This window comes from Dreissena polymorpha, chromosome 2, assembly GCF_020536995.1.
Source record: "Dreissena polymorpha isolate Duluth1 chromosome 2, UMN_Dpol_1.0, whole genome shotgun sequence".
In the NCBI taxonomy this organism is placed as follows: Eukaryota; Metazoa; Mollusca; class Bivalvia; order Myida; family Dreissenidae; genus Dreissena; species Dreissena polymorpha.
This window is the reverse complement of record NC_068356.1, coordinates 122,163,402-122,235,490: the sequence shown is the minus strand read 5'-3', so window position 1 is coordinate 122,235,490 and position 72,089 is coordinate 122,163,402. Positions and strand designations below refer to the sequence as shown.

Below are 72,089 nucleotides of genomic sequence, written 5' to 3'. Positions count from 1 at the left end.
AATGTCTGCAATGGACCAATCCTATCCGTTGCAGGAACATATTTTTGGAGAAGTCTTGCAATGCAATTATTTTCAACATTGTTTAAGTAATGGAACAAACAATAAAAAGAACATATGTGTTCAGTTTCAGTGCACATTTAGAACAGAAGTGCGCGTAGTATTGTTACCCTGTTCGATTCATACAAAGACTTGCACAACCGTAAATAGTTCCAATTGTTCCGCGGTGTTTTCGTTATGATTATCTGTCAAATCTGTTTTGTCAATGCGATCTAGTGCAAATCTATTAGCCCAAGCGTTCACTGACACTGTTTGAACGCTTTTGTTGGAGTTATCGGTATTTCTTAAAGTAATTCATAGAATTTCGCTGATTTACAATCTAAAGTTCAAAAGCGCAACAAGTTTTTGAGTGACACAAGAGAAGTGATATGTTGAGTTTACATTATCATTGGAACATTTTGTAACGGACGTCAGGTTTATCGGTTGACCTACGGTCTTGTGCAAATTGTCGAAAGACACTCTTTACACCTAGAGGACCATTGAATCGGTTGTGACCATCAAAATATGGATAATATTTGTATGTTATCTTGTATTCATAACTGACAGTCGTGTTATGTAAGGAACAAATACGACGTGATTGATAATATCTTCTGTATTTCTATGCAGCAATTTAAAAACGAATTTGTTGCCGTTTACAATTGCAGAAAAATATATTTTATAAAACGATGTGTGTGGCGCGTTTGGTCGTTAATGTGCAGTTAAACGGAAGAGTACAGGTGGACCTTTTCATCATATTTCTCCCACATGTTATGGTTATCTAATTCTTCACACTTCCCAGCCTCATTTTTCAAAAGCGTGTGCTTTTCAAACCGATTGATTATTTAATAATTTTTGTTTGTTTTGTACATTTTATACACATGATGAGGATTTGAAATTATATTCAAAAATCAATTTGAATGAATATCCATACCTCGATATTGATTATATTGTTTAATTTTATGAATGATAATGATGATGGCCATGCTGATTATATCAATAATAACGATAGTGATGATAAAGACGACGATATTGATTTTGATGATGATTTTAAATTTGTCCATTCCTATTTTTCAGACCGTTAAATGTGACAAATGGGATTATATTTCCATGTGAATGAGTGTAACTATACGAAATGAGAAAAAAGTATTCATGGCAAATACCTCCGTAGGTAAATCTAAAATAAATAAGACAATGTGAGATGAGTGAATAATTCTGACATCCTTAGTATTATCTGCAAATTACGTTAATTATTTGTTTTAGTAGAAATGTAAGGAAATAATGCATACAGTAAACTGTGACATCAGAATCGTTTTCACAATGATTTTATGTCAAGGCGGAATTTATACTAAAACTATCTAACTAGATATAATTATATATAATAAATAAATAAAACGACGAACATAATTTCTATGTATGCACGTTTTTTTAATAAGTCGTTGTTGTAAAGCTATTGTTTGCATATTGTTAGTACTGTAAGTTATACTATCCAGGGGCCCGTTTCATCAAAGATCGTATGGCAATCTTAATTTACGACTAAAACTCAAAATATTAAAGCTGTTCATCGATATACACTTACAATATCAATAATGGTTGAAAAAACAATAAAATGTATTAAAATACCGGACAATGATGTTGTTATTATGTCGTATTTTATAAAATTCTGTCTTTGAAGTTCGTATCGTATTCTAAATTTGTCGTACGATGATTGATGAAAGGCCCCCCCCCCCCAGGCGTTTGACGCCGCATGGAGTGTCGCCTTATTTACGCGACGGGATTCACCCAACGGTGATTGTCAACAGAGAGTCATGACACCTTCGCTACGGTTAAAATGCACATTTGTGCTGAATGGCCCGTCTGCTTTTATGTCTTTAGAAGAATTATTATTTTCTTACAACATATTGCCTAGAAAAAAGTCATATAAGCAATCGTGTGTTTTAGCTGATTGTATATGCTTCAGAAACAACAGGCTATATGATAAAAAATGTAAAATGAGTTTCATTTCAGGAAAACACATGTTTTTACGATTCATAATTTACAAACTGCAGTTTCCGCGTAAACTAAAGCATAAACACGATCTCGTTTTTCTTTTGGATCAGGTTGCAAATGAAGTTTAAACAGTCATTTTTAATATGTCATACCATTTACTTTCAGATAACCCAATATAACACATGACCTCGATTTCATAAAGCCATTTTATTTGTTGACGAAATTCTTCTAGAACTTGACCGTGAAAATTTGGTTTATATTCTACCTAAGTTTCGTCACAATCTTAGCAAAGACATTGTCTCTTAGTCTTTACATTGTTTTATTTTGTTTTATCATCAAGTTAAAACTATGAAGTGACGTTAAGAAGACACACGTTTTTACCACGATATATAATATCTATCAAGATCCGGAAAAAGTGTTTCCTCGATATTGTTACATCGTTTGACCTGGCAATGTTTACCTCGGTTTATAATAATTAAAAATTGAACAAGATCTCATATTAAAAAGGCGAATTTCCGGACCAAGTTTCGTCAATATTCGATAAAATGCTGACATATATTGTTGACGAATTTCCATCATATTTATCTCGTTTATCATGTTGGCCCACTTAATTAGGTTTGGGACAAAAAGTTAACAAGAATTACAATGAAAATTCATTAAAGTCGTATAAAAAACACGGACATGGTGATAACAATGCCTGTATATGTTTTTAAATGTCTGCATTATGCGAAATGACCCCATGGAAACCATTTTTAAACTGACGGGAATTTGATTGTGACAAGCCTTCTGCAAATGTTCTATTTTAAATTAGGAATGCTGCCTCTTAATAACGTAAGCAAGGTTTGTTTTTAGACTAATGCTTATCAAAATTTAACTTTGACTTTAACAATGAAGAGACGCATATGGTGACATATTCTAATGAATAATATTCATCATCATCATACTTATCATAATCGTGAGCATTATTGCAGTAACTGTATTGTCCGTTAACATATAAACTTGAAGCAAGACCAGTGTACGAAAAAGCAACTTCGCGCCGCTGCTTAAACAAAACCGCTCTATCAACGCATCTTAACGAAACATGGCCCATCTATGCGACAACACGACGATGCGGCGTTCAAACAAGAGTATGGATTCGACTGGCTAGTACACAGGTTTCGACAATCTCCTCGAAGAGTTGTCGTTCCTCGCTCTCACATACAATCTCTGCCATCACAAGAAAATCCTACCTGATTTGGTAGGATTCTATTTTTGTTGTATAAATATTATATTATGAAAAGTAATATCATTTTCTGTTATATTTTTAAGTAGTGTATACGTTTAGATTCATAATAAAAAATAAATTACCTCAATTATAAAAAAGTAAATAACAGCGGTAAAACTATTCTATCACGTGGATAGGTTATCATCACGTGGTTAGTTATGACGGCAGGGATTTAATCCAGCTATGCTAGTTCCAGTCAAATTTCTGCGCGGAGGTTGAGGTTTGGACCCCAAACACTTATAATGGACAGTTTCAGTGTCGTGTGTTGCACTTGTATTCATATTTAACCCATTAATGTCCTAGTGGACTCTCCCATCTTTCTAAATTGGATCAATTTATTTCCAAAATTAGGGATGTCTAGTATAATTTTTTCTATATTAGAAATATTTCTTACAGAAATTCCTTTAAGCAAACAGCGCAGACCCAGATGAGACGCCGCATCATGCGGCGTCTCATCTGGATCTACGCTGTTTGCCAAGGCCTGTTTTCTAGACGCTAGGCATAAATGGGCTAATGTAGTGTTTCTGTCGTATATATTTATTTGTGTTACTTTGCGCTTTGGTATTTTCACGAACTCGTAGCACGACCGTGTGTTTCTAGGTGTTCTCTCCCCTATTACAGCAGCATACTTATGCTGTTTAATGTTATATGTGTATATGCTCGCAAACAAGCGTCATACATGGAAGGGGTGACGTTTTCGCTCGTTTGTTTGTTTTTCCATAGCATTGCGTCAAGGTTGCATAATTGACATCATTGGGATGAGTTCAATTGCCAGTGGCTTTGGTAGCATTCCAAAATATGCATGAATGAACGCGTATGGCATTAATGTCTGTGAATTTCGTTAATCCACTGGCAAGGCTGCGATGAGGTTTATCATGTCAAATACATGGTAATTTTTTTGACAGTAAACTGCTCGCACAAGGACATTGTTCTTCATGTTTCTCATCATGCTTTTGCTCCACTATGCATGCAAAGCGGTAAGAATACCGATACCTATTGACAATTATTCCTGGTATTTTAGGAATTAAATAAAAAAAAGAGACTTTTGTAGGTTGTATTATTACCGGGTCGATCCTCTATCCATTCGTTATATGTGGAAGTAAGTTGTTACATATTCGCTATTGTTCCAATTAAAATATATCTTCAACATTCGATTTGGTGGAAATAAGTCCCACGTGTTTCTGTTTGTCAATTTGTCGAAGTTGTGTTCATTATAATGGTCATGTTCAGTTGTTTTATTTACAGTTTTATTTTTTAAAGGTTGCAATACTATGTAGTCTATGTGTGTATGCATTTTCCCCGATATTTTAGCATGCCAAATCTTCAAGTCATATGATTCCGCGATAATTTAAACTATTAGAATTTTTTTTGTCCATTTCAATTTACTTATTGTCTAAGCATATGTAAACTATTACAATATAAATTAGCAATGCAAATTGCATGATCTCTCCGACAGCACCAAACGATTTGAAGAGCATGTGAATCAATTCCATAAATGCACAAGATTTTATAAAATTGATGTTATGTTGGATGCATGCATTTATTATAATTGACATTGTACATTGTATGTTTCATGGTTGCATGTTGCATTATTTAAGTTCATTTCAAAGTTATACACTGAAGATTCTTCTTTTTTACACGTACTAGTCTGATCATGTGTTTGCGTCAAGTAAGGGGCACTATAATGTGAGTTTATAAGTATTATTATATTCAATGTTTTATGAATAATGCATCCTTTATTGTGTCTAGTATTTATTATGTTTATGCCATTATATAGTTAACTGCATACTCGAAAGTCTCAGATTCCATAAATGCCAATATAATCGTGAATCGAGACGCATTTATATATACTGAATAATTTGTTTTATTTACTTGACAATACATTTTAGACAAAAACACAGTGTGCATAGCTGCTATGCATATAAGACAAAGCTTGGACACTACAAACTTCATAAAACGCTAGCTTCATTAATAATCACAAGATTACAAATGGAAGTTACATGTTTTCAATAACATTAACCAAGGTTCGCTTAATCCAAAAATTAGTTCAAGCAAAGAAAACATATGCATCAGATAATTATTATGTATTTGTAAGTTTGTGTTTAATTTAGCATCGTGCTCATCGATGTTGATAACAGAAAGCATCATAAAACATCACTTGTCGCCGGATCCTTTACTGTGAAATAATGTTGGATTCGCGTGCAGAATGCAGTAAGTCATAATTAACTTAATGAAGACAAGATATATTCCAACTTTGGCACTAAATTCTTTCCGGAGCAATGTTAGAGACACGATCTCTGCACATATAATGTTTGGAAGATAGGAAGCCATAACATGGGTGCATGTGTTACTGAACATTACCGTTAGCTATGACCATCCATGGGCCTTCATTAGAAGATGGGGTTTTCGCGCATACATTAATGTTCTGTGTTACGGAAATCTTATAGAGGAATCAAAGAAAGGTTTCATGAATATATTATGATATATGTAATGTTACCTAACATCCAGATCCTCTTTATTAGGCGTGCCATGGGAAAACGGGGACTAATTGATGTGCGAACTGTGTCACCGTAGATTAGCCTGTGCGGAATGTACAGGCACATCTTGGACGACACTTTATGAACATTCATTATTACGCGTTTCCAAAATATCGACGATCATGTCTTTCTGCTCCAAAACTATCATTGAAATACGCACATGAATCAATATTCAATTACTGTGAATCCCTAATAATAGCGCGAATATTTAAAACATTGAAATTAACCACCACATACTATTGCAAATAGGATTAAATCATGGCTTCGGAAGAAGACCTTCAGATGGCTGTCAAGAACAAGCGGATGTAGCCTTATTGTTTTCTTGAGAACGCCTCCAGAGTATGGTTCAATACTAGCACCTATCTACTACAAGAAGAACTAGAAACAACAAGTACAACATTCAATCAGTCGCTTTTTGAACGCATACATATTTCTTTTTTTTGCCTTTTGATGGTGTCCATTGAAATTGATTCTATAAAGTATTGTTTAGAATGTATACAAGAAGGTATGTAATAATTATTAATGTGAGCTATCTTCAATTAATATTTCAAACGTAAAATTTCCACAATTTCCACGAATAGGGTGGCAACTCATATATGTCTGCATATTGGCGTTAATTGGAAGAAACTAATGTACATTCAGATGACTTGATTTGCTTGGGGTCGTTATTTTTCTACGGAAAGCATGAAGTAAATAATTAACTCATTCTAAAGATAACGTATTGAATCGAGGCCACCTGTTGATTAAGTCAATCAATCAAATAAAAAAGCATTGAAATATAATATATATGCCTTTAAAGACACGTCCATTTCAGTTAAATAAATTTCGTTTGCTTGTTATTAGTGTTTGAATCCATGATAGATTGGCATAATCAAAGGACCGCAATGCATAATAAGGTTCCTCTCCTAATGTTGCAGCTGTGTATATTTCATAGTTTATTGACATGACAGCTGAAGATTCACTTTACGTATATATGAAAAATAGTGTTTTGTTACATAAATGATAGCATCTATTATTTAAAATTTGGAACAAAACACAAAATTAAAAAAACAATCAAAAATAAAAAAGCAACCTTTCAAACGTCTGTGTTCAACACTTTATCGGAACGTTTAATTAGCTTCCTTCGTCCGTTCCCAGTCTCTATGACATTGCTCATTACTTCTAATTGTATTACATGTTGTTTTTTTATATTAAAACTGTTTTCCTTCTATATTGCAAATTAACTTCTTTTGTTTAAAATGCCGTATTGTGTGTTCACTCAAAAATGACTACCACTAATTGAATTGTTAAGTTACAATTCTGCAAAACCTATGTACGAAGAAGAACCATCCAAGACTTCGTATTTCGTTCTTTTCCATTTTCGGAACATGAAAATCAGTTGTAACTATGTATGCCTACTCTGTATGTATTTTTTTCTTCAAATAAAATATGTTAAAACTAAAAAACTCCCGCTTAACGTTCAGATGTTTTAAAAAAAAAGCATGATTAATCGGGATATTAAGTGATTTGATGTTGAAATATCCATTTGCTGATACCTTTAAGTGTTAACTTTTCTGTTTAATTAACAGTAAATGCAAAAGGTATACATTCAATAATCATTTGTTCCTATTTTAAAATATATAGATGCTAAAATTTCCAATATTTATGGTATATCATATATTTGCAAGATGGCTAGACAAAGACATGTGATCATGTTCACTATTTTATTTGAATAATAACAAAAATAAACCACTATCAATCCTTACAGATCTGGATGGTATTTGGTTGTGACAGAAAATTTTGCCGTTAAACAATAGGGGAGGTAACCACTGTTACGACTTATAGCTCTGGAAGGATTAACTTGTGACAAAAATGCATGTCTTTTATTTAATATAGATCTAAGCTGAAACATTCAGTTATTTGCAATAACGGAAAATTTACTATACTTAAGAAATTGCGTTTATATAACATACACGTATTGCTGGAAAAATCCTTTAACCACCTGTTTCATGTACATTATACCTTGCACGATATGGAAAATACCGTTTTACATTCATACAAGACCCTATATTATTCCAGTACGACCAATTGTCCTGCAAATCGCCATATAAAAACGCACACAACAAACACACAAGTAAAACACGAAAAAAAACTAGGGTCACCGTGTTTGTGAAATAAAATAGGATTCTTACTATTGGCATGTATTATCACTATTATCGTCATCTTCTCTGACGATGTCCGACTGTAAACGTTGGCAAACCTTCTTTACTGAAGCGAGCCAAGAGATACGTCAACAGAATCGAGGATCGACTCTTCTACAAAGAAATTTAGTTGACGTATACACCAAATGAAAATAAAACATTAATCGCAAAATTGATTGTTACATGAATAAAGTTTATATAACTCAATCATAGTTAAATGTCCAATGTCCTAAATGACGATATTGTATAAAATAACAGGTTAAGTGCTTTATTCATCACTTAATTCATTTCAACTGAAAAAATATCCAGATAAAACCAAAGCATGCACAAAGTCAATAAGAATGTACATTAAGGTTGTCCACCATTAAATTGCTCTGTTATATGTAATCCTATTTTTTCGATTGCAAATTTATCTGGCGTTTTTGTACGAATTCCCAGACTTGTTCAATATGATTAATTTAGTAAAAGAATCGTTTTGTATTTAATCAATGTATATTTATAAACAATAAGGCCATATTTACTATCAGCATCAAAGTGTTTTAACAATTAATGGTCGATATTTTATTTGTATTGTCATGTCTTAGCTGAACAATACAAGTGGCATTGACCCTGATGAAAATGTATTATTATAGCCATTATTTCGCACTACTTTCCCAAAACCATTTTCAACGTCATGTGTACATAATCTAGCCGTCAAGTTCCCATAGCTGAGATTTGATTGTTGAATACAGATATTTAAACAAAACACTTTGCTCCCTAATTAGAAACAGTCAACTGCCATTTTAAAGACAAAACAGTTTGCCAAGTGACATTGGCAAACTGCGGAGAGAAAGCAGTAGGCAAAACGCTAAGTGAACCTTTACCTTAAAATGAATATTTGACACGACATTTTGACATATATTAAACAAATATGATTTGGTTCACATAGTCTGTCTGTCCATTTAGCTGGGATATTAAATCACGTTACTCGAGTAATAATGAAGTACCACTTAGTAATACAGTCCTCTGTCAAAATCTGGCAGACGGGTGCGTAAACATTGCAACAAATGATGACATAAACCAGTGTGGTAGGAATATATGACATAATGTGGTACTAACTCAAGGTTTGAAATTAAACAGGATACATGTTTTTGACACTTCGATATTCGAGATTAATCTTTAAACGAATATGTTGTGTAATGATATCTTGGAATGCTACCGGGGCTGCTTGTTTAATGCGTAATGACAGAGGGGCGATAAGATAACAGATAACTGAACGGCACTGTTTTGGGGGGCTGCAGGGTTCAACGGTGCATGGTATGAGAACGTTCAATTGTGATTTTAAAGAGTAACTGAAGCAAGCTTGCAACCTAATTTTAATTTATTAAGAAAAGACACTGACATAATCACCATTGGTTCCATGCGAAATTAGTCGATTGCTTATTCGACTCGCAAATAGCATCACATTTGATAACAAAAAACGCAAATACGTATGATATTTCTAATATTAAGATGCAAACATTATCAAATAACATACTTTGTGTTAAAAACGCTTTGCATAAAAATGTATTTTTGTTAACAGCATAGCAGTTACAAGAACGTAGTATATGTTAAATTTCTAAACGCCGCCATTCTTAAAATTTATATGGAGTATTAAGTAATTCTCCACAGAATGAAAATGGTATTAATAAATCGACACTATTTGTTAATCTCATATCCTATATCTCCTTTTACTAAAAACATAAAATGTACGTCACACCACTCGTTCATTTCTACAAATTGTATTTGATTCGTAGCATCGTTAGAAATACGAAAACAGAAAGAAAAAGTCCTTTTGTCGCAACACATGATGCCAAGTTTTTACAACACTTTATTGCCTTCGTACTGTAGAACCAATTAAATAAATCCGATATAAACCAACTGTCATAAAACTACAGCGGTACTCATTAACAAATATCACTTGTATCTTCCTCTTCGTTGCCTAGATAATTGCTTTCTTTTTCTAATTAATGGAGTTCTCATCACTCTATAAATCTAGCGTCCTTCGATTGAAGCAGGTCGGCTTTATTCTCGAATCACCGGCTTTAATAAGCTTCTATATAGCAATAAAACCAATAAATCTAGCACTCATAACAACATTGTCTTTCAACAGGGTTTGCACATGTTCCTCCGCGTATGTGGCTACCTCATTAACATCGTCCGGAGATCATCGCAGCTTTATGATAAAACTCAACACCAATAATATTCGGCGTTTGATCTGCCGGCGCTATGTGCGACTTTTGAAATTCATCGTTCATACATGTCCAGCACAGGTACGATAACATCGACCCTCGTGCTTTATGGCCGTTAAATGATTTGCAGGGCTGCGGGTCGTGCTGTGTATAGCGGTTACATTTATGGCTCAGAAGTCTGGGGTTTGTTGAAATTGTTGCACTATCTTTCCAAATTAAACGGCTTGTTTGGCATTCTCTGCAGGGAAGGTGTTAACCTTTTAACTCTTTGCGATCAGGTGGACGTGCATGTATGATTAGCTAGAAGGAATCTAACGGTCAGTCTGACCTACCAGTTATTTACCGTTCGTTACAATTTGTGATACATTCAAAATGCATACATGGCCAAATCCTTTGTAACGTGCTTCTATAGAAGAAACATCACAACGGAATATAAAACAGTATTGTTATTCAAACTATTGTTAATTGCATTTTTGACTTTTTAACGCTAATTTTGTGCGAGAGTGTCAACTGCAACTTATATCTCGAGAGAGTCAGTTGTACCGAAATAAATGCACCAACTGGATGAATACGTTCACAAATGCTTCGGTGGCGGTTTGCCTTACCTAACCAAAGCGTATCAGTAACATTGCAAGTATGTGATAACAACAATATATTTCCTGCATAAAGGGCAAACAATACCTATGCGAAAATGCATATGATTATTTTTTATTATGACCTGCATTTGTATCCACAGTTAATAAGGTGGTGCAATTTTACTACTTGATAAAACACATTCCTCAAAGGTGCACCTATAAAATGTACCCAGTGGCTTCCTTTATTTATAATGAAAATCAATGTACCTATTTGTGTGGTCAGAATTGGTGTTATAGGGAAGGATAGAATACAGCTGTCAATAAATCATACATGTATATTAAACTTCAAAACGATAAAAAAAACTGTCTTTACAATATAAAACTATTTGGCAATCTACACATATCAAATGGAGATTATTTTGGACTACATGTATATATGAACACAGAACATATGAATGTATTATAATTTAAGAATTTCGAAAATTTGGAATGCTAATTTGGAAGAAATCTTCCTTTAATTTAATATACATAAAGTTTATTTATTTGTTGGAATTTAAACCAAATCGTTTATAAAATATAAAAAATATTTGCATACAAAAGTGTGTTTTTTAATGATTGTTTCGCTATTCATCTTTTGATAATATATAGTTTTTATATTGTAAAAAGATGTAAAAAATAACAACTCCATAGGAAGCCTCTCAATGGTACATTTGTCAGATACAATCTTGTTTTTAAATATAGATCCGGTGGATGTAAGCGTAATCGGACATGAAAAGGAACAGATATCAACGATTAAAAACATAAATATATAGGCTATGGCATATTTGTAATGCCAAAGCTTTATTACTTCCGATTGCGGCGAGGGAAACCATCGCTCGAAATGGTCTTCAACAATAAAATGTGTCTTTTTGACTGTTAATATATTTAAAGACCAGCACACAACAGTATATAAACATCGTACCCCCGGATTCAACTAAGCATTTGCCTCGTAACGTCAGTGCATGCGTTAAAATATCACTGTATATTGTAGTTGTCATTATTATGTTTGTACAAGTAATACGATAATTTACACACGCAGTAAATGCAAGATAGGTTGGTTTTAAAACCCAAAACTGATTGCGATTGACAACAATATATTAAAGTATTGCTTAGCTAGAAGAAAATCCACCATACACAGTGTCATGCCTTCAAGTATTATATTATATTTTCATTACGTTAATATATTGTTACTTTTAGCAAACGTTCTGATATTTTATTTTCCTTACTGCTCACCATCGGCGAACACTGAATTACAGTTTATAATCCATATATTCACCATCGTTATCTGAGTTGTGTTTACATCTGTTATCCCTTGTCTCAATAAATCTTATTTTCTTAGACTCTGTGTCTTTCTTCGATGCACAATGAGTGATGTTTTACCCGTTCTTTACGGCCCTTCTCGTGTATCTACTTCCATAATTTTGTTTACCGTCGATAAGCAGCGTATTAAGAACGTGTACGCTAAGGTGTTGCCTCTTTATTGCTTTGCATTGCCCATAAATACGTGTGAGGCGTTAAGATTAGAGGTCTTCCGACTTATCGACGGTGATAACGACGTAGATTACGAATATGATTTAAAAGCCATTGTTGCCATAACCTGTCTAAGTTTTGATTAGTTTATTTGTTTCCTATGTTTCGTCTTGTTCTCTGATTTACTGTAAATTGCTGGTTAAACCTTTGTATTAAACCATCTTAATTTTAATACATTTAAATTCACCATTATGAGTTGAGACATCTTAAAAGAATTAAATCATTGAAATTATTCAACGGATTCTACTTCAAGTTTTCATAGCAGTTTTAAAGTTATAATGGGTTAATTTACGTTTAAATGGTCCCTAGCATTGGTTAAGAAAATATTTATCAATACTGAACAACAATGTATGCATAGATGGACAATTTCGGTTTGACTTACACTTGCAGTAATCGGTCAGCAATTAAGTTACACTCGTATACAAAAGAAAAAACTCAAACGATTCAAAACGTGTTTACTATTTGTTGCAAGTCTGATAATAAGTAATGCGGCTTACGTGCGCCATTAACTTTTTCTTATTAGAATGGGCGGAGATAGCCCATAGGTGAGAATCAATAATATATTTATCTATTCGAATGCAGTTTTGTAGTATGTATTATTCATCTTTTACAATACGACACGTGATTTATGCTTACAATATTTATCAAACTGATAGCGTTGCTACAGTCCACAGGTACGCATGACCAGCAAGTAGAGTACATTATTTCCAGACGAGTGCGAACAATACATCAAGCAATGACTTTTGCTCAGATAAGATCATGTCTTTTGTCTAACAGTGCGAATGAACAGAGAATAATGACCAAGCAATGCCAATATAAATGGTATGCTGTGATTTCGTTTGTTCTTTACTTATCTTATATTTTATAGATATTAAATAAATATTACTTGCTACTTTTTCTTTACTTTTCTTTTTAAGTATCTAATGGTCGTAAGAGTTCGGATAATAAATTGCATCAGATGGCACTGATGCTTATTTGCATTAATTATCATAATATATGTATCAAATTAAAGTTATGGTTCTGCATACAATTTCTTGAGTTTAATCTTGTAAAATGCTTTTGAGTATATATAGTTTATTAACAAAGTCATTATAGAGGTGAATATTGCAACGTCGGAAAACATGCTTAAGAACTAACCATAGCTTTGTCACAATACATTCGCTTTGACATGCATTATGCATATCGTCTTTCCGTTGGGAGAGATCAAAGGCGTTCGGAAAGTCAATAAAAGGTTCCTACACCTGTCGGGTCGTCTTCTGGTCTACACCTTTTACATCTCCCAGCATATTTCCCTTGAAATAATATCTCCCAGTGGTTCCCATGCCTCGTTAGAGAACATGCTTTTACTCCTTAAATTGCAAACCCCACCGCGCCTTTTGAAAGTTACGGACTAACAGAAAATTCAAAGACTAACATTTTAATTGGCCAGCACCCCCGCTTTCGGGTGCTGTCCCAAACGCAATCGCGTTCGCATCATTAGTGAATTATCATTTCATTACACGGCTAGTTATATCGGGGCTTGCTTCTAAACTGTCAGAGTCTTGTGGCGCGAGACAAATTTATTTGCACGCATCGGACGGTTACATATCACCTATTCCCGTGTTTAGCTTGGTTTGTACATTGTTTAGAATTATATGATGTATAAATTAATTGTTTTAACTACTTTAGCAGAATCGTTTTCTCTTCGACGACAGCAGAGCTTTGTCAATTATTTTCCAGGCGTAGTGTATGTTAAATGTATATAAATGTATTTTTGTCAAGCTGCTATAACGACTGTTCATGTTGTTGTTCTTTTCATATTTTGTATTAAAATGTTAAAGAAACTGAGTCGACACAGTTATTAAATAGAATTGAGTGCAGTTCGATTTCTAAAATACTGGTTGTGGATAGTACCTGTTGTATATTAAAGTTTGACCTTTGAAATAAGTTTTATTGAAAAAAATAAGTTACCATCTGATAACATTTGAACGAAAACTACTGTTTATCCGAAAACATTAAAAACATACTTCATGTTTTCTGTTATTTCAAGTCAAATCCATCTAAACGCGCTGTACCATGGTATAAATCATATTTCCAATAAGTCCATTCGTCCTCAGGGGGGAATTCAAATATTTGATAATGATCACTCGCACCCCGTGGTACCTGTGTTGCAAATCAAAGGCGAAGCATGAAATTATAATGACCCTTTTGCCCCTGGACGACATGAAACGGGCGGACAAGCGGCTACTGGGTGAACAATTTCATTCGAGCGATTTATATATATGGCGAGTCGGAAATTCTGTGGTTGAGAGGCGGTATGTCGATCACTGTGGATGTGGGAGGGTCTCTGTCATTTTAGGGGCGTTGGCCAGCCGGTTTCTGTGAAAATTTATTGTATTAAGTGGCTGGACAGCAATAATATGCTTTTATTATACTCAACTTTATTTTGAACTAATTGGCTCTTACCAGCAGGTACCAAATACAAATAAAACTTAATAACAACGAATATATGTGAAAGGCGAACGTCTTCCCACAGTGAACGTACGAACTGTATGAGGCATTGTATTCAATCAGAGTGAGATATTTTTCTGTGATTTACATTTAAATGTCGTGACTTCTATCGAATTAATATTCATCTTTAAATCCAAATACGATATTTTCTCATAAGATTTTAGAATTTTAAAGCAATTTTAAGCTAATTATGGTTCAATGTTGTCTATTTTGTGTTAATTTTTTGTGTAATAAGTTAGTTAGAGAAATGCTCACCCGGATTTTTGTCCGTTAAAATCATCGATATATAACACATATTGTTTAAATGAGTGAAATGACTGACAGCAAGCAACGGAATAATCTAATATGCTATGGAATTCGAGCCTTATCTTGATTATTTGCCAAAGAAATTGCGACTTTGCCTCTCAAAATTACGACTATCGTCCCACAAATCAGCCATTGAAACAGTTAAACATAACAATATGGAAAGATCTCAGCGCTAATGCACAAAATGTCATGTTAGAGATATTGAAGACGAGTACCATTTCATTATGATATGCCAAGCCTTCAATTCACTGCGAAAAGAATGTATCAAATCATACTATTATAAAAAAGTTTGTTTAAATTTGTTGAATTAATGGGTACGTCAAGCAAAAAAACAAATGAACAACCTGAATAAGTTTATATGTAAAGCCTTAACTAATTATCCAACTGTACTCATCCTGGATATAGTTGTTCAAATATTAATTGATTTATTCCTCTTTATCTTTAAGTGTTGTTTTTTACCAACTACTCTTGTATAACGTTTTAATAACTGTATCTTGTTTATGGTTTTCATCCTCCGACATTTCTGTGAAATTAAACAATTTAATTAATTGTATTCATCGTCTGTATGTTAGTCGAGCTTGACTCTCATAGTATTGATGCATAAAAATATCACAAATGTTTTGTACTATCTAACATTTAAATTCAATGTATTCATCACGTATACTTGTTTGTCTAACAAAACGCTTTATAACTAATATCTACTCTTGTACTATGTTTATGGTTTCATCCTCCAAATTTTATGTACACTTAATTAATAACTTTTTTTTTCATTCATCATTTATTCATGAATAAATTTGTCGCGCAAAACTTTAATATTGTAGTTGCATATTATGTAATTTGTAAAGACATGCATGTCAAATAAATAAGCTATATTCAGTTTATTAACCCTCTGTAGTTGTTAGTCGAACATAACTCTTAATAACAGTTGCATATTTTGTTATTTGTGAAAATCACACAAAGTATATTATAATATATATATATATATAGCTTAGCTTAATGCAATTATGTTAATGTTAACATAAGTATATGTATATATATGTCTAACTATTTGTGAATGACAAAAAACTGTAGTTTACGTCAATAAAAAATTCTGTCTGTCGGCTACAAATTGATCAAATGTTTTGGTAAAAGCCGATTTGTGACATGATTTTTGAAAAAGGTTGTCATAAAGAGCCTATTGGTTGATTTCGGTATATGATTTTATTTCACCAGCGGAATACTGTATCTATTCAATTCAAAAAATCACGAGTGAGATAAATATCCGACAATTCATCGAAAACAATTTTTATAGGTTATTAGACGTTTCACTGTACAATACGGAGCTATATTTGGACGAGCACACAGTTTGACGTCATGTTGGACGAGCCGTTAGGCGAGTCCAATATGACTTCAAACTGTGTGCGAGTCCAAATATATCGCGTATTGTACAGTTTAAACGTCTAATAAACTTTTTATCCTATATCCCTTTCTTCAGCTCTTTGTTTCATTTTAATTTTGATTTGAAAAAATGCTTTAATTGCACCTATGCTATTTCAAGACAAGCGCCCGTGTGAGTCGATTATAGTAAATTCGGATACTTTTTCTCGGTAACGTACGGTGGCACTAAGGTGACATCACCGCTCCAAAAAAAAAAAGTCGGGAAAACACAAGTTATGTTTTCCCGTCGCCAAAAAAAAAAATTAACTCGGGGAAACGCAAAATAAGTCTGTTTTCAGGAGTTTTTTTTGGCGACGGAAAAACAAAAATTCTGTTTTCACGTCTTTTTTTTTGGAGCGGAAAAAAAACACAAGTTCTGTTTCCCCGTCTCTCTTTTTTTTGAGACTTGAAAACACAATCGCTATATTGTGCGCACAAGATAATCGGCCAATCACAGACGCGGATTATATGGAGGGAACATTTGAAAACGTCCTAAAGGCAAGTTCTGATATAACAAAACATACTACTACTACTACTACTACTACTACTACTACTACTACTACTACTACTACTACTACTACTACTACTACTACTACTACTACTACTACTACTACTACTACTACTACTACAACTACTACTACTACTACTACTACAACTACTACTACTACTACTACGACAACTACTACTACTACTACTACTACTACTACTACTACTACTACTACTACTACTACTACTACTACTACTACTACTACTACTACTACTACTACTACTACTTCTACTACTTCTACTACTACTTCTACTACTACTACTACTACTACTACTACTACTACTACTACTACTACAACTACTACTACTACTACTACGACAACTACTTCTACTACTTCTACTACTACTACTACTACTACTACTACTACTACTACTACTACTACTACTACTACTACTACGACAACTACTACTACTACTACTACTACTACTACTACTACTACTACAACAACTACTACTACTACTACTACTACTACTACTTCTACTACTACTTCTACTACTACTACTACTACTACTACTACTACTACTACTACAACTACTACTACTACTACTACGACAACTACTATTATATTTATTACAACATTTATTGCCAATAATGCAAAGTTAATTCTTTTAATTAATAGCTAAACACAGGGACTGGGCCTAATAAAAGACCACAGGGACTGGGCAAATACGCGAACCGGTGAAACTTTATATAAATAGTCAACATTTTTGTCCGGTGAAATGGCATGGAAGCCACCAATAGTCCGACAATGGAAAAGTGTCTCATTGTTTTGGGCGAGATTGGCATGTATGCACGGGTCGCGGTTCAACAAAAGAGTGGCTCTGTGGGCACACGGTGAATTCAAGCCGCTAATGTTAAAATTGGATATACAATGTTATTTCTTATTTTATAGAAAATGACATCAATATGTACTGCAATTTAGAAATTCCTAAACCAAGATCATTTGCTGTTAATATAGAAGAAATTACACATGAATGTTACATTAATAGCTGGCTTCGACGAATTAATAATGATATAGGTCCATCTGGCCGAGGACGCAATAAACTTAGACTATATAAATTGTTAAAGTATAGTTATAATGTAGAAGAATAGTGTACTCTAACTTTACCATTATCTCATCGTTCTGCATTTAGTAAATTTAGACTTGGTGTTGCACCCATTCGTATTGAAACTGGGCGTTATGAAGGACTAATAGAAGAAAATAGAACATGCCCTTTTTGTTTTAGTAAAAATGTAGATAATGAACTTCATGTTATACTTGCATGTCAAATATATAATGACTTAAGAGATAGTTTACTTTCGAAGGCAATTGTATGCAATTCGGAGTTTCCAAACTTATCAAAAATAGATCAATTTACTATACTGTTCTCAAATAAAGACTTGATTAGACAATGTGCCAAAACCTGTCATGCAATTTTAAAAAGACGACAATTTTTACTTTGTAAATAATGTCATATATGTTTTAGTGTAATCTAAAATTTAATTTTATGTAAATGTAGAAAGTCAGTGCTAACTTATGTATTCATGATCTGATCAGGAATGATATTCGTTTCTTGAAACTGTATTTTACTAGCGCGCTAGTGCTCCAATTTACAGCAATCATTGTCTTAACTTTGATTATTTTATTTTTAAAGAAGGAGTAGCACTTACTTTCTACCTCTTAGTATTGTGAATAGTGATAATAGAACGATATTTTATGTAATGATATGCAAACATGTGCGATATCTCTTATAGCTCAACATCATTAGCGGTTATATACATAATGTTTTATTGTGAGTATGTGTCACTGTTATAAATATGTAATGTGTGTATATAAATGAGAATAAAGAATGAAACTTTTTGTCCGAAACTTTCAACAGTCGCCGTGGTGTAGTGGATGAGGTGTCCGCCCTGCGATCGGGAGTTGGTGGGTAGATTCCCAGGCGGGGAGCATTTTTTATATATCATTTATTTTATTTATATATAAGATATTTTTAATATATATATATTATATATTTTTATATTATTTTAAATAGAATTTAAAATACTGCGTTTTAATGCGACCTTAATACAACGTTGCACATTTTTATTAAAATTAATGGATGCCGCGTGGTGACAACGTTAATTAAAATTTCTTACATCTCTTAAATATCTTTTATGCCACTTTAAAGGTGGGTTCCCACTGCCGATCCGATCAACTCGATCATCCCGATCACAGAAATTTCCCGACCAAACCCGACCAAGCTCGACTAAAAAGGGTATAAACGACTTCTTCTCGGCCTCTTGTCGATAACACACGACCTCCACACGACTCATTCACGACGTCCACTCAACCATCTTTCCGATTTCCGCTCGATCATCTCGACCTATACGCGAGCCCTATACAATTTCTTCTCGACCAAGTGGACCTCAGCTCGATCGCAACCAGATCTTCACACGACCAGATCGTGATGGTCGTACTACAGTCGTACAAAGCGATCTAAAATAACTCGGGTAGAGGTCGAACGGATCGGGTACAGAGCTCGTGTATGGTCGAATAGCAATCGGGAAGTGATCGTGTACGATCGAGTAGCCGTCGGGTAGCAGTCTAGTTAATCTGTACATCAAATCGAATAGAGGTCGAGTGGATCGTGTTGCGATCTAAAATAACTCGGGTAGAGGTCGAGCGAATCGGGTACAGATCGTGTAAAAGATGTCGATCCGATCGCCACACGATTGCACCACGATCTACTCGATCTTCTACTCGAATAATACACAAACACTTCCCGAGCGCTTCTCGATCCATTTCCTACTCGACCGCTACTCGATATTTGTTGACATGTCAAAAAATATCGGGTAGGAGCCCGACCAATGCCGACCTACCCGACCGCCCCCGACCACTCATGCCGACCGAACCAGACCAGTACCCGACCGCTTGGTCGGGCTTGATCGAGTTGATCGGATCGGCAGCGGGAACCCAGCTTTACAGCGAATTCGGTTGATTAATGGCCCTATTCCACTACGAAAACAAGCCCACTATTCGCTACGATTTCTCACATTTATTGAATCGGGAAGACTCGTTACAGTCTGCGATTCAGTTATACCGTGGTACGATTGAGTTACGAAGAATCGTGGGGTTCGGTTGAAGTCTTGCGAATAGGGTCGCGACTTCACTACAATGTGTAAGAATCTACTGCGACTGTACTACGAACGATGCAGATCGGTCACGACTAAGCTAGGACCTCACCGAACGCACCCATGAATTCGGCGCCAATATCTACTGATATTGATTCTAACACGAAACGCGACTTGTTTTCTATAGACAAAGAAGGAAATAAAGTATGGGTTATTCTGCAATAAATTATGGGCGGAGCTTAATGTTTCGAAAATGGCTCCGAATAAATAAAGAAAATATTGCAGTAAAATGCATGTGCTTAAATCCCGCTCATAAAGAAATGTAAAAAATGTAGCACGTATATAAATGTAATGAAACAACAAATTGTATATTTGGTGATAAATGGCATGACCACGCCTGCTAAGAATTTGTTTGTTAAGAAACGTAATTAAGAAAACATTTATAGCATGTCAGCTTTTCAGAAGAATTAACACATGTGACGTCATTTAGTTTCTATGAGTGTTGTTCTCAATGAAAGTTACGTAATTTGCAAAATATTTATGAATGAAAACGACGTCAAATGTTTGTACAATTCAATGACGTCACTAAATAGTGAACTTTGTACTAAGAAGGGCGGAGTATTGAAAAATATAGTTCACGTCCAAAAGCTTGAAGCAAATCAATCAGAATCGTGTAAGAATAGAAATAATATTTTTCTATGATGGCTTGTTGTCGAATAACCCGAAGTAAGGAGTATAGATTCGTGATATCAAAGCACTCGTGCTCCGCATTCGTGATTTAATTCCAACGCATCTATACTCCTAATTGTGGGTTATTCGACAACAAAACATGATGGAAAAATATTATTTCTTTATCATTCTTTACAAAATCGTAACTGTTTCGTAACTAAATTGCGAGAATCTTAGCGTGCTCGCAACTCAATCGGGGTGAACTCTTGAGAGTCTTGACAAAGTCGTAAATGATTCGTAGACAGATCATGTGATCACCGATTCCCCGATTGAGTCACGAATTACTTAAGATTTCATTACGACGCCCAAGAACGCACTACGACACTGTTGCGAGTCAACTGCGATTAAATTCAGTCTTGGAGGTCTTGGTCAAATTTTAAACACGTTTAAAAACTGGCCGCGATTTTTTGGGAGCTCACGACTCTCCCGCGACAAGCTACGAATTAGTTAGAACCTTCGCCGATTGAGTTACGAATGTCCCCGACCTCAAAATATTGGAAATCGGGACAAATCGTGGGGAATCGGGTCGTAGTGGAATACCCCTATAAAGCCCCGTTTATTAAATTTCATCTATAATCAACAGCACGTGCTACGTTGTTAGGCTACGTTGTAAGCAAATGTAGTTCTTTGTATATAACGACTTAATGTAAAATTGATGTTATAAAAATTTTAGATTTGCAATTCAATATGAATTAAATTGTTATTAATAACGCACGACTCTTTGTCACATAACGATATTCTGATTTAAAAAAAATGAATATTTGATCAGTGGTTATTTTTGGAACGCGGAGTAATACACTGACATTGGTAACACTACAGTCATTATCAAAGTACGACAAACACTCATGAAAACGCGAAATTACCCAGTTAAATTAATTTTGTTTAAATAAAAAGGTTTACTGAATAAAAAGTTGGATAAATAGAATTATAGGTTAGTGTTGATTATAGATCAGGTTTATCATGATCGGCACGAAAACGAAAAAGCACTCGCCAAGGCTCGTGCTTTTTGTTTTCTAAGCCTCCCATTATAAACCTGATCTATAATCAATACTAACCTGATATTCTATACATAAAAATACACGTGTTTTCATATCAACAAATAAATGCAAACAACACATCTATTTTGCATGTATTTTTGTTGTTGTTTATGGTTGTCTATCATAGGCCTTAAGTACTATCCCTACCACATGTAGAGCGCGAAGCGCGACACGTATTATTGATTGTAACAATGAGTTGTGATAAAGGAAGCAGCCGCTTATCAAGGAGGAGCAGTGTCCCAGCAACCCGTTTCCCTATAGTCAAGCACTCTCCGGAGTTTTTTTTTAAGAACCACATATAGAGCGCGAAACGCGACACGTATTACTATCCAGGTGGTATGGACCCTTTGGTATGGGACTTTTTTAGGTGACACTATCAATGCGCATTTTGTGAGATGAAGCAGATTTTTTAAAGCCCACACAGTTCTGTTCCATTAATGAAAATTGCACACGGATGCCAGTAAAAAAAGGAAACCAATGTTAATAAAATGAACTATGGAACATTTGGGGGTTACAACACATAAACGTAGATAATGGTTATTTGGGGGTTATAACACAACATCATAGATAATGGTTATTTGGGGGTTATAACACAAAATCTTAGATAATGGTTATACCAGTATCTTTTTATATGTTGTTTAAAATAAGCGGCCAATATATTAATATTTACAGTAGAAAAAAATCGTTCCATGTAACTTCATTGAGTGCCTTTTACACTGAAATTTCCGACGCCCTTTGATGCTTTGCATCAATACTTATCTTGTTCTTTATTATATTAAATTTAAAAAAAAAGTGAAAAGCCCTAAATTTCGTACGGTTTGTTTATTATGACTCAATTAAAATATGTGCTCATCAACGTCATACTTGATAATGTCAGGCAAAATATTTCATAAAATGTAGCTACCAGTAAATTGTTGTGTTGATATAATTGATGTATGGTTAAACTATGTTATTGTGTGTTCTAAAAACATTTTCATTTGTAAGGAAAAGAAAATGACGCATGTATATCAATTTTATTGATGAAACAATATTGTTATTTTCTTATATTTTTACTCAGTGAAAAATATGTACCGGTAATCTTATATGTTTGCGCTAAAATTTATAAAATTCAGTAGTTCAATGAAAAGCATATAATTAAATACATACATTACGGTTAATATCTGTAAGAATATGACTAATCGATATCTAACATAAGTCCGCAGCCAGCAAAGGCCAATTAGGGACGACTTATTCAGCCCAGACTAGATTTTCGTGACTTCCTTTAAACAAAAAATCCGTTAATGCGGGAAGAATCGTCCATATTTAGCCTGGGCGGACGACACAGGCTATTCTGCATCGATACTTTGCGCAAATGCATTAAGTAATGTTTCCCAGAAAGCATATCACATCTACTTTCTTGCGATTCTGAAACATCCAAGAGCAGCCATATACGTTGTAGTTACTGCAGCGCAAACTCGCGCTCAAAGATTCAAGCGTCTGGAATGGATGCGGCGACTACAGATGGCAAGAATGGCTATCGAGTAAAACCCTAAAACTCTAAACTGGTTGTTACATTTTGTAAATGGCAAGAATGGCTATCGAGTAAAACCCTAAAACTCTAAACTGGTTGTTACATTTTGTAAATCACATATTCACTTTACATGCGTACATGTGTTACATTCAAACGCAATAAACATTTGACTTTTACTGTTAAATGCCCAAGCTGAAAGACCTTATGGCAGCCGGAGAATTTTTTACTTTCCTCTTTCCCAAACCGCTCAGATTACCACTGGCTAATTACTTCTTACGTTTCGGCTTTATGAATGCCATGTGGCTAATGGTAACTTCGTTGTTAATATTATATTCCATTAACAGTTTAACCCATATATGCCTAGCGTCAAGAAAAAAGGCCATGGCAAACAGCGTATACCCAGATGAGACGCCGCATGATGCGGCGTCTCATCAGGGTCTGCGCTGTTTGCTTAAAAGAATTTCTGTAAGAAATATTCTAAATATAGAAATAAATATACTAGACATCCCTAATTTTGGAAATAAATTGATCCAATTTAGAAGGATGGGAGAGCCCACTAGGCATAAATGGGTTAAAAGAAAGGGTGTTGGTGTATTTCAATTGTCTCGTGAGCCACAATTTTATTTGGTTTGGCATCCATATGCACACGACAATTGTATACTCAACAACCACCCTATAACGCAGATGATAATACATGCACCATATATGTCACGGCTGCATTAAAATATAATTTATAATACAACCATTCTTACTTTTAAGTGTGAGTTAGTATTCAAATAAGTAAGTACGATTCAAATATCGCCAGATGAAAATTAGAACTACCTCAAAACACGTTCCATATTATCAACTTGTATATACCTAAAGGGTAGCAAACTGGTTGTTAGTTGAATGATAATTACATTAAATATACATGCAACGTTAATAAAAACGTGCCTGCTTGCGGAGGTAATTACAGAAATATCAGATTATTTAACCATTTAACCGGACCATTTAACCGGAAACGACATTTAATACTAAGGTAATACACGTTATATTTAATACACATATATCGGTACATATTTAAACAAAACATATACAGTACACATTGCGGAAGGAATGTGGATCGGTTCTTGCTTTCTTTAGTATTTGCGTTCTGTTTTAACTCATTACAGAACACGTCCCTTAAAATCCTGGATTATTATTATTTTATTTATTATTATATTTGTTGCAGCCATGAGTATTAAGTAAAACATTGGGCTTTCACGATTGACCGTAAAACAGTTGTATCGCCATATTGGCCGGCAAAATAACTGTGTTGCATGACGATGTTGGCGCACCGGTTTTTATGTACTTCAATATTTTATGAACAAAGCAGATCACAGTTTTACATATTTTTATAATTATGAAATTTCTATGCATACCTAACAGTGACTGCTAAATGTGTTATCGGTTAATATATAAGCTTTGACATATTTCACAACCCCGACTGATGTGATTTGAGTTGATGTATTTCTGTAAGTCTTAAGAGCAGTGCCATGTATTTCTGTACTTTACCATATTATTCGGATTCGGATATCGTCTTTCCTCTAAAAAATAATGAATATGCATTTAAGCCAAAGTGGCTCTATTTCAATAGCCGTGCTCGTAATTCATAACGAATCATGTTAGATTTAAGGGTTGAATATGTGAGGTGTTCACTTAGTCGCTGAATGCTACATGGTTGAAACGAGTATGTTACAGACCCACACGGATGTGCATGTTTAGCTAACTTTAATAAAGAGTTCCACAGATCAATGTTATATATGTCAAAAACATGGATGACAACGTTTAAGAGCCGTATAACGACGATAAAAACAATAAAACTATAACAAAGTGCTAAATTTTGTTTTGCCTAAAATCCAATAGAAGTATTGACAAAATCTCAGTTTGCATAACGTGCCTCTTTGAAACTTTATTTCACTTATTCATTGCCATCAACCGACTCTATTTAAGTCCATTTAATCGTCCCAAATAAAAAAAACACAAATCTGCGAACTGTAAAATAACGTGATTCGCATCGCGATACAGTATTACAGTGATACAGAATTACAGCGATACAGTATTACAGTATCGCGATACATCGCGGTACGCTTCCAGCGAATCGCGGAAGCCCATGCTAACATTTACAAAGAGCATCATGTGTATGTCCACCACCACTATAGTGGGGGACATATTGTTTGTGCCCTGTCTGTTGGTTTGTTTGTTTGTTTGTTGGTTGGTTTGGTGGTTTGCGTCAAATTTTAACATTTGCTATAACTTTTGCAATATTGAAGATAGCAACTTCATATTTGGCATGCTTGTGTATCTCATGGAGCTGCACATTCTGAGTGGTGAAAGGTCAAGGTCATCCTTCAATGTCAAAGGTCAAATTTATGGGTCAAAATCGCTCATTTAATATACAATTTTGCAATATTGAAGACAGCAACTTTATATTTGGCATGTATGTGTATCTCATGGAGCTGCACATTCTGAGTGTGACAGGTCAAGGTCATCCTTCAAGGTCAAAGGTAAAATATATGGGGATACATAGTGTTTCACAAACACATCTTGTTTAGGCATACATTTAGATCAAAGCTCATAGCCTTTTGCACGCATGCATGATATATAATTTACACTTACCTTAAAACACGCCGGACACATTGGTATATTTGCTTAAGTCTTCGTTGTTAAACAAGTGGAAGGTGGTGTTACCTGGCAATAAGGTTAAACTGTGAAATGCGGATACACTCGTTCGTCATGTCAAACATATCAACTTTATATCCACGTCGCGCTATATACATGCTTTATCCTTAAACTGTGGAAATATGAGTATTAAATGGTGGTTACATTAAGCATTTTACAATTTGATGTTTTATAAACACGGTTATTGTTTATCTTTTAACACAATTTATTGCAATGTAATGTATTGATTCTACTATGCTCACTATTCTTATAATTATGTAATGATTATTAATAGACTTCAATATGCTACTGCGTGTGCAATGCATTCGAAGAATTCTTGTTTTTGAAAGATTTTTTTGTTATAAAATGTTTTGAATACGCTCGGTAATATAAGCCACTTTAAAATGTATTAAGTAATGATAATTTTTGCCACTGTACTTGTTGTCCGGGAAACGGCGTCTCAAACGTCTTTATATATATAGATTTATATTAAATATACGTTTATTTATGTTCTTTAGTTAAAGGCTGTTCAAATATATTAAAGGTATTTCGACGGGATCGGTACAAATAAAAATACATAGCCTCACAAAAGGCTTGGCAGGCATTAATAAGATGTCACAGCGTTCTACAGCGTTCTAAATAACATGTCACAGCGTTGTACAGAAGAGACATTGCGACCCTAATAAGATGCCACAGCGTTCTAAAGAAGAGACATTGTGACCCTAAATAAGATGTCACAGCGTTCTACAGAAGAGACAGAGTGACCCTAAATAAGATGTCACAGCGTTCTACAGAAGAGATATTATGACCCTAAATAAGATGTCACAGCGTTCTACAGAAGAGACATTGTGACCCTAAATAAGATGCCACAGCGTTCTACAGAAGAGACATTGTGACCCTAATAAGATGTCACAACGTTCTACAGAAGAGACCTTGTGATCCTAAATAAGATGTCACAGCGTTGTACAGAAGAGACATTGTGACCCTAATAAGATGTCACAGCGTTCTACAGAAATGACATTGTGACCCTAATAAGATGTCACAGCGTTCTACAGAAGAGACATTGTGACCCTAATAAGATGTCACAGCGTTCTACAGAAGAGACATTAGGACCCTAATAAGATGTCACAGCGTTCTACAGAAGAGACAGTGTGACCCTAAATAAGATGTCACAGCGTTCTACAGAAGAGACATTGTGACCCTAATAAGATGTCACAGCGTTCCACAGAAGAGACATTAGGACCCTAAATAAGATGTCACAGCGTTCTACAGAAGAGACATTAGGACCCTAATAAGATGTCACAGCGTTCTACAGAAGAGACATTAGGACCCTAATAAGATGTCACAGCGTTCTACAGAAGAGACATTGTGACCCTAATAAGATGTCACAGCGTTCTACAGAAGAGACATTGTGACCCTAATAAGATGTCACAGCGTTCTACAGAAGAGACATTAGGACCCTAAATAAGATGTCACAGCGTTCTACAGAAGAGACATTGTGACCATAAATAAGATGTCAAAGCGTTGTACAGAAGAGACATTGTGACCCTAATAAGATGTTACAGCGTTCCACAGAAATGACATTGTGACCCTAATAAGATGTCACAGAGTTCTACAGAAGAGACATTGTGACCCTAATAAGAAGTCACAGCGTTCTACAGAAGAGACATTAGGACCCTCATAAGATGTCACAGCGTTCTACAGAAGAGACATTGTGACCCTAAATAAGATGTCACAGCGTTCAACAGAAGAGACATTGTGACCCTAAATAAGATGTCACAGCGTTCTACAGAAGAGACATTGTGACCCTAATAAGATGTCACAGCGTTCTACAGAAGAGACATTGTGACCCTAAATAAGATGTCACAGCGTTCTACAAAAGAGACATTGTGACCCTAATAAGATGTCACAGCGTTCTACAAAAGAGACATTGTGACCCTAATAAGATGTCACAGCGTTCTACAGAAGAGACATTGTGACTCTAATAAGATGTCACAGCGTTCTACAGAAGAGACATTGTGACCCTAATAAGATGTCACAACGTTCTACAGAAGAGACATTGTGACCCTTAAAAGATGTCACAGCGTTCTACAGAAGAGACATTGTGACCCTAATAAGATGTCACAGCGTTCTACAGAAGAGACATTGTGACCCTAAATAAGATGTCACAGCGTTCTACAGAAGAGATATTGTGACCCTAATAAGATGTCACAGCGTTCTACAGAAGAGACATTGTGACCCTAAATAAGATGTCACAGCGTTCTACAGAAGAGACATTGTGACCCTAAATAAGATGTCACAGCGTTCTACAGAAGAGACATTGTGACCCTAAAATGAGCCTCCTTCTGGGAAAACTGATCAAATGTGTCTTGTTCTGAAAAAACCGGGCATAATGCATGTGCGTAAAGTGCCGTCCCAGATTAGCCTGTGCAGTCCGCACAGGCTAATCAGGGACGACACTTTCCGCTTAAACTTGATTTTCGGTAAGAAGGGACTTCCTTCAAACTAAAAATACCATAAAAGCGGACTGCACAGGCTAATCTGGGACGGCACTTTACGCACAAGCATTAAGCCCAGTTTTCTCAGAACAAAACACAAATGTGTGACGTCATGTATTACACCCAAATTCAGTTTAAAGGCCCTATAAAGGTGACAAATCCAATTATTATGCTCATAAACTGGTCTAATTTGTACCTGATTTTAGTTACTCTTGCATTAAAAAATGCTAATAACACAGCTTAGGTGTAATGTTGTCAATAACTATCGAAAATATACCCGTTTCATAATTGGAAGAAATGTTTACAACTTTGCAACTAACGTGGTGTGTAGCCTCAAAGCGGCGACGTATGCTAAAAAAAGCCGAAAAAAAATCAATTTAACTCTATTTTAAACATATTTTTACCAGCAGAAAGTAACTTATTAGATTACTACAAACGCTTTAACTATTTGGAAGAGACTTTCTTTGTGAGTGATACCGGAAAACGTTGAAAATCAACGATATATTTTTGGTGACCTGAGTCACTTTTACTTTCACTTTCCCGAGTAAACAGCGATGTAAATAAACTGATTGTTTGTAAACACAATTGACTTGGAGGACACTGTATTTTGAGCTCAAAATAAGCGGTATTGCTCATTTTTTATGGTAATGCCTATTAGCATATATATTTATATATATGTATATATATTGATTATAAATTAAATATGAAAAAATATTTTAAAATCGGTAAATAACTACGGATCGTCACCTGTACAGGGCCTTTAAAGAAAATTGTATCCACGAATTAAACATGTCATGTGCTAATCTATTTATAAATGAAATTCCCAGTATAGCCAAAAGCGTATATAAATTTAGTTCTTGTTAAATATGCGCATTTAGATCTGTGGTACAATCTAGTTCGCCGAAACCTCTGTCTGCAGTTGTTTTTTACGACATCGGGAATGATGTATCCCTTTAGAGCGACAACAATAAAGTTGAATGCGCGATTGCAAGCTTGTAAAGTGCATCCACCCACGCACAAAAATTATTTGGCGGGGGAAATCAATTCAAATGATGTCCTTGTTTTAACTTAAATCTAGGAATGGGATGAGTAAAATGTCATAATATAATGATATATATGATAAAAATATCAAATTGTCCGTATCCGGAAAACATGCTTAGAATTTTTGTCCACATGCAGTGTATATTGATTATTAATGGAGTACATAAAATACTGGGCTACATGTGTTTGAAAAAAAATATCATAACACCAAACCGAAACTAGCTCGCGAAAAGTGCTGATATGTATCAAACCATACAATTATGTTTAAGCTACGATATAATCAGAATCAAATGGTTACAAAATGAAAACGCGTAAGTATTGTATCGACATATATACATACATTAATCGACGCATGCAGTAGCTGATAAATATTCATTCTTTCGCAATAAATGTAACGTTATCACGTTCAACTTTTTTGTTGCTTATTTAGAAAAGTTTTGAATTAGCTATACTTAACCTTCGCTGCGCGCACTCGATTTCAAATTCAAAAGCTTGAGGCGTGAAAACCGAAACCGCCTCAACGGACCACATCGTTTTAATGATGCTAATGAATGGAATTCATATTCGCCTCTTATGCACAGGGGCTTAGTTTAATTTAATTATACATTCATCCCATATAATTTTACGGGTAACAAGAGTCGACATTTTTTCTAGATCAGCATAATATCAACAAATAAATGTCATGCGGCGCGCCATATAAACTCTGGATTCTCGCAGACGGGTTGTAAATGAAAATTAATAGACACCGTCCATTGTCTACGAGACGCTTGAAAATTTGAAAAACAGCTGCTGCGAGAAACGGAGCGTTGGGTTCAATACGTCATGAGAGGTCATGTGATTTAAAATGGCCATTCCGCGTCCGTTCAATTACTGGCCCATTAATAATTTTGCAATTATTTTTAATTAAGACGTGATTGGTGTGGTTGTCTTATTTAGATAGAAACCAACCTTAAACTAAGTTTATAGCACCGCTATTCTTTACTTTGAATCGATTGTGCGTAGACTTGTCCAGCTTAAATAAAGGAAACAGTTCAAGTGTCTCATTAATATTCATAATCTTGCACATGTAGGTACATAAGTATGCATGTGTGTTTTAATTGAATCATGTGATATTTAGTAGTAAGTTTGACAATGTTCTTCATTATTGAAAGGATTGATTGCGTGTGTAAAATGGTTTCCGATAGAAAGATATACAGAGAAAGCGGAGTGTCGGAGGTATTAAAGGGTGACGGGTGCCACGAACAGCAGGGAACCCATGGCAATTTATGTCGAATACATGTAATTTACAAAATCCAATTATTGTGATTACGTTGTTTTTTTAATAACAAGAACCTGTAATTTTGTTAAATAGTTACTAAAACCAGTCATAGCACAGCTATGCTTCACTTTGGTCATGTTGTGTGACGTTAGCATTTCTTTAAAAATTGTTTAATTACCTCAAAGCTTTAAATTGACCACCCAATGCGGTGACTCCAGCTTCAGTCATTTAATAGTGCTTTGCAAAGCATGTATATTCCTGTGTCATACTACCCGGGTCATACGAAAATATTTTTTCAAACATTTTCCCCTTTTGCGACGATATTTCCAACGTTCTCTGGATCATGTATTTGGCACTTACTCTGTAAGTTGTTCATAATTTGTATGCACATTTCCAAATAAACCTCGACACGTGTGAGTCTTTGTATCATGCGGCCAGCGTACCTCCAGAACAGCCTCGACAACCGCGCAGTCTGGTCAGGAGCTGCCTTGCCAACTTATGAGACCAAGAAACTTAGCAGACAGACATGCGATAGTTTGTTTTGGTTTGTTTCATATAAAGATACTTTTTTCATCTGGCTAATGTGGATTCAAGACAGATGAAGAGACCTTCGTCAGTTTGGGTAAACGTAGCGTTCTCATTATCAACTTGCGTTGCACTAATTTAGTAGTATAACACAATGCAGAACGAAGGACTATGTTTTAGTTGTTGTTATTATAAAAAGTTATTTTTTCTTAAATATTTGCCAATTTTCTGCCGAGCGTGTTTCAGTTAAATATTACGTATTATAATTGTGTTATTGTTATTAAATTCACAATTATTATTATCATCATCATCATCTTTGATGTCGTCGTCTTCGTTAGAATTATTATTTTGCAGCGTAAAGAACGAATCTGCTGATAGCAATAAAGCTATTTTGTATCTATTACTTATTATAACTACACTATAATGTTTGTGTTTATAAAATAATATATTTTCCATGTGCAATGAACTCACACCTTAAGAACCTTATTTGTAAAACATGACAAAAAAATAAAAAATATAAAACACAATCATCTCTTTCATAACTGTATTCATTAAAAACAAATTGACAAATATTTCACAAAATATTTATTTCATAAACAAACCAAAAATTACTTCAAGTAACTGAAATGATAAAATAATTTTGATCATAATGAAATAATCATCGGTATATTTAAAAACAGTGTATCCTGTTTAAAACTCGCGGAAAAAGCTAACCTTTTGATAAGGAATGCCATAACTAAGAGACATTTTAGAAAGAGAAAATTCAAACAATCGATCAAAATGCAATATTACTTTAAACAGAAACCGGAAACAGATGACGTCATTGCCGGTTATAAAATATAATGAAAACAACAAATATCATATTGGAATTCATACAGATCCGTTACATATAACATCAATGACAGACATTTGCTACATTTGCGCGAAATTATGTTTAATTTGTCGAAATACATATTTATACTATGCGTGATTTAATTAAAGCCATGTATGTGCGTAATTCATTCGGGTGATTATGCAGAAATGTTGACGTCCGTACAATCATGATGCCATGATATCAAAAATATATAAACCGGGACTAGACAGATTGTTTTGACTTATAGATCGTTTAATGTCTAACAAAATAAGTCAATATAGTATATATATACACGCCATCTTTATCGCAAATTAAATAAATACGACTATTTACAATGATAATCTGACTAAAAATCTATAAGGTAAAAATCATTTCGAAATTATGAATCCTAAATTTATAAAATCCATAACAGCAAATGTGCTCATGCCATCTTCACATCTTACACGAAGAATATCGTAATCATGAAATAAAACATACTCTCACATAAAACATGAGATTCAAAATACACGGTCATCCCTGAACTAAGGGCATTTTGTCAAGATAAGTATGTACATTTCAAAGTGTAAGTTTCTACTTTCAAATGAACACCACCCCACACTAAGACTGTAAGAGACAAAATACAATAAAAACCTGTTATCACCACTCTCAATGAAATTTGCACAGCAAAACAACATGGATGTAGTATTTGAGTGTCCGTTGCTATATGCGCATGCGCGCGACATGAACTCAGATGATAGATCCGTGTACTGCTCATTCAAATTCATTACAATTATTTTCAAACCTCATTCAAACAAAATGCAGTGGCACAAAGAGAAGTAATACAAGCATGCATATTTTCAACCAAATATAAAAAAAAACGTGTTTTCTTACATTGATCAAACAACGTTTACTTTGTAATAGATAAAAAAGCAACATACAAACACCTTGAGAAAATTATATTTAAAATATTAACTGTAACGGAACTTAAAATTATTTGTAAGTTTTATGCCTAAATTCACATAGCTTGCTAACAATCTGCAAGTAAACAATCGTCTAAATGTCAAGCAAATTGGTGGAGTTTTATATTTTTACATAATTGTTAAAACTTTAATATCTAAAACAATGTAATTGAAACGGTTACCTTATTATGGGGTAAACGCAAAATTCAAAAAGTGTTCTCTTTGAAAAAAAAAACATATATCTGTCAGAAGATAAAAAAAATTATCGAACGAATATATATACGAAGCACTGTCCAGATTCCGAAACTTGATGGGCTTCAAATCGGTAACCACCAATTCTCGCCAATTCACGTTCCCTAACTCGATATCGTTCGGGATACAATACCCACGACAAGAACAGCTTTGTGTCATGCACGATTTGTCCATTCAGCTGATCAATGACACATACTTGCATCAAATAAGCAGTATTATGTGCTTAAGGTCCATCATTCTCGTACTTAATACAATACACTCAGTTTTAACGAACAAAAACTTCCATTCACCTGTGTTACACGCGTGTCAATGTTAAAGTGTCAATTTCACTGTCATGACAGCTATGTGTGTATATTTTGAGACACATTTTTTCATGTTTGACATACATGCAGACATTGTCAATATGGTGTACATGTAGACATCGACGGCACTAGTCCATTTATAGAATTGGTGAGCTGATTAATGTAAATAGAACACGACCTATGTTTTGGCATGTTTGTAGATGGTCTCCCTTTCTTGTAATTAGGCCATTGCTGCGCCGACCATATTTGATGACGTAGACAGATTGAGTCCTGACGAGTAACCGACATTTTGTAAATTTGAGAACGACGACGCGAAACTGGAGGCCGGATATGAGTTTCCGAATCCTCCCATGCTGGCTCCCTGCATATGGGGACCCCCGTGAGTCAGGTACGAAGAACCGAAAGACGACGCTCCGGTCATGTAAGTAGGCATTGGAGCGTGCATGGCGTGATTCATGGAGCCGAAACCACCGAATTTGTCGAGTGGTCCTCCTTTCAAAAGGTCTGACATTGCTGCCAGTTTCTTGTTCTTCTTGCTTTTCGTGGACATTTTTCTATTTCGGGTCTGTATCCCATCTTTCTTCATGGTAAGAGGTCGGCTCACCTGAAATTGAATAAAAATTTAATTAAATACATGTATTCAATTGCGAGAGCATTTGTACGCTATTGTTTTAGAACATGTATCAGCTTCAACAGAAAAATTTATCTCTGCTGTCAGTGCATGATTTATTTGTTAAGCAGTTAGCGTATGTCAGATGTGATGTGTTTCTGCAATATAACTCATATTTTACATTTGTACTAGGCCGTTTTTCGTGATTTACTAGGGTGTTACAACTCACAACTATTTTAACCAACAAAGTGGGGCAGCATGGTTTTTGTACAGTCGTAAACTTACAGATTTTTCTCCTGACAAACCGTATTACCGTCAGACGTGTAACTTGATCAATAGAGTACTCTGAGAAAATAGTTTAATTAATTTCCTTGTCTCTTGGAGAAATTTTCAAGCAGACAATTTTATCTGCCCCAACAATTAGCTGCATGCTATTTTAACGAACCCTAATATTTTTTCCGCGTACAGTTTCCCGAACAGGGTAATCATGTTCATTATCGGCCTGTTCTCGGGTCGTTATTGCTTCTGATAGGAACCCATCCGGCCGTGAAATTTGACTAATCGGTTAGCAGATAAAGCCGGCCCATCAAATCGAGTCGGCCTTCATAATGAACGTAAAACAAAAGCCGCTCTGTCAAAACGAGGCTTCGGCACAATAAACTTTACTACGCTCGGCGATTTGCGTTCGTTTTAGAGTAATATCTTCTGCCAAAAGTAATATATTCTCAACCAGCACAATTTCAACAAGGATTCTAATTGTTTTGTGGTCAGTCCATTTGATCTAGCGCTGCCTTTAACATGTTTTGCTTACAAAGAGTGTTTGTCGAGGACTTAAATGGACCGACCAAACCAGGGTCAATCGTATTCATAGATGTAAAACATAAGAGTCGTTTATTAAAGTATCCGATTGTACGTTAAAATAAAGCATATGCCTAACTTTTCCCATTAAAAGAACCTGATTACCAAAAGAGGAATAACATGTTCAGCATATATTGAAAGCCATTCAGCGGTTTTCTGTTAATAATATATCAATGATTTATGAAAGGCATGTTTCAACTTTTTGAAGTGACTGTTTGATATAATGTTTCACCTCTTCTTCAACATTTTCAAATATGAGCAATTTCAGTAAGTGGAAAACACTCATGCTTAAAGTATGTTGATAATTATAGGTATAATTGACAGTTGAATAATTTCGTTCTTCAATGACAAAACGTCTGAGGTTTAGCCTTCAAAATATTTTGAGAAGGGGAGGAATTATGGACGCTATGAAGCGTGTGATTTACATTATGGATAAACTCCTAGCTACTCGCTGAGTTGATTTTTTAGCCGCGGTAAGTATTCTGCGTGGCTAAAGAAGTTTGTTGTGATTGGAAATTAAGTTTTTCAACCGTTATTTGTTTGTCTAATCGAGTATACCGGTGATATCTCGGGAACGAAAATGGAGCGCATCCACGCGGAAGCAGACGACAATCGGATGAACAAACAGACAACAAAGCAGTACAACTGGACAACAGAAAATTACTCGACCTGCCGACAAAAGACGCCGCGTTTATATCATGTCGGAAACGCATTCCGAATTCAAACACAAATAACCACATTACAATTTTAGACGGTCAGTCCGAATTTTGGCTGACACCAATTTTAGGCACCAATAGACATTGTTTACATTCTGACCCTACCGCCGTAATTTTGATTAGCTAATGGGCGTGAATAAATGTCGTCAGCTGAAAAGATGGACGTGTCTTTCTAATAGCTCTAATAACCGCTGACGATTAGTGACCAGTGACCATTTTTACCTGTCGCCATTTCAATGACCACTTTCATTTTCCGCCATTCACAACGCGCCGCTCCGGGTTGTTAGGGCCAATAACAATGCGAATTATAGTGTCCAAAACCATGATGATTAACTGCGGGTATCAAAACCTAACAATTTTACTATAATTGAATTAGACAGTGCCAGTTTATTGAAATATTGTCGCGACTGTCAAATAGCGGTTGTATTCCAAGGTCCACATTATACAGTTATATAAATGAGTCGCGCTCTGAACAATGGGTTTAATGCATGTGCGTAAAGTGTCGTCCCAGATTAGCCTGTGCAGTCCGCATATGCTAATCAGGGACGACACTTTTCGCATTTATGATATTTTCTTTTACGACAGTATCTTCTTAGAAATACTCCAGTTTAGGCGGAAAGTGTCGTCCCTGATTAGCCTTTACGGACTTCACAGGCTAATCCCTGGGACGACACTTCACGCTCATGCATTAAACCCTCTTTTCACATAGTTAAGCTCAAGTCGAATTAGAGTTGCTGCGGTTGTGACTGTGGTTTTCTTTTAATGTATATTATATTTGCCTTAAATATATTGCCATAATGTTCAGTGTATATACATGTATGAACTCTCTTGCCATTAGTATTTCCTCGTGTAATAATCAGATTGTTGTTCATATGTTATCATCATGATAAGTGATTATATCACAACGGCTCATCTTCTTTCTGTATCAATGTTATTATTAATCACAAATATTCATGAACAAAAAACGTCATCGATGTACTAAATGTTAACGTCTGTTCGGTGTAATTGTTTTTCATTTTCCGCTTTAATGTAGTTGAAAGCTTAATTCATTTACGTTGAAAGTCGTGTAATTCTTTCAAACTTATAATCGATCTAGCGAAGTGAATGTTTGAGTAAAACCCCATTGGGACTACCTTGCGACAATCACGGGCCATGTTTATGATGTAGAAACCTATGGAATACGGAGAGAAATGTGTCTGGATTATGTCTGCAGGCGCCTTAAACTATCGGTAAATTATTAAACGTGGAACGAAAATTGTTGAATCCAAAGTATCTGGGGACGAATAACGTGTTCATCTGGAAGTCCAATCAGTATGCCTTTGTTTTATCGTAGAATAAATTATATAGTGACACTTTGTAAATTTTTCATTTTATGTTTCTAATGTACCACGCAGTTCTAATGTACTTAAAATCATGACCAAGTTTCAAAATACTTTGAAGACCACAATTTGAAATGAGAATTAGAACTTGCACAAAGAAATGATTCTGTCCGTGACCATGTTCTATCCCGTTTTATTGTCAGTAAATTTAAATAACTTAACACATTTTAACGATTATTTCGTCATAAATTCTTCACTCGTGTGTTCGAATTGCACAGCAAATGGTAGCTCAGGTTTAAAGCATCAATAAACTGCTATTTATTTCCACCTTTACCTGTCATCATATCCCCGCCATTAATTCGAATTAATTGCTATTAAATGTCCGTTACACGACGAAATTTGAGTAATCTGAAATCTCTAGAGTTTCGCCATACCCCTTTAAAATGGCAGCGACAAAAACTCTAAAATTGCAATCATTGATATTTATTTCAATTAACAAAAACCTTCTATGCAATAACAGTGTCGGGTACAATATTCCAAGGTAACTCTCAATTTTCGGTATATGATACATGTGTTCATTCAAGAGACTACGGAGGCTACATTTTACGAGCAAAATAATAATAGGTTGTTTGAAATCTATTGATGGGGAACGAAATAACCTCTGGTTAGCTGAAAATAAGGGAGTTGAGGGATGATTGGGTGTAATACCACTAAATTAAATGTCGCCAGAATGAGAAAAGTGTATAGTTCGGCGACTGCATTGCGGTTGTGAGGTATAAATAAGAGTCACATAATAGTGTCGTCATATGATGAATCATAGCTGTTAATTGGATAATAAGGGGGTTGCTTACGGCTGACTTAGTTTATGTGCGTGTTTTGTCTAGATTCGAATCCCGGCAATGCTGGCTTTGTATATAATATTTTTAGAGAAAGATGGGTGCAATTATGTATAATTATATCAGAAAGTGAATATGTATGACATTTGATTGATTGATTGATTGATTGATTGATTGATTGAATGATCGATTGATTATTGATAGATTGATTGATTGTATAAATTGTAACTGTCTGTTTAAATCTTGAGATTGTGTTCGACTGACTTTTACAGCATGCCTAAACTTACCGCCAAAAAAGTCAAAAGCGCGAGATTGAAAATGAGGCAAAATAGTTTTCATTGTTGCACAATGAACTTCATATTGGAATACATTTGTATTATAATATGCTTAAATCCCACGAAAACAAATCCACGACACAGACTTAAACCAGACTTTCTGGCTTTCCACTTTGCGGACTGACCTGACCTGAAGCATAATCACTTCAAGTCATTAACAGAACGACTTCCTATATGGCACTGAGACCTCGGATAACCATCATAATACAGCAAAAACAATGGAGGATCAAAAATATCGAGGGCAATTAGTGGGCAATAACAATTCAGCGTTGTGACGCTCTTAAAACTCGACCAAAAGCTCTCATGTCGTCGTGAGCCGATTGTTTTGACACGAATGTTCATACTTGCAGCTCGATTATGATGCACGATATCTACCGCAGTTTTGTTACGAAATAAATATGCGTAATCTTTAAATGATATAGATTTTAGGGACTCTTACACGCGGTGTTCTTATAGAAAGGTTCAATCATTACTGAACTGTATTAGTATTACTGAAAAACTCGACTTATAACTCTTGACATATATTTTATTAATATCTTCTTACGGTGTTAAGTTGTTAATAACTTTTCCCATATAGCGCAAAAAATAAATAAAATGGTTGGTTTTACTGAATGTTATTTTTCCAATGAATGGGGGGGGGTCGACATTAACAACTTGAATGGAAGACGAAAGAAACTCTACTAAGGTTATTTGGTAGAAATACATTTTCCGCGTGTGTTATAGTCCGTCAATTGTTATTGAAATTCTAAATATATAGCAATGTGACATATCTATATACATTTCAAGTGCATAATAATTTTACGGTACGCTAACAAACAAAACAAGTTAACAATCGATAGCGAAAGATCAGGCAAATATGTCGAGATTAAAGTTAGCAAGAAATTTGATCTCAATGCCAGTAAAATGTCAAGTTTGAATTTCACAATAGTAAAAGCTGTACTGGTAAGTAACGGCTACCTGTCATTAAGAACTTTTTCAATTGAACGATATCTGAAAACATATTTAATGGCGTTGGTAAAAATACCTAAGGTATTGGTGATATATTTCAGAATATATGTGTGCCGGGCTTGCACAAGTATCCAAGCGTAAACGTCTTATTTAAATATCAATATCAACAAGGTTTCCCAAACAATAAATCTTTTACCATAAATCCAATGCCACAAAAACCCTTATTTTCTCATAACCTGAATATTGTAATATCATATCGTTTAATCATTATTCCAAACGTTTTCATTTGACATACGCTTTCCATATTTTTATCATTTTCGTGTTCTCAATAAATCCGATGGTAGCTGTTTTTGATCGCCATTCTTATAAGTTTTTCTAGCTGATTTATTCGGTATGATAATACTATCAATCTAAGATGTGTATGATAGATTTGTGTCGGACGGATCAGTGTAGCAAGATAGACATCCAGTGTTTTCTTAAATGTTGACCTTAACGAAGCAGCGAACAAGCGTTTAATCGAACGAAATACGATCTGTTCTATAATAGGGCGCTTGATCCGTCCATTTTATCTCATGTAAACAAACACAATTTTCTCCTCCTTGAGATTAAAACCACATTTAAACAAAATTAGATATTTTATCAGATATAATCTAACTGAAGATCTATGTATCCGAACTATTGCCCATTCCGACAAAGTTACTTATGTCATCAATAAATTAACAATGGGGATATACGTTTTGCAGTTAAATAAATCACCGCATTAACTACGCCTGATTTGCAAAAGGCTATGGTGTCTGCGGTTCAATTTTAGTCGCTAGACACTGCGGAGAAAGGTTTCGATTTTGCAATTAATAAAGCGACACGGGTACGTATCGTTCACAAGCACTATCGACCCACTATTGATTCGTACCACGTATTCGACCCATTACACACAATTTATTCCAAATGAAAATTTCTATCACTTCCTGGCAAGTATTTAGAAACACATATTGGATAGACAATTCTCTAAATAGATAAAACTTTCGGTATACAATATGTGCCACTAGAGTTAAGATCGTATATTAAATATCAATCGCATTATCAAATTATTATTTCCCTCGTTTTCATTTCCATCATGATGTCATTGTCAGTTTACGCAGAAGTTTTTGTTCATCATGCGAGAAAACTCTCTTAATTGTTTGTATGTGCACTGAAACACCTGCTCAGGAGAATCGAGCATCGGCACTAAACTATTTACCTATATTCTATTTTGTTAATATGGCGGAAATAATAGGAGCATATTATGAATATTGTATTGTTTATTTGGAACAACCATGCATACATTATTCCTGGTAATAAACTTCACAATTCCCAGTGTTTAGAAAGAAATTACCCGTGAAATTGCTGTCACATTCACTCTGACCCTTTCATAACAACTGTTTACGTCTATTTCATATGTACTCCTAGACGATGTAATGGGCTATTGGTCCCAAGATTCATCTGCCAATGCCTACCTAGTAAACGCATGTGCGTATGTATTACACTTTGTGTAAATGGTGTAAGTGGATGCGCGTGTGCTTATGTTGAAAATGTAATGTGTGTGCAGTGAAGAATTGTATTATTTTATTTGCTTTTGTCTGTTTTACCGATCTTAGAAATTAGTATTTACAATTAAAAACAACAGATTAGTTTTATTGGTTTAATAACGCACTTCTTGCTATGAAAATGAAAAGACTTGCTAATAAATGCCAACCATCTAGCAGTAAATTTCGTATATACCCATCCACCCGCGACACTGTGACAACGCAAGTCTTATTTATTGCAAAAAGCCGGATGGATGTATTTGTCGCGGCGCGGTTTTAACCATCATAAATTTTTATTGTATCAATCCGCAATATATATGTGAGCTCATTAAGTCAATCATTATGGTTTATATTAATACAACTGGTGCCAATTGATGAATTTAAATTACGTTTAGAGAAAGGGTCGCCATAGTTTATTGCCACGGTCTCGGTTGATATGCTCCTTAAACGCATAAATATAACTGAACGTTCTGTACCAGTCATCGACGAGGAGTAAGTGTCGTTAAATTTTTCACTGTCAAACTACTTGCACCATTCAGCACTTAGCACCACAAATGTCATCGGTAGAAAGTTTTCACAAATGTATTTATTCGGATATTTTTGCGAAAAAGACATTCCGAAATAGATGTTATTTCGTTTTTAATGACTTCTGGCGACAGTTCGCTTTATTATATGTAATAATTTGCTCATGTTATAGTAAAGGTGTAGGTTTCAAGCTATTAAAATAGTTAACGTCTAACGAATCCGATATTACTGCGTGTTATTAATGACTCTGCCATTAACCATCGCGAAAATGACATTCTAAATTTTACCCCAAATCGTTCGCTTGTTCGACATTAATAGTCCATAAATTATAACGGAAATACATACATTAGCAATTTCTTTGTAAGAGACGGTCCTTTATTATATTTAAGGGTTGGCATTTTTGTATATGCGCATTTGAATTACCTTTTTGTTATTCATACTAGGTAGAGATGTTTTACTAGGTAGAGATGTTTTGAACGGTAAATACACACCAACAATTACAATCGATAAAATATTATGTATAAGCACCGTTAATCATTGATAATGTGTGTCATGCGAAAAGCGCTGCTTAATACAAGCACATATATTTTTTCAGAAAAACACGCGTATTCGAACACAAAAGTACGAATACGTGTGTTTAATTTTACATTTAAAGCTTAAAGCATCCCAACGTGTCTGTTAAGATCTTTTCAAGGTCTTCTTATCATTTAACTTAAACCATTAAAACGTATTTATGAATGATTCCAAAAACAATGTTGCTCATACATTTTGAAACCGCCAACAATAGGTTTTGTTAATCAATTTTTCATTGATCCACGTTAAAAATATGTTTTATAACTCTTTACTCACATTGTGTAGTTTGTAGTAAAGACCAGCAGGCGTTGCACACTGGGTCGCCATTTCCGTTTCGCCGCCAAAGTGTTGTTGTTGTTGTTCCGCAGTTAGCACAGCTGGTCCCTGCGCGCCTGGCCGCTGACTGAAACATACAAAGAAACACTGGTTCAATTACTTTATTACCCATTTCATCGGTGTTTTGTGCGCAATATACTAGTACTAGCATATGCGTATTAGAGATGAAGAATAGTTAGTAGAGCAACCATTTTACAAAAATAATAATAACAAAAATAAGAATAGTTTTAAAAAAGGTATATAAACGACAACAAAAATAATAATAAGTGTAGTCGCTGTTGGTGCAGGTAGTTGTGTTGTTTAAGTTTTGAAGAATCCGCAGCGATAATTAGTTGTGGTGTTATTGTTGTTGTTGTTCTTGCTGTACTTCTAGCTAACGAAAAAGAAGTAGCAAAGTCAGAATGACCATAAAGCATTATAATTGTAGCAGCTGCAGTCATGGTTAATGCCTGAGAAGCTAGCACTGACTGATTAGGAGTAGAAGTAATAAGTACATAAATTAAAGACGATGTTCCAAAGAAAGAATCATCAGCTAATTTCTTGAAAAGAAGGCAATTGGCTAGCGGGGTTTGGTGTCATCTTTTGATAATTTGTTTTGACTTTTTGTTTCCTTTGAAAGTGAAAATTCCATCGAAGCTACATTTAACGGTACAAAAACAAATTCGCCATATAGGATTTCAAAGAAATCGGAACAAGAAATCAAAACTAATAATTCTCATGTCTAATTGAACGTAGGGGCGGCTAATTTTTGGTATTTCTTACAAAGTGGTGGAAATGAAATGTTAATACAACACTCCGGTGTCGAATGATTGCTTTGATCAAATCAATAAGAGTGGATCGCATTATAATTGGCAAGAAATTAATAAAACTTTTTTCTTTCTCCCTCTCGAACAAAGAAAGTTTAGTGAGGGAACGCCGTTGAAACAAATAAGTACCAGTATATTTTGATGTTGGTTGTTTGTTTGTTTTGTAGTTTGTTTGTTGTTTTTTTCAAAATGCATATTTCATTGTGCATGCATATTTAAGCTGTTATTTGGTTGTAATTTCTTAGACAGACAAAACAGAATGAAAACTTTATAAAAGCACAATCAACTGATTGAAATTCGTTGAAATCAATTTAAACGAATGCGTCTAACTTAAAACAAAAGACTGTCGTGTTTATCACATTCACAAAAAAGGATGACGCAGAACAATAAAATTGCATAAATTTTAAGATTTCATTGCACTTATGCTATGGTCAATTAATTTGGACTGTCTGATTTTAACCACACATGTGTATGTGGTTATGTCAATAATTGCTCAACAGTGCATATAATTATGTGTGCAACTGGCGTGGAAGTAACTTCTTTTTTTAAAGTAATCATTTTGTTTCAAATGTTCATACATAAATGTTGTCAATGCGTTGAAACCTAATATATGTAGAAAGACAAGACTCCTTCATTGGAGGTCAACAGCGCAGCGTTGAAACGTAGTTTTCTTTTGTTCCCTTTGACGAAATAATGCCTTTTTACGGTATAAATGTCCGTACAACCGTGTCATCCAAATTCTATGCAAGTTATACATAAAGGGCGTTACTTCAGCTCGTCCGTTGGGTTTTCTATGACTTTTTCGCGTGACAAATCTACCGCAAAGAAAATGGATTACGGCACATGAGTAAACCTCTGTCGCTCTAAAGGATAATTCTTAACTACTTTAAACAGATCTTTGCACGAAAGGCTGTCCTCAACGATGTAAAGGCTACTATCACGTTACCGCCTAATACTGAAAGCAAGCCCGTTTCAGGCTTGTTCAGTTGCGCCTTTCACGGCAGTCGATGAGTATTATCACACACTTTGCTGACTATCGTTGATGTCACTATTAGACATAATAACTTAAGAATTAACTTCAGTGTATTTGAAAGGTCCGTGTTTGTACATGGTATTGCATTATAAATACGCGTTTTATTGCAGTACAATTCTACAGTAAGAGTGCATTTGAAAGTACCCATCAATTTTATGTTCATCGCAATGTATGGTAAAAATATATTAATTTTGACACATACACAACCGCCTTATATATTCTGTAAAAAGTGTTTTTCACGTGAAACTTCAAACACGAAGTGATACCTAATAACAACAAGATAACACGACTATAAAACGTTTTGCTATTGAAGTTGTACTTTTAGGGTCTGACCGTATTATACCGTGTACGTATCTATTACCCACAATGAATACGGATTACATCGACCATTCAAAATTGCACTAACGTCGGTGTTTATATTTCAGCCATCGCCTGTATACGCCATACCCGCCCATACCTAATCACGTCATTATATACCTTTCAATGTGGACTTTGAAAAAAATGAAAATCGTTGTCCAGAGTATGTAACTTGGTACAAAGCCGCTGCCTGGGAACAATATGCCACAAGTATTCGCTACCGCCTAAACCTTACAAGCTACGCGAAGTAATATATTTCACGTCCAATTGACTTCACCACGGCGATATGGCGTCTCGAAGGCCGGAGTGCCGACTAAGAGCTAACCGCGACTGTACTGGATGTGTCATGTTGCCTGAATATTAGCTTCCAGTATTTACTACACCACCCGAGGAATTGATCGTGCGGCCCGGTGTGTTCATACAAAAGATGAACTGCTACGAGAATGTGATGATGAAATTAAATGACAATTCTTTTGTCAAATTTAGTTCAGCGTAACCCAGTAGTATTTGTTAAAGAATTTATGTCTGTGTATGCAAGTTTACGTATAATGAGTGTTGAGTTTTATTTTCAAAAGCGTAAACATATTTTCATTTTACAACGCTACGTGCTGAATCAGCAATGATGACATGTAAAACATGATTTTTAAAAATGAGGACTGTTTGTAGTAAACCAATTGTATACGAATATGGCGAACATAATTTGCATTTTAAGGGAAAAAAATATATTTATTTATGTGTGTGTAGTACGGTATTGTCGATTAGACAACGGAGTGATCATTGAATATACTGTGCGAGTTTTTGTTTATGATGCAGAACGATGCACTCGGTATACCTAATCGTCCAGAGGTCATTTTTAAAGTTAATAAACGATGCGTGTGATTTTTGTTATGATGTTATGATTCTTGCCGACTTTTATCAAGGCTTCCAACGCTTGTTTATGTTTGTAGATGAGTCGATACGGCCTGATACAATCTGACAGATGCCGATGTGACCTGTGCAACTCTTCTTTGCAATGACCATGTGGCGGCCGCAGGGCATGTCAACAACAATGCCGGCTATGTCAGTCGTTTGTATACCTGTCCGCTATCACCGTTCGCAATCTATTGATACAACCAAAGGATGTAGCCAGAATCCGATCCAGCCAGTCTAAATATTATGTTTGTGTGTTAAGGATTTGTTCGCCTTTGCTGTACTTATCGCGTCCTATCTCTGAAGATAATCTGACGGCAAGTCACTAACGAGCAATGCCGAATGACAAGTGTTACTCAACATTGCACATAGGTCTAGTTGTCACGTAATCAAAAACAGAGGCTACACTTATAAGCAATTTTGATTAATTCTCACTAATTGATCTCTTACTGATATGAAGTCCAGTACTGCCATACGGTCATATTGAAAACAGAACGGAATGGCAAGTTGCTACAGTATGCCCATAACATATGGAAACTGCCTCTGCTGCAGTGATTACGAAAGAGGGCATTGAATATGGAAAATGTAAATTTACAATTTGTTCTACCTCACTAGTGGAGCGATTGAAAACTGCATCAATGCGATATCAATTTGGAGAAACACGCTCAAAGGCAATAAGTAAGAAATATAATTCAATCCATTACAAACGTTTTATTGGTGTTCCTTTTTAAGAAAAGCTTTTAAATGTGCCTTCGGGTTACACATCAACGTTTGTGAGCGCGACGTATGTAAATAGAAACAAATATCCAACCACTATTAGGAGGTACACCTTAACCCATCGAAACAAATGAACGTTTCTCGCCGGGGGCAGATCATTGTCTTTGTTGCATGTTAATTCGAAAACAATCTGGTCCATTAACAAACCATCGATATGGATATAAGTCAGTTTTTGCTCAAAAATTATACAAACCCGTTTCCAACTTTAAAGTAATCTCTGCCTCGTTTTGGAAATGAAAAAAAAAACAATTTTAACTCCGCAAAATCACTGGCATCAAACAAATTTTAGTCGAGCACGTTTCAAACATTTAAGTAGTAGCAGAAACTAGTTCATGCAAGGCAAACTCGCATAAACATCTTCATAACAACTGTGTTTGTCAAACTCATGGCCCCCGTATTACTCGCAACATTAATGCGCCATTTTCTTGATTACCGCTTCATAAAAGAAATTACAAATTAAGACACGGAAACCTTTGCAATTATGCCCTCGCGGAGCAAGATAATACTGTAAATTAGAACCCTTACTTTACGCCAGTGGAAGACGGCTCTGCTTCAATAAAACCAAGACATTTCACCAGTTTTCAGGCTATAAGACGATGTTCATATTGCTCAGAACTCGAAAATCCTCGATCATTTTCTAATCCGGGCAATTAGGTGGGGAGGAGAGAAGTTTAGCAGGATTCCCTAACCATCTGTTGTTTATGCTCCAACCGTTTGTATAACTGTTTCTAAAATATTTCTTAAATAACGCGCGTTTTCTTAAAGTTGAACTTGTTCCATAATGATATTCGAGCGTTCATATTAATATTATTATTAGAATAATTATTATTTTTATTATTATCCTCATCACCATCATCATGGCCATCATTATATTTTTTTCAAGATGATGTTGTTGATGATGAGGAGGAGGATAGCGATGATAATACTAATGACACTAGTAATGATACAGAGTTATTAATACATTTCAAACCGGGTCATAATGTGTATTGGAATTACCAGAATCAACTATAATTTTATTTGATTTATTAACGTTTTATCAGTTAATATCTTAAATTATAAAATTCCAAAGCAATGAAACTACGAACTGAAACAAATGTGTCTACAAAGTAATGTTATATCAGTATATCGCGACAGATAACGATTCAATTTGACAGTAAGTCTGCGGAAAGGCTATATTTTTTCAACAATAAGATAATCCCCCAATAAACATGCGACACACTTAAGATAAAATCACCGTGATATACAATAAGCATCCAGTGAACAAATATCTATTTAATGCAATTAAATTTTCATCAATATCACAGAATGCCTCTTATCGCGAGTTTAGATCACCCACAAGTTAAAATACTACACCACACCGTGTTAACTAAATCCCGACCTTTATCGCTCCGACAGAGTGTGCGACAATAGACTTATCTGTTAATGATCTACCTATCCGATCTAACGTCCTTTTTTGTAATCTACGCAAAGCTTGGTTGATTCCTAGCGCTTTTGCAGACTTGTCAAGCATGTAACTGCATAAATTTGATCAACAGATACACTTATGCCTAAAAGTGGAATTAAGCCAAAAGACACAAAAGAATGCGAAAGAATTGCCATCAAATGATGCGCTACCTTACTTGTTTGTCTGTTAGCTGCTTGTGTCTTAGTTCTACCAATTTACTAACTGTTTTATCAGATTGTTAGTCGAAACGGGATCATGGGTTATAAATTGATGAGGAATTTGATTTTGTGTTATCTGTTAAATTGAGATATCACGTTATAAGTTGCCATTATGAATCTCAAGTTTCATTCTTGGCACCCTTATATTGTTACAATGTTTCTTTTTCTTCTAGCTACGGACAAAGAGTTTTTAAGAATTGATAAACTAATATTTAAATAAATCCGTCTTCATAACGAGCTCTTATCATTAATTCTAAACAATCAGTTTGTATGGAACCACGCCAACGTGATGCTATTGTTGTGTTGTTTTAATTTAGCTAATGGTTTAAATGTAGTGAGAATTTTAACAAAAACATTCTCATTATAGCAGAATATGGTGCAAATGTCTGCTACTTTTTATCTGATCGATCAGAAATGCCAAGAATCCCAAATGTGGATTTGTTTAACAAGAATGGCGCCCATTAGTGGAATACACCATTTTACAATATTTCGATTCGGACAAAAAATGCATCCTCGGGCATATTGTGACAGACCGGACCGAATGTCCATTTCGGGGGTAACAATTTTGATTTTTATCTCGGCCCATCACAAATTTTCTTTTGACAAGTCCGAATGAAAATACATTTGTCCATTCCCACTTTAATTTTAAACAGCTTATTGTTGTTGCACCCGTTGCGTAAAATTGCACTTGGAATGTAAAAGATAACATCAGAACCACGCATGATAACATTCTTCTATTATGTCTACCATACAATTAGGGTTTAAGTTAAAATTCGAAAGAAATAATAAGGTCATTAACAGATGGTCTATTGCGTAATATTGCATCGTGTATTGATTTTGTTTTAAATAGAAATTAAAGGTAAATGCATATATTATTTATTTATTTATACATTTCTTTACTTATTTATTTATTTATTCATTTAAATAGATGTATCTTAAATATAATGTGTGATAATTGATTTTGAGAAGATGTATTTTGATAACTTTTTTATCTTGAACTGCAGTTTCATCGCAAAACATGTTCGAATAAATTGTTCATGACCTCTTCTTTTTATCGTTTCATTTTTTTCAGCACTCACTACGTTCTAAAGGCATGATTGACCTCAGCTACGTTCTAAACTCCAATTAAAACAGCGTCTTATGAATATTTTAGACTTTATTCTTTACCTGCTTTGTCGAGCGCATTTTATTCGGAACCAAAATCTCTTAAATCTTTTCTAAACTCCGTAATACCCTTCGCTGAAAGTTCCAGTTCCACATTATTTAGTACCGCATCAATCCTTTCGAACGATGGATAAGTTATCTGTACGCAAAATCAACTCAATTATTCATCAGCGCTCTCTGGAAAGGTTAAAATTTTCATCATCCGTCGTTCTCCGGGGGCCTTCGATCAATTGCATTTAAATGTACAGTGTATAATAGAACTATCAGCCACTACCGGTCCGTCCGATCCAAAATCTATCCCTTGCGACTGGTTCAGAAAATTTAACATTCGATACGCGTTTGATCCCCTCTTTCATCGGCCTGTGCAGCGCCTTGCTCTTTTGTAATCAAACTAACCTTCGCCTTTTAGTTTTTCTGTGCAGTATTGTCTAGAAAACATGGAGAATTATTTCTGTGTTGTTCTGATGTTGTTTCATTTGTTATGATGCAATGTATAGTGTTTTGTCCTTTTCGTCGTCTTATCAATAGGATGGCGAATAAAACAAAATTAGACCATTTTCAACCATGCATTCATTTCCTTTCAATATCCACAGGCATGATGATTACTATATCACAAGTATGATAATTGTGTTGATTTTTTAAAATTGTTATCTTGGATATAAATGGACCTTCAACGTACATATTTTGGGTCAAAATCAATGATTTTATATTTTTCTTCGTTTTTTTTTTACTTGTAGACTTTACCGACATAACCGTTTTTAGTTTATAAAACAATTCCACATATTAAAAAAAGAGAAAGAAAACATTATAGCTCTAAACCTCTTGAAAATAAAAATGTGAACGGGCATTCTCAGCTATTCAACCTTGTTCTCACGGATTTTGTGTACCGGTCGTTTTTTCTTTTGGGTCATTACCCCTTCTTGCTGGTAATGCGCGCTACCGTTTTCAAGAGTTGATGTTGAGTATAACATTACCCTGTACACTCTTATTACAAGACTATTAACACAATCCGGCAAGTTTTAATTATTTTCTCTAAAAACAATGAACAAGGTGTTTGTTTTCAAACCACCAGATGTTTAGTGTAATGTTTGAACACCTGACCAGAAATAAGACGATGTAAATGCGGCTTAAGACTCCAAACATCGTGTTAATGTGTATTTATGTTTGGAAAGTCTAGTAATACGTTACATGACATTTTCCATCATAATTAAGGGACTCAATTTTCAAATCCTTTGAAATAACATAGTAAGAAAAAAATGTCTTAATATATTGGCAAACATAATTTCTTCGATTTTGTTAGTATTGATACCAAACATGACTTCCATATAATTTTACATAGTATATGATTAACGGAAAGGTGCATATACAATGTAAAATAAGCTGGCAATATTTCAATCTTCTTTCACTTCAACAGGATCTTACGCAGGAGTAATTGCCATTATCTTCTTGTTAAATACTAATAAATACAAATGAAATTTTCAGTGATTACCTCAATGGAGCAGCTAGCATTCTATTTTCATTGGCGTACCAAAAATAAATTACCTGATAGTATAACTGTCTGATAATTGTATGTTGTCAAATTGCTTTCATGCAAAAATACAAGAGAAATGTTAACTTGTGAATGATACCAGTCTGAAAGCCCGTAACAAGTTATCCTGTATAAATAAATCTCTCACAAATGTAAAAACATAATATGTTGTAATAGTAGGGTTGTGTAAATAACGTTGGGTGTCGGTTTTTAGGCATTCTGAAAGGAAATTGATATACTACACCCTACCTATTTCCATTAAATGAGGCCCATATGGTTGAAGATGAAAGAAGATGCACTCAAACGAAGACTGTTAAACAACAAACAAGCGACATGAAATGGTTTCACTTATAGAAAACTTGACAGGCAATTTAAAGGTAACTTAGCAGAATATTTTTTTGTAAACAAATCAACATCGGAAACAGAATTTAGCCTAAAAAACATCACATAACGTTTTGGTCACAATTAATATTTGGCTTAAGCTTTCAAAGCAACCTAATCATTTGAGATGACTTAAGAATGAAGAATAGACTTCAATCGAATAAAACATTCTTCAGAGTTTGAAGACATACAGATTCCAAATATTGTGCATGTTTAACACCACAAATACTGTTTTATGGAAGTTAAATGTCCTTTTGAAGCCTAGTACCGCTATATAGATCGTTATTGAATATGTCTAGGACCGACCTACCAGTAGCTAGAGGCAGCAGTTTTAACAATTTCTAGTAATCAATACAATTATCCTGATAGGACCAATCCAAATGCCATAATAAGACCCACTAACTAGGTAGGAAGGCGTCGACATGCGAATAGACGCCGGTTCTAATGTTGTTAACACGTTTGGTAAAGCCTCGCAAACGACGGTGGCCAGTTAGAAGATTGGGTACGATAATTGATAATTGTGCACGAAAAAAGTGCACGATAGCGCATTTTTCATGATAATTATATTGTTGTTTTTCTCTGTTCTTGCACTATACTTGCTACGTTGTAATTTGCCGCTTTTTAATTTTAATGACTTTTTTTCTTCGGGGAAATACATCGTTCATCATGCTATACAGTAAATTATGAAATACTAATTAAAATCAAACCACCAAATACGCTGTCATCAATTTCAACCTAAAAATAAATACACACCAAGTAACAGATTGTTTTTATCATTATTAAATGTCAATGCTTTTTAAATAATTCTCATATTCAAGCGGTACATTTTTATTTTTGTATACGAGCATTAAGACTATAACACACAGCAATGTTTGTCTTCTACAGCGCGATACATGCCACATGTTGAGACTGTTTGTAAACATTGTGAGCCACTGAATCTAGTAGCGATTCATCCGGAAAGTTTATCCGAAAATAGCGCAACTTCTGAGAAAAATACCAGCTCTAATGAAATAGAAGCGTTAGTTTATTATAACGAGTGGGCTTGTTTGCACGCAGTTGACGCAAAGCTCAAATAAAAATAAACATTTGTATGGGAATGTATAAAGTTTACAATTCAATCACGATTTCGCCCCGCGATGTGCTTCGGGGTCGGGACTGCTGCGATTCCACTCACGAAAGTGTCAAAAGACTCCTAAAGAGCTATGTTTCTCGAATTAAAATTCCAGACAAGTCACAGTCTATGAGCCGTCGAAAAGATTTACTGCAATTTGACATAATTAATACTAGCATTGAAATGTACACTTTCTGGAGCGAGTCCTCGCTCCCTAAATCTAGCTCAGTTGTGCAAATCGGTTGATATAAAATTTATCACTTCACGAGCGTTGCGTTGGGGTAGTAACAGCTCGCGAAATGTCGAACACCTATGAATTACCAGATGGTTTTGAGACGTAGGGGCTGTATTTCAGACTCGCGGGACCCCGATGAGACGCGATCGGCACCGAGTTATAGACTGTTACAAAGTAAATAGCCGTAACTTGACGGAACGACAGCCAAAAGGTATGGGTTTTGCAACTGGAAAAAAAGCGTCTAAAACTCGTGTCATGTTCATTTAACAGCGATTTAATAATAACGGCTCCCCTGAGTTTACGAGAAAGACCAATTCATTTTAATTTAAGACAGTGTTTTATTTGTTAAATGTGGGTACGTACACAAAACGAGCATTATACCGTCGCCTCAATTTTGACGATAGTTGACATGGCAGAATTAAAGCCATTCACATACCCGTGTAAATTTCACAAAGTTGTTAATATGACACCGTAATATTAACGATGTTTTCTCATTCATTTATCTTCCATTCTTTACATCCCACCGCCATTCAAGTTTGTAAAAAATAATATCAGAACAGCCTCAGCGGTCACAAACAATTAAAATAAAAAGCCTTTTTTAGTTAACGCACTAAGAAAATAAATATATAATTTCACGTTACATGCAGATTTCATGAAAGTGTGCTTTCACTTTGCAATATTGTCTGCACAATGAACAATGGACGTACTTATGAGGATTTGAATTCCGTTAAGCATTTTCTCTAAGCTTTCGACTCATGAAAAACATTAAAACACCTTCTATCCACTTCTAATAGGCCCTTAACATCGTTTTGACAGTGCACAGGCATAATTTAGTCTGTAAGTGTTAAATGTATGTCTCTAAAATTGACGCAAGTTTATATTTTATTTGCACGCACTTGTAGCGGTGATGATGTACAAATTACATCTGAAGTTTTTCGTAGAAACAAGTGGATGAAGATATTGCTGGTGCTAATGTTTTGCATAATGTACCCCACTCGATGCAATTTTGTTCTAAGAACATCCGCAATTTAAGAGGCAGTCAAAGCGTTAATCCTGGTTTTGTTTGGTGTTGTTTTGTTCTTGTTGCTTTTAATAATGTGATGTTAAGTGATGAACAAGAGAAGGATAAACATCATGATGTGGGTAAGGTAATGTTGTCACTGATGAATCTGATTAATTTGAATTGATGTTTGCTTATCAGTTATTTTATTACACTGATAGTTGAATGCTAAATTACTACAACTAGAATCACTTTTTTATCCAGAATTGAAAACGAGACGAAGGTTATAAATGATGCGTAAATTTATACAATTATGCAATAATGTTTTTAACAAATTAATATAATTATTTTATTATGTTATTGAATTTTTGAATGTGTGTATTTCAGTTTAAATTTTTATATTCCCGTATTAGCTGAAGAAAAGGCGTCTTCGAACAGGCAGTAAGACCTATATGCAGTTGTATACATTCTTATCAAATGTTCTGTAATGTAAACGTACGACATACGCGTCAATCGTCTGTTTCAGTAGGAAAACAATGAAATTCACTATAATACGAGTAAATGTACTACGCATCGGACAAACGTTCAAACTATTTTCTAACTCAGCGTTGCGAAGTTCAAAACCCCCAAGGGCCTCGTTATAGACCGGGTGAGCTTTTAACATTCTCTTTTGAGAGAGTGTCGGCAAAAGTTTAAAAGGGCTGCTAAATGCCGCTGTAAAGGGATTTTACGGTGATTTTATTCCGTTTATGCTCGCGTTTTTATTGTTTTAATTGAAAATTAATTGAGACAACAGGGGAATTAAAAGTGCCTTTAAAAACGCGGTCACCAATTGTTCCGCGGCCCTACCGTCTGTCAGTTTAATGGTGGTCATGTGCAATTATATTGCAGTTAAATTGACACTGTTTTGCGTACACAATATCGTATCCCAAACATATTCATTCCTGAAGGGAATGAAATACAACACGTAAATGGTATAGAGCATAATAGAAATGAAGAGAAGTATTAAATTTGTTGTCGTATTTATAGCCTCTATAATATATAGAAAAAGACCTTTATTGTACAGCATTAATAAGGTGGCTGCTTACATAACATTGCATGACCGAGTAGAAAAAAAACGTAATCGATATAAGAATAAAATCAACTCACCAATCTCCTTTTGGGCTTGATCAACGGTCGGTTCTGTCCGTTCATTTTGTGGTAGAGGCCGCAAGCGTTGCACAGGTAGTGCCCTGTGCCATCACGTCGCCACAGGGGCGTTGACGTCGCCCCGCAGTTGACGCACTCGCGCCCCTCTGAAAACGTACGTCAAGCGTCACGATTAAAGCATCAGAAGCGGTTACTTATAACTAAATATTTTATTTTATTTTTATCATTAAAGTATTCACCTTTTCATGACCATGAACGCACTAGTTCTTAACGGTTACTACTTTTTTTTTCTTAACGTAATGAAACAATCCAGAGCGGTCAATATTTTACACACGCGTTTCATATTTAGAAAATAGGGACCTGTGCATATATTCCTGATTTCCTGAATCGAATTTTACGGACTCATAAAAAATAAGGAAACATTGATGTGAAGAATAATATTAAATGTATTCATATAGTAGAGAAAAAATTACCGATGTGTATATTAAAATAAAATGTGAAATTAAATAAAAACACATTATGAGTATAATTAAATAGTGTTAGATTCAAAATGATCATAATATATAAAAAAAAAAGCATCGCAATGATTTATATATATAAATATATTATTAAACTTTCACAGTTAGTTATGAAATATATAAACTATTACTAACTTATTTTAAAGCATATTTTTTTAATTGTCAAACCAAGTGCATACTAATATTTTATCTTAAAGCCACCTCCAAATACTAAAAAACACAAAAAAGTCAATCGAATCATTACCGTGACCTCAAACATCCTGATTGTTTATCATTAATTACAACTGCGTTAAACGCAACATAACAATCACTTAATAATTGCGATGATTGCTGTACGATATTGCAATATAGCATCTGTGTTCATGTTATCAATTTTTGAAGGACGGCAAACAAAATAAATAATAAAATTAAACTTCGACAAACAACTTTTTTTTAAATTTAAGTTCGTTTGCTAAATATGTATTCAAACGTAAATAAACATATACTTTAGCTTTGCGTATAGATCGATTGCTAAAAAAAGCGAAACATTTGCTACGCATATAGCATTGCGTTGATGGAACTTTGTTTCGATAAGAAAACAATCAGCTAAGTGCTTTGCAAGTAAACACTGATAGTGTTACCGAAATAAAACATCCTTGCTGTAAGGTAAGTGAATTTCATGGACAAACGTTGTTTGTAACATGATGAAAAATGCATGCAATTTACACATTCATTAAACTGCTTTTAAATGAGCCACGTCGTGCGAAAATGGGTATTACGTGTATTATGCCATATGCGGTAAACGCAGCTCCAAATCAGCCTTCGCATTCGCGCTGGCAGATCAGGAGCTAGTGTCCGATATAAAGTGAAGCAAGGTTTCGTGGTCTCAGACGTGGACATAATGAATCTTCATCAGAGTACACGGATAAAGAGGCATATAAGTAGCTACACTCTTCGGATATGGCCTAATTTCTGTTTTCGCAAGACGCGGCTCAAATAACAGCTTCATCGATTTGTGTTGTTGCTGATGCTGCACGTAAGTTTGATGGAGATAATGTTCTTACACCATTTGATCCCCATAATCTAATAAACATTTCGTATGAATATTTACAACAAAGAAATTAAATCATGTTTTGAATGCGAATCTGAAATGCATGATTTCGATGAGAAGTCATGTTTTGATGGAGAGATGTATATTATGGGTTAAATATTTGCAAAATCTGTGTATCTACCCCGCACCAAGATTTGTCTGTCACTTTCCACACGTCATAAATACCCCAAACCTCTCTAATGCCACAATCTTATCTTATGACACGTGATTTTGAAGTTCAAAACACAGCAACAATGGTCCCAAAATACCAGTAAAGTCATGGGTGAATATTAAAATTTCTACAAACACAAAACCCATCTTGTCCACACACAAAAAATCTACATATTGCAAATAACCCAAAACCTGCTCAAAAGCCCATTTCGTCCACGAAATTTTCTAAATGTTGCGAAAGCCCCTAAAACCGGAAGTGCTACGGGTTATACACATTTCGAATTGAGGGGGTTTCTGACCTGCAGATTGGTTTGCTGCAGAAGGATCCCCCTCAAAGCGTTGCATCATGACGTCAGAAAACGCACGAGGGGAAAACCCTACAATTTTAAAATTAAAGACTTTATATTTAACGCTCGGAGGGATTTAAAGCTCTCAAACACAAGCCCATTCCCCATCCACATGGTCAAATCAGTCGGAAATAGTTCTTAGTCCCCTAAACATATTTATAAACTTATATATAATTTGCATTAAAAGTAAGTTCAATAATGACAATTTAATATTTATATCATTTTCCATTTCCACTAACACACTTTTATGCCAAATAACAAAATATCGCACAATTTTCAAGTGTAAACTAACGCCGATAAACATATTTAATGTTTCGAAACACAGTTCTCTCGAGCGATTTATCTGTATTTTTATATCACCTCCGATAATATTACACACCAACAAGAGAATCAAGAAAAGAAATTACTTGTATGACAAGATTTTATCGCGGAGTTTCTACCATGAAAAACGTACAATAATGCTACAACATAATCTTATCTGTCAATTTATTTCTGATTTAAGATAAATCTTTCCGATAAGATTGTGCAGAAAGTTTTATTGAGAAAAGTCGAAAACTATTGCGAGCGTGGTGTTAACTCACGAACAGGCGATGCTTGGCGTTGTTAGCCAGCAATACTAGATACTGTAGATATGTGCATATTTCAGTATTCAAGGGGAAACCTTCAAGCTGTACACGCACAGCTGTTACACAGAATATTCATACAGTTCAAAACAATCAATTATATAATAATGTCACTGTTTAACGACTTACCGAAAGAAAAAAGCACTGATTAACTTATTTTTTTTTAGATAGCATTCATCAAGATTATACGGATAAATTTAAATATTTACTAATGCCAAATACAAAACATTCTAATATAGCACATATTCTCGTTTAATTACGCGCCGAACATCGCAAAACATATTACTTTCCGCTATTTTCCGGACCGTCGAAACTCTAAGCGACCCATTGGGACCCCTGACACGGAGGGCTACCGTAATTCTGCCAAGTCCAAGTTTCATGAGAACCGATTACCCATCAATTCGAAGACAGAATGGTGGCTGCAGTTTAATCAAAGACATGCCCGTACAATGCTGTCTGTGCAGTTGAAGAAAAACGGTTGCATGCATCGTTCAATTTTATTCCGCATGTATAGTTTTGCAGTTAAATGCTCGGAATATTTTAGAGGCTCTTTGAAGAATCTCGGTCATATTGTTTTATATGTTTGTTGTTTTAAATAACAAATGTTGAGTATTTAATTAAAAAATTGTTTTTACATTAACCAATGCGTACGAATCTTTTAAAATATGATGATCTGATTTGTTTTTCTTTGTTTTCATTCATTTTTGACAGAAATTGACGCTTCTCAAGAACTCTACCAAAATGGAAGGAAAACCCAAGCTATGTAGGTAAATTTTATTATCCTTTTGGTTATAACTGCCGCCAAAACTGCTTGCGCCTACAACAAAGTCTTAACATAAAAAATGTTTTAAGTCATGAAAGGAAACGCAAACTGTTAGACTTAATCCGCGCCACCGCCATATGCGACTTTAACTTGCATCGGAGTGTCCACAATAGGCAGATAATCCGCGCTAAGCCGGCGGGCGCGAGTCTGAAGCGCCCCGCTGCGGCCGCTAGAGGGCTTGACCCAAGTTGGCTCATAATTGGCGATAATAAGGGATAAGTACCATCTCTGCATATGTCATGATTTCTTAATTCGATTTGTATTGTATACTTCACTTGACACGTTCGTAAACATCGTGTGTGAAATCATGGCACTCGATCGACTGATTTACTCAGCTACGTTAAAGATAAAGGTGATAATAATACATAAATAATGAAGTAAAATTAAACATTACGTGTTTTTTTTTCGTTTTTTTTTAAATAATTTAAACCTAATGATTTAATCGAATATTTTTCTCAAACAACGTAAATATATTAATATATATATATATATATATATATATATATATATATATATATATATATATGACATTTAAACGACGTTAACATACATATTTATTTCGGCTAAATATACTTAAATGTATTGACAAAAGAACTTTTAATTCATAGCTGTGTTTGTATCGGCATACAAGACCTATACAGATATAAAGAATTGCATTCTACAGTTTATTCATTAAAAGTGAATTTTCCCTCTGACTGATACCATCAAAGTCAACTTGAGGTTAGTTTGATTATCATACAATACTGTAACAGACGGATAGTATAGCCCTCATTTACAAAGTATTTCACATTTCGCTTTGAATGTAAATTGTCGAGAACATCGATTAATTCACTGATAAAAACAATTGACTTCTTTTCTTGATCAATTGTATGCCATTTTCAAAGATGTAAAGACATGAAAATCAATATTAAGGGAGCCAGTATCGTCTTTAACTTCATTTCAACTCAAGGAGAAAACTGTGTCAACATAGAAGAAAACATAATTAACGTGCATGCAAGTTATAAACAACAAAACTTCCATCTGTGACGGGAAACTGAATGCTTGATATTTGATGCCCGCTAGAAACCGTTTTCCGATTGATGCAAAGTAAACAATTAATGTTAAAACGTAATAACTTATGCGTAAACTGTGTTTTCCGCAATCATTAGTTCTATTATGTTCGAAATATTAGCAGCTGGTTGAAATAAGTGTCTAAATAATTGTACGTTCAATAATGCTATATAAGAAAGACCTGGAAAAAACGTAATATAAACAGCTGCTGTTGTTTTGGAATAATAATAATAATAATTATTATTATTATTATTATTATTATTATTATTATTATTATAATTATCAAATAATAGTAATAAGAAGAAGAGCAAAATAATAATAATAATAATAATAATAATAATAATAATAATAATAATAGTATCAATTATAACAATCTAATATAGTAATTTATGATGAAATGAATTAAAGGTACAATTAAAACACCAATATAAGGTATCGGACATATTAAGATTGAATCTGTAAGAAAATGTTTTTTCTAAAACAGCGCAAAAATGCAAAAACGAAATCTAGTATTTTAAAACGAAAACACCAATATAAGGTATCGGACTTATCAAGATTAAATCTGTAAGTAAATGTTTTTTCTGAAACAGCACAAAAATACCAAAACGAGTCTACATGTCTGTGGTATATTTTTGACGTTTTGTCCCTCCTTTAAAAAGCATTGTGGTCCCTTAAAGATCAAACAAACATTTCTGGGTCGCAATGACTGATCTGTGAAAGCAAGAACAGTAAATAAGCTCGTTCCCAAACAATATTGACACAACAGCTTTAAAAGTTAATAATGGACATTATAATTAATATATCGATTAGCGTCCGAATACTGTACTAGCGTACCACAACGATTAACTCAACCGTTTGTATTTTGAAAGAATTATATAGACAGAAAGTTTCGCCGCGTGTCTGTCCTTCATTTAGTTAAGAGATACATGTAAATGACATGAGTATTGCTTTAACAAATTCAAGCTGAGAACAAAGGATATAGGCAAGGATTGTTCATTAATTGTTTCACACTTACAATTTAATTATTTATGGTGTATTTTTAAATTGGATATGTACAGATAACGCATGCAGAATGAAACAAAGAAATTCATATCCTGGTATAATGAAAATAATTGAAATCTTAAGTGAGCAATATTTCGAACGTCATCCAGTATTTCGGACACCGACACCATTTGACAAACACTTGGCCCTTAATTGCCAAAACGAGGTTACACATGTAAAGATGTGCCACGATGCAATTGAGATGATAGACCAGTAGTTTAGACAGCTCGGAAACTGTCAGGCATCTGTCCACTTAAAAGTCGGAAATCGAACTGAAGTGTATTTAGGCCTTTCTTCTTGAGAGTACCTAATATTGTTTCAAGGACGCACGCATCTTTGCAAACGTACCGGTAATCCGGACAGTATGCGCCCGTCCATGTCTCGCGGATAAAGAAGAACGTATAGCTAAACATTGACTTGAAATTTTTAACTTGTAAAGCCGATTTCACTTTAAAACGAGCATACCTAAAACGAATTCACGACCGCAAAATGTAATGATGGAGTTCAACATTGGCAAGAGAAGAATCATGCACGTGATGTTATTTTGTAATGAACTCAGGCTCAAAGAAAAAAATCTCTTTATATCGAATCTATAGCAAATTTCCTTGGCGTCAGAAAGTTATTTCCTTCCCGTGAGATTTTTAGGCAGTCGTACTTTCCCATTATGGTGGAAATGTAAAGAATTCGAAGACAAGGCATGCCCGAATGTCCAGTGCTAGATTTTCATGAAAAAAATCTCATTTGCGTCACGTCACGTTCTGAGATTTATCGCGAGAAGAGATCATTGTTAGCTGATTATAAAATTGTCAAGAACTTCTTATGGCATGATAATTAAGACGTGCTGAAAAGATGAACAATTAATTAACACAATTACCTGCGCTTGACCTCGATTTCTGTCGCGGGCGTGATGAGAGGGTGGGGGATGTTTTAAACATACTCGGGTGGTGGAACCCAAGCCCTGCACCGTAGTCACCGTATGAAGAGTACGTAGGTAACGGATGTGCAGAATGGCCGCTATTTGGGTGCATGAATGAAGACAGTCCATTATCCGTATCTTCCTTGATAGACTTTTCCGAATGTGTATAGTCCGAATTTCCTGCAGAGTTCGTGGCACTGTTATTTGTGTTGTTATTTACACTACTATTGTCCGGTGTGCCGTCCTTAGGGGGCGTAGGTGGGAAATTGAAACTCGACGAGGCGATAGATGAGGCTGGGTGTACGGACAGAGGCGTGGTTCCGCTGTGGCCCAGCGCCTGTTTGTTATCCCTGTAGAGTCCCCATCCAGTGTGCGCGGGAACCATGCTTTTTGTGTCAAGGGATGCCCAAGGATTCAGGGCGTGGTGAAAGTTTGGGCGGTAGAGGTTTCGACTGTCTGTAATGTACAAGGACAACAGAATGAACAAGCTGTCCATCTTCAGTAAGGTAATATATCAAACTTAGCATCTTAAGTATATGGTGTAGTTTTTTATCTTTTATACCCATGTTTGTATATGTAACAATAAGCGGGATAATTTTACTCTAGTGCGCCATGGGTAGTTTTTACAATGGCAACACATGGCAATTGTAGTAGTGAATATATAAAGAAACAACCGTCTTTGTACATATGTTGTTCATTTCATAATTTTGGTTTTATTTGGATCGAGTTGAATTGAGTACGAAAGTCAAACGTCAATATACATGTTACTGATTGATGTGTCCAATACGTACTCAGAAGCATCGTCTCTGTATATTAATATTGGTTTACAAACACACTATTCATCTTCGAAATAGCAAATCAGTGGGACAGTGCAGCCATAGTGCTCAGATTTCGAATAATTTGCACCAATTGCCATTAAGACCCACTGAGATTAAAAACAGTCGCGAAAACATGTTATACATAGACCTGGTATGTGATAGGCCGAGTCTTATTTCGTAGCTTCGGGTAGCAAGAAAAATGAAAGGCTTTAATAAACACACTGTGTCTTATACGTAACCAAGTGCATTATTTATTCGTGTTATTTTTAATTCAATCGTTTGGCGCTGGTTTAACATGATAATTGATGAGTGAATATCACACCGAAACAGGGTAAAATTCGAGTCATATAAAAGTTAATTTATCCGAACTCAGGTATTTTGAATCTCTATTCAAATGCTATTACACCTCGGGAAAAAATAAAGCTACACACCAAAGCCATGAAGCATATTTTTGTAGGTAAACGAGTGAAGTTTTACGAACGTATTTTAATAATTACGAAAATACCACTTAAATAAATCATCTTGTAAAAATTGTATTCGCTGTGTGCAGTTTTAAACGTTCTATAATTGTTAATTCACTTGTGCATCTCTGCATCTTTAATTATATATCTTTATAAATGTTTTCTCTAGAAAACACACGAAAAATGAACACCAAGTCAAGTGCTCTACAAACCGTTCTGTAATTCCTAAGTTTTGAATGGGAAGTTTGAAAGGCTTCAGTAACAGACAAATTTCGTCAATGCTCCGGAAAATTACCGTAAATTACCCGTGCAGACTACTTTTCCTAAAATTGAGGCAAATTGCGGGTCTATTGGATTAATAGAGCACTAATTGGGCACAGCGCTTAAATGTTGATATACCAGAAGCTCTGTTTGCAGAAACAGTCCTCAGCTTTATTCCAGTGTACCTTTCCCTCTGCGAGTTATGTGTGAAAATTCTAACCTAGGTTCCCACTAGCGATTCTTTGGGATGAAACTGATACCGCGGTATTTATTCGTAGACATAGTAAACATTCCCCTCGAAGAGCATTTTTCACTGGATCTAAGACGATAAATGTATCGAGCCATGTGGTCTAAAGTTTGTTACGTATCTCTTTCAGTGCTGGAACCGAATTTTGAAGGCCTTTGCAAACAGTTTGGATCCAGATGAGACGCCACAAAACGTGGCGTCTCATCAGGATCCAAACTGTTTGCTATTCTGATAGTATTCTTTGATGAAGAAAATGCTAATTTTAGAAATTCAGCAGACGACATTTTAGCAGACGACAAATTTCCCAGCATGCAAAGGGGTATACATGCAGTCTGAATCGTCGTGGTCGGTGATGCTTAGAAAAAAAACATGTATGGAACTTTTTCCTAAGCCGACTTTTATTTAAAATGCAATGCAGTGTTACCTATGTGTTTTGTCCATTGCAAGAACATCGGACTGTAGCTATATATTTGCAAGTTTTCATAAAGATATATATGAAGTTCATTACACACAAACTACTGAAAATATGTAATTATTACAACGCTAGATAGGACAAAATATGTGTCCCTTAAACCAGAAGAACATATTTTAAATGTGATCCTCGGAACACTTCGGTCGGGTATGGGATAGCTGTTGCTGGCTAGCCAATATTTCGTTCCGCCAGTTTGTCGGAGGCAAAAATAAATTGAAAACAGGCACCGCGAATTATTTTGAAACCGAACACGCGAGAAAGCATTTGTTCCTTGAATATTGTTCTCGGTTGTTACTGATTAGCTTGGATGTTTTAATAACGGGTGTCTTCTTTAACAGGAAAAATACAACAGGAAATGAGACATCCAAACAATTAGGGTCACTCCGCTATGTATAGCAATTTTTGTGCGCTTACAAAAAGTTTACCGCGGATTACTTTAACGTAAGGGTGGGGTAAACAAACAGTTATCTTTAAAATATAGTAGCTCAAGTATTGTGCAAAAAGTGTGCTGCTGTTGCTGCTTCTGCTGCTGCTGCTGATGATGAAGAAGAAGAAAATGATGATGATGATGATGATGATGATGATGATGATGATGATGATGATTATGATGATGATGATGGTGGTGGTGGTGGTGGCGTTGTTGGTGGTGGTGGTGGTTTAAGGAAAGGGAAAACGCGTAAATGATAGTTAACGTTTCTGCGATGTTATTGTATTGCTATTATTTCTACCCGTTTCTTTCCCTGCGTACAAACTAAATCCAACACTACACTTAAATAAACCCAAGATGTCGCCAAGAACGGATATGCATTTAGTAGTATTCTGGTGTAAATTTTCATGGAAACAAAAGAAGCATGTCTCTAATTACACGTGGAAAAGTATTGAACATTCATAAATCATAAATTAATGTTCACAGAAGGACTACAAGCCAGGAGGAAATGATATTTATTTGAATAATTGCTTGTACCATAACGTTCTTAATTTTGCCGTTAAATCATGCGTAACGGGAAAGAAAATAATTTATGGGTTAAGGAATAATTTGCCATGGGTCGCCCCATAAAAGAACGTATTAGTTCAGCCGAGTTTTACACAAAAACTAGCGAGGCTGTCGACTCCCGAGTCAGTTTTACTGCAATATTACAATAGTGCACACGGCGTAAACATTCAATGTCATAACGCATCGAAAGAAAGTTATTAGTTATTTGTTGATAGTTATTAGTTTTGCATATTTTCCGTATCAATTGTTTACTAGGCCATGTTTAGTTTTTATTTTGGGAAAAGTGTCTACCCGTCGAGGTCGGTGGAATGTTTGTATAAACAAAACGGTGTCAGCGCTGTGGACTTATTGCAATTAAAGTTTGAACAATTGTCAAACAGTAGATGTTTCATAAACAAAAATGCATGATCGGCTTTACAGGACGCATAGTAACATTCCGTTGAAATATTAGTCCCTCTGCGAATATTTCTTGGACAAGAATAATGTACATGGTGGGTTGTAAACATATAAAATGCTGATTTTTACGGATATGTGTAAGTTTGAAAAATTAAGCAAATAATTGGAAAAACATGGCGTGCCTGAACAAGTTTTCTTTAATTTTAGTTGCAAAGAAACATTGATAATGATTATATCGTGTTTCAATATTTTGTACATTCAGTGCAATGCAAATTAAGTATTATCTTCATAAAATAAAAAACAATAGTTTTTTGCTTTTGTTTTATAGCCAACTCTAAGCAAAAAAAAGAGAAAAGATATTTAGATAGTGTTCATTATTCTTAGCAGACGTTACAAAAGTAACTGTTATTTTATAATATTGGTTTAATGTGGTTGTGAATGATGTGCTACAATATGCACAAATTGAGCTAGCAGAGTGAGCGCTTTTTGACTTATTGTTACATACACCGCCGCGTAATATAGACATACCAAATTTCAAGTAATTTAAGTAGCGACGAACAATTACGCGCTGGATATGCAACAATATGACAGACACTTCGTCGCCTTGAGTCCACTTACACAGTTTACACAGTTGCTGAACCAGTACTTTGTCATCCTCGAATATAAGTGGATAAAACTAAAGGAAACATAATTCCCAAAATATGCTCGTCTTTATGAAGTAAAATCAACGAATAGAGAACTATAACAGCGCGAGCATATGTGAAACTTGATCTTTTCGAGTACACTCAGTGATTTTGATTTTTTTCTTTTGATATCTCTGATTTTGTAAAAACATCTTTTAATATGTCCCTTGAAATGGACACCCGATGCCCAACGTGTTGAAAGGATATTGATTAATATGTCATTCCTTGTTATTTTATGTTTCGAAACGTTGTTCTCTTTGAATAACGACTATAAATCTCTCTTTTATTAAATTCTTTTGATTTTAGCTGCATGGGTTTGCCTAAATTGCTTTTATATAAGCAAAATGTGGACCAATATTCAACAAAAGTCCGTATTTGTAAATGGATGTAACAGGTAATCAGGTCTTAGTTATAATTTTTCAGAACTGTTAAAGGACATATAAATTATATTTATACCGTGAAGACAAAAAAAATTAGTAATAATAATAATACAGTTGCTAGTCTATATGTAACAGTATATTTTTCAAATTAATTTTCCTTCATAAAGCATATTAAAAGAGTACTAATTCTAATTTATTATTATTATTATTATTATTATTATTATTATTATATACAGTGTTTATTTAGGTATTGTAAGTATAACCCTCTGCAAATATCTCAATCAACGAAATTTTCAAAATGATAAAATTATCAAAACAAGAAGATGCTATGAGACTTGAACAACTTACCATGTGAGGCACCGCCATAGCCCATCGCCCGTGAGTTGGAGTAGTAGTTGTGTGCCGCCCTGTGGGACCCGGCCCCGTCGAAACCCCCTGGCATGGTAAACAGGTCCATTGGGTCCTCTGAGGGGAAGCCCACGGGTCCTTCATATCCAGAAGCCATTCGGGACGCATCCGGTCGGGTCAACCATGCCGGAGTATGCTGTTGGTCTGCTGTTGCGATTTCCATATTAACTGTTAATGTTTTTTTTTATAAAAAAAAAACTATTTAAATTTGTCACAAAGATTTAGGCCAATGTCACCACTATTTGAAATAGTGTTTAAGCTTCACACCGGAACTTTAATTTATACTTCCCAAGTACACGAAAATTTGTTCAGTTTTACGATTGTGTGAAACATGACCAAGAATTATAGCACTATCCTTGCACAATATACACGTGTTGTTGCAATAAAAAATAAATAATATTTGGAAACAAATGTTATAATTGTTCAACGTCTATATTTGGAATTCAAATTCACTGTCCGGTGGAACACAGTGTTACAAAGCCAAGTTCTATCCACACGCCACCACACTAGACTTGTTCCTAATTGGAAATGACCTTTGAAGACACCGATGTCTTTGAATATCTGCAAATAAAACAATACAAGCATTTAATAATTCGTATATAATTGCGTATCTCTACCATCAACAATAACTATTGTTACCAAATGTGAATGTCTCAATACATCAGATTATTATCTATGTATACCCCCGTATTACTTTACAAAGCCCTTTTGCAAACGATAAATATATATTTTGCAAAATAGTGTTATTAAACAACAGATCAAATATTATTTTATATTGAATTATTCGAAAAGCAAGTTTAAAATCCCGTACACAATTTTGCCATCACTGTGTATAATAATTCACATATGTGCCACCCTGTAAAATCAGATTACATGTTTATCTAGATCGTAGAAGTACTATATCTGTATCCGATCTTTTAAACGATACTAAAAGCGAACGGCTTTTTTCCTTCCATGTTTATCGACGAAAACACCTTTACACCAATGCTCAGTCAGTTATGATTCAACAGGCGATAAGACAGAAAGTTTAAAAGCATACGTACATCTTTGCGCAATAGCTCGCAAAACGCTTTCACGTGCTTAAACAAAGCATCTTGATAATTGTTCCGTTGATCGTCCCGAAATGCACCGTATCCGCAATTAGTGTAAGTTTTAATATTCACTCCCAACACTTTGATCAGAGCGAAGCAATTTTATGCAGTTCGGAAAGCTTCTTATAGAAACTCGTTGCATGTGTCATCAACTTAGCAAAGATATGAAATCGTTCCTTCGATTTGCTTATGGCTCGACTGATATACTGTTTATGACCCAAAACAACAAATGTATATTTGTTTCAATTGAGTATTCGAATGCCGTCATTGCTAGCTCGAAGAGCTTTTCAATTCGGGACGGCTCTGCAAATTTCGACCAATCGGAATACAAGCGGGATGCACCGATTGGAGATTACGATCTAGTACACGCCCACTGAAAACTATGGTATCGATGTGTGTTCTCAATGCATAGCCCGGCCGCGGCGAAGTGTATGGGAAAATAGCTCGCAATGGGCGCGTATTGATCTCAGAGATAATATTACTTAAATCTGAGTGGGCCATGGGCGGGGCTAAGTGGTAGATGATAACTATTCGTCGGATAGGACTATCTCCGGGCGGACTACTGTTTTGAAATTGACTGGTTCGTTTTGACAAATTTTCGAAGGAAATATAGTTTACCCCGAAAAAATGCTTGCGTTGATTGTTACTTGGGATATATATATTTTTTAAACAAGAAAATTTGTGTTTGTATTGTTTTTTTATATTGTTCATCGCGATGTCGCTAAATTCGGGTAAAATGAAGCAAAATACACAAAGATGAAACTCAATGAAGAGAGTTGCTTAAATATGTCTGGTATGGTCCTAAAAAATATCCCGTTTCTGCCTGCAAAATGCATGTTCTTCCTAATCTTGATTAAAAATGTATTTTGATTGTCAGTAAACATGAAAACAATGAAAACATCTATGCTATGAACATAAGTTGCAAGTAAAATGTATCGTTGTCGAAAATATTATCCACAAATCTCTCATTTAAATGATACTAGTTAATATAAGGAATAACAATTGTATGTGATTTTGCGTATAAAAAATACAGAGTAAATGCTGGATCGTTATGAATATTTATGCATGTATAATTTGTAATGTATTTTGAAGTTTTATTTTCCGTTTGCTTGATAAAGTTGCACTGATAAATTATATTTTTTAATATGTTTATTTTCATTATTATACTACTGCTACAATCCTGTCGATTATAACCACATCAATGTTACTTTGTAGCTTACTCATGTTTAATGCGTTTAAATAAGTGTCAGTCACGTTCGCCGATATATATCAAGTTGTAAACGTAGAATGTGTTATCTTACCCCAAAACTCAAAAGATGCCATCTTTAGTACTTTTTGCGTGGAACAAACTTATCTGATTGATACCGAATAGAAAATACAGGAGATACGATGCTTAATTAGGGTATATCTGGCGATCGTTAACAACTATCTCTGAATTAGATAACACTCTAGTAGATCTATCACACACGCGTATCGTTTTGAACAAATTACGGAATTAATTTGTCATCAAATAAAGACAGCCATCAGTAAAGGAGTGAAAATTGTGAAATTTTGACACGCGTCCTGCTAAGTCTGGCTTTGACTTACCAAAGGTCCGGTAGCGATTTTAAAAGCTCGTGATAATAGGCGCGCGCCGATGTGTTAATGTTCGGTAGCGTTTTCAGATAATCGATGTCAACGTCTTGACCATTCGGGAAGGGTCAACGACGCAATTATTGTAAAAATAATGACTTTCTTTTATCTCCGACCTCAATTATCATTAGTAGATTTACAGTTCTCTAATAACGCGGCATCAGAATTCGCCACGTCTACGAATTAGGACAAATCAAAGATCCAACGATGAGTAAAAGAAAAGGGCCAAAAACACCAAACGCATCAGCACCAACGATCTTACTACTACTGCCAGAGAAATTTACTCCTTGCATGTAAACGTTTGTTCGTCGATGAAGCGAGTTAACATAATCAACCTCCTTCTCATCATTAAGAGCAGCAGCAGCATCGCAGCAACATTTACTGTTAATACGTTTACTACTGCTGATGCTACTAAAGCTGGTATTGATGATGATGATGATGATGATGATGATGATGATGATGATGATGATGATGATGATGATGATGATGATGATGATGATGATGATGATGATGATGATGATGACGACGATGATGATGATGATGATGATGATGATGATGATGATGATGATGATGATGATGATGATGATGATGATGATGATGATGATGATGATGATGATGATGACGATGATGATGATGATGATGACGATGATGATAATTTTGTTCGCAATTAAAATCCATCTTACAAAGATCTTATGATTAAAGTACTGGTTTCAAACCTGTAATAATTACGAATGTTACTTTAAAAAAAACACGTTGCAATACGTTATCCATTATTTTCATCCGTTTGGTTGAACACATCAAATATAATCCGTGTTTGGAAATTAATCACTGATATGTTTTAAACTACTAGGTTAATGAATGTAACGAGAATTTTATCTCCTCTTAATTAAATAATTCTACAAATATCGTAATTCCAACTTAAGCAATGATGTACGCGTTGGTTAGTAATAATGTAAGGGTAGTTTAAGCGGGAAAATACACATTACGCCACAAACATTTAATGAGAGAAAGATATTTTACAAATATGTCACGAATGCTTTTGTTTTTGGAGAGCATGTAGAGAACATGCTATTGTTAAATCCCAAGCGGGTAAAGTGGAACATGAGAACTGTGTGTCTCAAATTTTGTGAGGATCGCTCCTCCCGAGAAAGAGCGCCATTTCATGAGAACACCATGGGTAAAGGCAAAACTCTACAGAAAGTTCGAATAAATATTTAATAACTAGGCGCGATTGTTTTATTTGTTTCATTTGGACGTGTTTGATCAAATGGGTGGATGCAGAAGATTTATTTAAATAAAATAATATCAGTATGGACAAAAACTGCCTATATGTGAAACGCTAACATTTTCTGCACATTTCTACATCGAAAACCGACGTACTTTGTACGTATATACGGCTCTAAAACGGTTACGTCGCATATGCACGTCATCGCATTTAGGTAAGCAAGCTCGCTTTTGCGATTCAAATACGGGGCCGTCACGTTTATGCGGCAACGCGAGCGCATGATAGTGTGCAAGTGTGCGACAAAACTGTTTTTGTGATGCATATACAGAACAAACAGTAACTATCAGCTGCTGCTGCTACTGCTGCTGAAACTGATGATTATGATGTATATGGGGTTTGCGTCGACTTACAAATGCTCATTAAACTGCACGTCCGATTCATTACATTAATTTTTGTTCCCACGTAAGTGTTAACCAATGCTCACATTGGGCAAACTACGGATACGTATGGCCGTAAAAAACACACCAACTTCCTCGTTTTCCCATAAAGTCTTATTAAGTAATTAGCCCTATCCTCCAAGAAACAAGTGCGAATATTCTTAAATGATGATTTATGGGCGGACTGTTATATTCATGAGAAAAAAGGAATGTCCTTTTAATTCCCGAGCCCCTTTTGCCGCTGGGTGTCGGCTTTTCGCAAAGTATTTAATGAATTACAATACATTATTATGGTCTTTGATATCGTGGAGAAAATAGCTTTGTTTGATACAATCATACAAGCAAATTATGACTTCTTAAGGCCTTGTCCGCATTTCGACATAAGATATTAAAAATAAATAAGTCAAGTAATAAGGGGGTATGGGAATTCGACGGTCTAGTTGTCCACTGGCTAGCGTAGCGAATTATTAGTCTATGGTATTTCTAATAACATAAGTATTTGAATAAAAGTAAATTCATACACCAACAATAATAAAGCCGGTTCTGTAATGTGGCAATATTAATAGTTTGTCGCATTGTAAAAATACATACATTATTACTACATAATTTATAAACTGGTTTACAAATATAAATTATTGACAATCCTTTTACATAACAAAAAAAAATCGACTACTATATTTTACGTTATTGTCAAACAATTTGCAAAGCGTACCTTCAAATAAAAAAGATCCAAATCTCTAAAATTCTTTTTATACTCAAGCATAAATACAACACTGTGGAATATCTAAATGTATATTTAAATCATCTGACCACCATACATACAACTCATATCTGTTGTATTGCCACATAAACAGTGAATGCAACGGCTCGATGACAAAGTGTTAACAGGTTAGTTACAACCATATTTGAGCGAAACTGTGTATGGTATGTATACGTACACGTTCAACTGTTCAAAAATGCACACGGCTAAATTCGATATTGGGACAGGAAATTTTGTACTGTCTACATGTTCGAATTACTTTCCGTACCCTATAATTGAAAATGCAAACTGAATTTTCAACTGCGAAATATACATCAAGGACAGAATGGCCGCATCAACGCTGTCCTCTTGGATCATCATCATCATCGTCGTCGTCGTCTTCATCATCATCATCATCATCATCATCATCATCATCATCATCATCATCATCATCATCATCATCATCATCATCATCATCATCATCATCATCATCATCATCATCATCATCATCATCATCACCACCATCATCATCATCAGCAGCAGCAGCAGCTGCCAGCAGCAGCATCAGCATCAGCATAATCATCATCATCATCATCATCATCATCATCATCATCATCATCATCATCATCATCATCATCATCATCATCATCATCATCATCATCATCATCATTATCATCATCATCATCTCATTATCTCATCATTTTCTTCTTCTTCACCATAAGCATT

General features: G+C 34.9%; 1 protein-coding gene across 1 annotated transcript; it reads right to left on the bottom strand.

The window, feature by feature from the left end:
* Window positions 1–32,016: 32,016 nt before the first annotated feature.
* Window positions 32,017–67,566, bottom strand: LOC127868820 (transcription factor GATA-3-like). The gene is given in 8 exon segments (XM_052410895.1): window positions 32,017–34,435; window positions 42,390–42,413; window positions 42,415–42,516; window positions 54,562–54,707; window positions 56,619–56,696; window positions 61,078–61,575; window positions 66,180–66,800; window positions 67,283–67,566. Coding segments are annotated over 7 exon segments (1,455 nt in total). The 5' UTR covers window positions 66,403–66,800; window positions 67,283–67,566; the 3' UTR covers window positions 32,017–34,051.
* Window positions 67,567–72,089: the final 4,523 nt, after the last annotated feature.